This window comes from Narcine bancroftii, chromosome 3 (assembly GCF_036971445.1).
Source record: "Narcine bancroftii isolate sNarBan1 chromosome 3, sNarBan1.hap1, whole genome shotgun sequence".
NCBI classification, from domain to species: Eukaryota; Metazoa; Chordata; class Chondrichthyes; order Torpediniformes; family Narcinidae; genus Narcine; species Narcine bancroftii.
Window position 1 is genome coordinate 238,043,418 of NC_091471.1, and position 72,089 is coordinate 238,115,506.

Genomic DNA, 72,089 nt, shown 5'->3' on the forward strand with positions numbered 1-72,089 from the left:
ACATGTGTACGTTATGTACAGTTTTTTTTTAACACTACAGTGAAGTGGTAATTCTGCCTGGCCCACAGGAAAAAGAATCTCAGGGATGTATGTACTCTGACAATAAATCTGAACTTTGAAGGTGCTTCATTTCACTAAATCATAGGTACTGCAATTTACACCAATGGGGTTGCTTCACCAGCTGAGTCTTGGAGATGAGTTAGACTCGAGAGGTTGTTTCCACTGATTGGTGACAACAGGGTAGTGAGAACAGAATAAAGGGACACAGCTTGAACCCTCAGGAAAACAGATTCAAAGGATGAGGAGGAAATGCTTCTCCCACAGAGAGGGGAATCTGCCAAGTTCTTTGGCCATGAAATGGCCTCATTTAACATACAACAGTTTTGAATAAACATGGAATCCTGGTGCAGGTGAAGTTCATTCATTGTGACTTGCTTTTGGGTAAGTTCATGGCAGATGAAGTGACCCGAGTTCCCAGCCAAGAGCACCCAGGGGAGGGGTTATGGGCAACAGGCTGATGGGGAGACCCTGGGCATCCATCTTGGAAGCACCCAGGGGTGGGGTTATGGGCAACAGGCTCATGGAGAGACCCCGGGTGCCCACCTGAGGGTAGGGACACGTTCAAGTATCCCCTGACACGCTCTCAGACAGCGTAACCTGAACTTCCGGCAGCCATTTTGGGGAGGGCGTGACCTTTGGCCCGGAAGTGCATGCGGTTTGTGTACACCGGACGGCAAGAATGGCGGAGGGCGCGGAGTCGGCGACGGGGCCGCAGGGGGAGAGTGAGGCTGACAGCAGGGCCGCGAAGCGGGGCCGCGGCAGGCCGAGGCTGAGCGACAGTGAGCGGCTGCGGCAGCGGGTCAACAGCCGCAAGAAGTACGACAACCGGCGCATCTACATCGGCGAGGCGTTCGGCGTGTGGGCCGCGCTGCGGGAGCGGCACGGATGGTCGGACCGGCGGCTAGCGCAGCACCTGGTGCAGCTGGAGCAGAGGCGGAGGTGGGTAGGCCCGGCCCCGGCCCTTCCCTCTGGGCCCTGGCCCCGGGGCCTTTCCCCCGGCACCTACCCCCCCGGGGCCCTTCCCCCACCCCAACCCCCCCCCCCGGGGCCCTTCCCCCACCCCAACCCCCCCCCGGGGCCCTTCCCCCATCCCACCCCCCCCGGGCCCTTCCCACACCCCACCCCCCCGGGGCCCTTCCCCCACCCCACCCCCCCCGGGGCCTTTCCCCCGGCACCTACCCCCCCGGGGCCTTTCCCCCGGCACCTACCCCCCCGGGGCCCTTCCCCCACCCCACCCCCCCGGGGCCCTTCCCCCACCCCACCCCCCCGGGGCCCTTCCCCCACCCCACCCCCCCGGGGCCCTTCCCCCACCCCACCCCCCCGGGGCCCTTCCCCCACCCCACCCCCCCGGGGCCCTTCCCCCACCCCACCCCCCCGGGGCCCTTCCCCCACCCCACCCCCCCGGGGCCCTTCACCCGCCCCACCCCCCGGGGCCCTTCCCCCACCCCACCCCCCCCGGGGCCCTTCCCCCACCCCACCCCCCCCGGGGCCCTTCCCCCACCCCACCCCCCCCCGGGGCCCTTCCCCCACCCCACCCCCCCCCCGGGGCCCTTCCCCCACCCCACCCCCCCGGGGCCCTTCCCCCACCCCACCCCCCAGGGGCCCTTCCCCCACCCCACCCCCCCCCGGGGCCCTTCCCCCACCCCACCCCCCCCCCGGGGCCCTTCCCCCACCCCCCCCCCCGGGGCCCTTCCCCCACCCCACCCCCCCGGGGCCCTTCCCCCACCCCACCCCCCCGGGGCCCTTTCCCCACCCCACCCCCCCAGGGCCCTTCCCCCACCCCACCCCCCCGGGGCCCTTCCCCCACCCCCCCGGGGCCCTTCCCCCACCCCCCCGGGGCCCTTCCCCCACCCCCCCGGGGCCCTTCCCCCACCCCCCCGGGGCCCTTCCCCCACCCCCCCGGGGCCCTTCCCCCACCCCCCCAGGGCCCTTCCCCCACCCCCCCGGGGCCCTTCCCCCACCCCCCCGGGGCCCTTCCCCCACCCCACCCCCCACCCCCCCGGGGCCCTTCCCCCACCCCCCGGGGCCCTTCCCCCACCCCCCGGGGACCTTCCCCCACCCCCCGGGGACCTTCCCCCACCCCCCGGGGACCTTCCCCCACCCCACCCCCCGGGGACCTTCCCCCACCCCACCCCCCGGGGCCCTTCCCCCACCCCCAGGATTCCTTACCCCCTTTTCTCCCTCCCCCTCACAATCCCTGAGGGAGGTCCTTCCCCCCCCCCCCCCCCACCCCCGCTCCTTCCCTGGGGGTGATCTTCTTTTCTTTGGCTTGGCTTCGCGGACGAAGATTTACGGAGGGGTATGTCCACGTCTGCTGCAGGCTCGTTGGTGACTGACAAGTCCGATGCGGGAAAGGCAGGCGGTTGCAAGGGAAAATTGGTGGGTTGGGGTTGGGTGTTGGGTTTTTCCTTGTTTGTCTTTTGTCAGTGAGGTGGGCTCTGCAGTCTTCTTCAAAGGAGGTTGCTGCCCGCCGAACTGTGAGGCACCAAGATGCATGGTTGCAGGTGATATCAGCCCACTGGCAGGGGTCAATGTGGCAGGCACCAAGAGATTTCTTTAAGCAGTCCTTGTACCTCTTCTTTGGTGCACCTCTGTCTTGGTGGCCAGTGGAGAGCTCGCCATAGAACACGATCTTGGGAAGGCGATGGTCCTCCATTCTGGAGGCTTGACCCACCCAGCGCATTTGGGTCTTTAGCAGCATGGATTCAATGATTTATTTTCTTTTCTTTGGCTTGGCTTCACGGACGAAGATTTATGCAGGGGGTAAATGTCCACATCAGCTGCAGGCTCGTTTGTGGCTGACAAGTCCGATGTGGGACAGGCAGACATGGTTGCAGCAGTTGCAGGGGAAAATTGGTTGGTTGGGGTTGGGTGTTGGGTTTTTCCTCCTTTGTCTTTTGTCAGTGAGGTGGGCTCTGCAGTCTTCTTCAAAGGAGGTTGCTGCCTGCCGAACTGTGAGGCGCCAAGATTTGAGGCGATATCAGCCCACTGGCGGTGGTGTTGGTCGTCCTTGATACCTCCATCTGCATCTGCTACTCCTCGTTCACCACCATTATGGGCACAAAACGGTCCTTCCAACTGAAGCAACACTTAACTTGTGAATCTACTGGGGTTACCCACTGCATCCGGTGCTCCCATTGTGGCCTCCTCTACATCGGACAAACTGGACTGGGAAGATCATTCTGCTCTGTCTGCTGTAATAACAAGGACTTTCCAATGGCCAAGAATTTTAATTCCACATACCTTTCCCACACTGTCTATTCATGGCCTCAGGCACTGCCAAGTCCAGACTACCCACCAGCACCTTATTGGTTCAAGAACTCTGTTGAGAAGGTGCCAAGGTCAACCAGCCTCGTAAATACTCTCTGCAAGTGATCCTTGCATCCCGAGGAAGATCCTGAGGAAAAGTATTGACAAAGCCATATTGACAATACCCAAACTGTCCTTCTAAGAGAAACATCATTTCACTTTTCCCCCCTCACCACCATTCAGGGTCCCTAAACGGTCCTTCCGAGTGAAGCATTACTTCACATCATCTGCTTCTTACAGTACTTCCATTGTGCTCTCTACATCAGAGAGACTGGACACAGGCTGGGAGATCATAGAAACATAGAAGATAGAAGCAGGAGTAGGTCATTCGACCCTTCGAGCCTGCTCTGCCATTCAACGAGATCATGGCTGATCTTAAAGTTCAGTACCCCGTCCCCGCCTTCTCTCCATAACCTTTAATACCCTTATACTGAAGAAATAGATCTAATTCCCTCTTAAATATATTTAATGAACCTGCCTCTATTGCCCTCTGTGGCAATTAATTTCACAGATTCACCACCCTCTGGGTAAAGAAATTCCTCCTCATCTCGTCCTAAATGGTTTGCCTATTATCCTCAAACCATAGCCCCGGGTTCTGGATTTTCCCATCATTGGAAACATCCCATCTGCATCCATTCTGTCCAGTCCTGCCAGAATTTTATACGTCTCTATGAGATCCCCTCTCAATCTTCTAAACTCCAGGGAGTACAATCCCAATTTGCGCAACCTTTCCTCATTAAGTCATTCCTGCCATTCCAGGTATCAGCCTGGTGAATCGCCTCTGCACTCCCTCCATTGCAAGAACATCCTTCCTTAGATAAGGTGACCAAAACTGCACACAATACTCCAGGTGGGGTCTCACCAAGGCCCTGTACAGCTGCAGTAAGGTATCCTTGTTCCTATACTCAAACCCTCTTGATATGAAGGCCAACATACCATTTGCCTTTTTAACCGCCTGCTGTACCTGCATGCTCGCCTTCAGAGACTGATGTACAAGTACCCCTAGGTCTCTCTGCACTTCCCCATCTCTTAATCTATTGCCATTCAAATAGTAATCAAATAGTAATCTGCCCTCCGGTTTGTATTACCAAAGTGGATAACCTCACATTTATCCACATTGTAGTGCATTTGCCATGTATGTGCCCAGTCCCTCAATTTATCCAAATCACACTGGAGCTTCCTGACCCCCTCTTCTGTGCACACAACCCCTCCTAGCTTAGTGTCATCTGCAAATTTGGAGATATTACATCCAATCCCCTCATCCAGATCATTAATGTAAATTGTGAACAGCTGGGGTCCCAGTACAGATCCCTGTGGTACCCCACTGGTCACCACTTTGTTGAGCACCTCGGCTCTGCCACGATAATGAGGATCTCCCAGTGGCCACCCGTTTCCTTTCCCCTTGCTGAAAAACCTGTCCATGGTCTCATGCACTGCCAGACTGAGACCACCTGCAAATTGGAGGGACAACTTCCATCTGGACACCCTCCCATTGACTTCTCAGGCTTTCATTAAATCCCCACCAACCCTTCGCTTCTTTCCCGTCACCTTCCCCCAGATCTGTCTCTTTCCCTTTCTCTTCTGTTTCCCTTCGCACAGACATAATTAGCACGCCTTCCCTTATCCAGCACTGTCTGAATTCTGAGACCCCTGCAGATTTGCAAGTGAAATGTTACTTTACTTTATGGGGTCACAAATGGTGGAAAGGGAGGAGGTGTGGATGCTCCTGCGGTCACATGGGTAGGTCCCAAGGGGACAATTGTGAGGGGAGGAGTTGTCATGGAGGGAGCGGTCCATGCAGAAGGTAGAGAGGGGAATATGTGTCTGGTGGTGGGATCATGTAGTCAGAAATGGCAGAGGAGGATGTATTGGATGTGGATGCTGGCGAGTGGAGGACAAGAGGAATACCATCCTTGCAGTTCATGGGGGGGGGGGGGAAGAGGGGGCCAGGGCTGATGTGCAGGCAATGGAGGACATGAGTGAGTGCCGAGTTGATGGTGATAGAGGGAAAGCCATGTGTTTGAAGGAGGAGGACATCACTGATAATCTGGCATGGAAATCCTCATCCTGGGTGCAGATGTGGCAGGGAGGAAGGAATTGAGAAAATGGCATGCATTCTCTCAAACCTACCCCACCCCCTCAACCTGTCACCTTTCCCTTGGTCTACCTCTCCATTCTGTTTCCTTTCGTACAGGCATGATAAATTCTTGCCTCTCTCCCCCTTATCATATCCAAGTAACAGTTTACGTTGGTGTGGTCTCCTCCCCCAGGCAGCATTGTCTGAATTCTGAGATTTTATGCTTCTGACTCATTCTGCTTGTTCCTTAAGGAAGGGCTAAGGCCCAAAACATTAGCAATGTGTCTTTACCTCCTCAGCTCACTCCCTCCTTCCTGCCAGTTTCATTCCACCCTGCCTCTTTTCTCCCAAGAGAACATAAAATGTAAGAAAACAAAAAGTGGACTAATCGTCCCTTCCAATCTACCCCTCTATTTGATATGTTCGTGGCTGATCTACCCCTGGCTTTGCCTCCTCTTCGGAGCCAGTTTTCCAAAGCTTCAATTCCCTGTTCTTCCTTATCTGCAGTAAAAGTGCTAGTGGAGAGGGGGGAGGTGATGGTGGAAAGGGAGGACTTTGATACTGCAACTCTATGAGAGGAAAAAATGCACCACTGCTTTTAGACTCAGTGTCCTGGTGTTCATGGACTACCAACAAGCCAATTCCTCCATGTTGGGGTTTTATACTGGTCCGTACTGGTGTTCGCACTGTCCGGAGTATGTATTATGAAAGATTAAAAATGGCTGTAGTCCAAAGGGTTAATGACTGAGCCTGAGTATTGTAAGTATACTTCCCAGCCCCTGCTCATTCCTTTGCCCTTGGTCTATTTATGGTCACCGGAAGAGGCAGATGGTATTTAATTGAATATCTTGTTTCTTACAGCAGGATTACAATCATTCTGCTGTGTAAGAGTGTAATCCGATGTCAATCCACAACATCTATTGAGTTATGCTGTTGTCAATAACTTTAAATAACGTGTTCCCTCTCGTATCCTGTAAAATTATTTTTGAGTCATTAAAAAAATTATGTGAGAATTATTTATGTTTATTCCCCTTTGCAACCCCCTCTGATTCTGAATTATTCGGTGCTTGTAGTTGCTGTATTCCCGCTAGGTGGCATTCATCATCCACATTTTTTTTGGAGAAACGCTGTTTTAAGCTGTATTTCATTTGATAGCAGGTTGTTGCTGAATCTCTTTCTCCACCACACTTGGTCATAGCTTGTTTTTTTTAGTAGTTGTTTCCACATTTCAGATACCTAATTCGCTGAAAGTGGCGTCACAGGTGGCTAGGGTTGTAAAGAGAACTTTTGGCTCATTGTCCTTCATAAGTCTTTCTTTTTCAATCTTTTTAAGGCTTTTTGGGGGTAAAAATCAGAAACATAAATATATCATTCAGGTATCAATAAATTAAAATCACAGATAGTTAGCAATGGCAAACAAGATCTGGGTGATCCATGTTATTGATTTAAAAAAAAGGAAAAAAAAAACAATCTAATCTAATTTCTAACCCCAACCTATTAAATGAGCAATTACTATCAAAGTCAGAATTCATCTATTAATTTCAAAACTATTAGGAGTAGAAAAAAAATTAAGACCAAAAATAATTGATCTATAAATTTTGAAAATAATTTTTAAAAAAAGGAACCCCAAAGAGAAAAAAAAATTAATACTCGTTTAAGTAGTTGAGCAGCTAATTTTCTCTAGAGAGAGGGATGCCATCAAATCCAATAACCATTGTGTGTAAGTTGGAGGGGCGACATCTCTCCGCCGCAACAGAATGGGCCTTCTAGCAATTAGGGAAGCAAAGCAATGACGTGGGATTGAGATGGGGTCAAAATTAAGTCCATTGGCCCACTCATTCCAAAAATAGCAATAAAAGGGTCAGAGACAGAGTTCTATCAAGAATTAAAGACAGTGGTAATAAATAACCTCTTCAGTAGTTTCAGATGTTACCAGAACATATGATATAAAGTACTTTACTGAGTTGTCCACTTTTCACGTTTAGAGGATATATGAGGGTAAAATTGAGCTAATTGGAGTAGTGGAGCCTATGGATTACTTTAAATTATAATAAGGAATGTCTAGCACAGAGAGGATGAATGTACATTTTTCAAAATAAAATCCCATGCATCTTCAGCAAACGGCTGTTGAAGTCATGTTCCCAAACTTTATTTTAGATCTTAAAAATAGTTCATAAATATCTGGAAGCAGTCCTTTCTGATTAGGTCTAAAATTCTATACTTTCCAGATAAGATTAAAATCTGAATCTTGGGGAAGCCTCAACATTAAGGAATTTAAGGAACATCTAATCTGTAAATAACAAAAAAAAGCGATTTGGTCATTTAAATTTGGCAGATAATCGCTCAAAAGAGCAAAAAGTCTATATTACAAGCCCAAGAAAAATTGAACACCTACCCTGGACCACTAAGTATATTCAATGTCTTGAACCGAAGGTTAAAAAAAGGAATTATCGGAGATTCTTAAGGTTAAATTGGAACCTTGCCCTTTTGTTGTTCTTTTCGGATCATTTCAAGGTGTTGACGTTTTATTGACCAACTAAAAATCGAATTTAACTTTTACTGATGGCCAATTTTGATTAAATTGTTAAATGTTCTGTCTTGTTTAAGTTTAGAAAAAATTAGATATGCCATTATGATTCGTATATTAATTTCATAAAGACCCTTTTATGGACCATTATCATAATTTAAAGTTTTAGGGTCGTTCTACCCTTTGATGCTGTGCTGTCTATTTCCAGGTTGTGGTCACTTGATATCCATTCATTAATTTTTTTTCCAAACATGTCTTGTGGTTTTTTCTCCTTTTTGTTACAATTTGTATCCCTTACATAATTGTACTATTTAATTTCTATATTATTGTAAACCTCAATAAAAATATCTTTTTAAAAAAAAAGGAAAGCCCATACAGACATAGGGAACTCCTTTCAGACAGCGCGGGATTTGAAACTCACTCCTCATCGCTGGCGCTGTAACAGCGTTGCGTCGACCATGATGATAACCGTGTCGTCCTTTATTAAATAATTATAAATTATAAGTAATTAAGCTTCTAAAGAACTGTCATTGCTTTACAAAGCTTTAGGTGCAGAAATTTGGGAGGAAATGGGGATCAATTTGAATTTTATGTACAGATTGTATGCATTGCTTTTAGTCTTGTATCATGCGCTTTCGGGAAAATAATACAGCTCTTTGGATTCTTGATTCTGTAAAACCTAAGACATTGTAATAACCATTTTTATTGTTACTGGAGAAAAGAATAATTGCAAGCAAGAATAGCAAAACATGCTCTGCCTTCATAATGATTTTATTATGTTACAGCAAATCTGGATCAGAGGGACAGAACTTGAAAATTAATTCCTCACAGAAAGGTAAGCCTGTTGATCAGTTGACGGAGGATGTTCTGTTGTAATATCTATGCAAATTGAGGCTCAGTTAATCACCAGTCTGTACAGCGCTTTCTGTTTGTTAATTTCATGAAAATGTTGGAGTGAGTATAAAGTGAGAAATCAATTTAATACTCCTTTTGCCTTTTTTGGCAGAGAATGTAGGACTATATGTAACAAGCTTTCTGCTTGCAATATAACAATTCTAATCTGCATTTTCCAGTAAATTGATGAAAGCTCTGTGCTTTTTGGAAGGAGCAACTACTCAAGCACAGTTCCCAGGAAAGGGCAAGGATTTTGAGGTTCTTTTGATATTTATCACTGCTGCTGCATTGCAGGCTTCATTTGTCCCTCCCACTTCATGTACTGCTGCCAGAAATGACATGGGCATACATATATATTTTCATTTAGATTTGGACAGTGCAGTATAATTGCTTGCAACCCATGCTTCTTGTGATCTATTTCCAATCACTTGTAGCTTAGCAACATTCATTGTCAAGTGATTTGGTGTTTCGGTGAGCTGAATTGCAGTTACTGCAAGAGAAGTAATAATAACTGTTGCAGGGGTCAAAATCTCCAATCTGCCTCATCACAATGTCTTTTTTTGTTTTCAATGTTAAAATGCAATTTGCTCTGCAGCAAGTAAAAAAAAAAAAAATCAGAATCTGAACTAAACATAGAAAATGCTGGAAAAGCTCAACAAGTCAGGTAGTATCCATGGAAAGCCCAGCAACAAGAGTAGAGAATCTGAAATATTTACTGCTTCTCTTTCCACAGATGTCACCTGACCTGACATTGCCTAACTTTGTCTTTTTTCTTGCTCTGTTGTTATTGACTTTGTAAGATGGTTCGTATAAATGTTTTCACTGAAATGCTGCCGCAGATCACGAATGTTTCCATATTTTGCAGATTTTAGTCAAACTGCAGCAATTTTAAACTTAACTGTCTCATTTAACGGCAGATGTATTGACATTAATACGAAGTTGCAATGTGTGTACTGAGCTGTTTAGTTTCAGAACTGATGAATATTGGCTTTCCTGAGGATCTCTGATTTCAGGAGGTGAGAAAAAAACCAGTCAAGGTTAAATAAAAAGAAAAAAAAATGCTCCAAGTTCTCAGTGGGCATACAGCACGTTAACAGGCCATTTTGGCCCCGAGTCCGTGCCACCCCAATTTACCAACAACCCGCAGTACATTTCAAACAGAGGGAGGAAACTGGAGTTCCTGGGAAAACCCACACAGACACTGGGAGAAAGTACAAACACCTTATGGAGAGTGTGGGATTGGAACCCTAGTCCGGTCCCGATCATTGGTGCTATAAAGGCTTTGCACTAACTGCTACGTCAACTGTGCTGTCCACGTTTATTGCCATCTGTCCATTTCTTAACATCTTCTTATTGAAAGTAAATAATTATCACCACCTGGTCTGGACACTCTTACTGGAAGTTTAACAGTCTTAAACTGACTTCTCTGCTTTTCCCACAGCAAGAAAGCAAGCAATTAGCTCGTTAAAAACTCTGGTGATGTGGTATGAGCAGCATAAACAGACGTGCAAGCAGGAGCTCCTGCTCTATGAACTACAGCAGGTGTGTGACTGTTCAGTAGCTGTAGTATGGCAGTGTGAAGCAGGACACCAGTATCTGCAGCATATGGAGCCCGTCCAGAATATCTGCCATGTCCCTGTCGCTCTACCCACGGCCAAGGGTAACATGACGATCAGTAACTTGGAGGAAAATCGAAATCGGCAGCAGCGTTCTGCAGAGAAGAAAGGAAGCAAGGCCAAAAGGGATGTAATCAGAAGGCAACGAGGGCAATCCAATGAATTGTACATCAAGTGCGAAACAGATACATCAACCTGCGATGGGTCTGATTCGGATCACAAATTCAAGGAGTATTTCAACGTGAAGCTTGTTGACGTTGATGCCAATAAACCCAATTATGAAGGTGGGAACAAATTGAACAGCAAGACACAAACTTTGAGCTCGGTGGAGAAATGTTCCAAAGGGGAGGATAAAAAAGATCAAAGCAGGACTGCAATTCACGAGCCATCATCTCCACATAGAGCTCAGTCACCATGTAAGAGCTCTGCTACTGAAGGCAACCATCCATCATTGCCTACTTTGAATACCATAGTACAGACTGTTGACAAGAATGCCTTGTATTCTTTAACTACCAATTGCCCTGTAACTGTGCAGATTTCCACAGTACAGAGTTCAGAAATCACTAGCATTACAGAAGAATTTGGACAAGTGCCCCTGGACACTGCACAAGTAAATCCCACTGATTATGAGGAAATGACATGTACGTTCTCAGAACAGCTGACCTATGTAAATCCAGTCAGTGATTGCTACACCATTGAGGGACAGAATGAACCCACAGAGTGGAGTGAACATCCAGGTACCACTACTATTTTGTGTTGTTTTTCACCCTAATGGGTATTTATCCTTTCATTCCATTTCCTTTCACCTTTTCTGCAGCAGTGTAAGGATTGCTAATGCAATCCTCTTTATGTTGATAAGCGATTTTGCACTAAGTGGGTTTTCATGCCAATTTCTCATTAAAATCCTGATGCAATATATTTTTAGCAAGAAAAGTCTTCACAGGCCTGTGTTAGATCAATGCTTCTCAAAGGATTAAATAATTTCAGAATTTGACTTGCACTTGGTTAATACAGTATTTAAATGTTGAAATGTGTTAATGTAGCTGAATGTTTTGCATTGAAACTACATCCTGTAATAGTTTGTGCTCTGGGAGTAAGCAACAAGGTAGTATAACCCAGTATTGTGGCACTCCTCGATTTAAGGGTACGACGAAGTGAGCTCTGAAGAAGCGCTGTTCTGTACCTACGCCATAAAAATCTTCTTTTAAATATGGCAGTGTAGAATATTTTATGATCAATTGTGTTACAGATCTTTGTAGATTCTGATTTAAGTTACGACCCAGAACAGTAACGGGCCCTTTCGGCCCACCCAAATACCCCAATAAACCTACAACCCCTGTACATTTTGGAGGGTGGGAGGAAACCAGAGCACCCTGGGGAAAAAAAAATATTCTGTAAAATTCTTCCTTGGCTATCTGTTGAAAATTGAAACTTTTGTATTGTTACAAATATTGAGTGATCGGAGTTTCCACTTAACCTTTCCTATCTTTGCAGTGTTGAGTAAAAATGTGATGTTTGCTTGCAAAATGTTGTGCTAATGTGTTGAAGGATTAATCCACCTTTAGAAGCTTGTAGTGCTTGGGCTCAGTATCATGTTGGAGTGTTCATTGCAGTGTTACGTTTGGCTCACTGCCCATTATAAAGTACTATGATGTTTGTTTTTAACAGGGAATAGGCCAAAGTGTGTGCTCTTAAAATGGTGAGGAGCCGCTGGCTGACTAATGTAGCTTTGTACCCAGTGAGAGCTAGCACTCAATCCTTTATAATCTGTGGAGATTCAATAATTGCTCAGTTAGCCAATTATATAATACATTCTAACTTTGGAGCTCTTGAACATCTTAGTAAAACTTGTCAAATACACTGTTAGAAATTCAAACATACAGCATGGCAACAGGCCCTTCTGGCCCACAAGCCCGTGCTTCCACAGATACACCAAGTAACCTACAATCCCTGTACGCTTTGAAGGGTGAGAGGAAACCAGAGCACCGAAGTAAAGCCACGCAGACACGGTGAGAACATACCAATTCCTTATTATAAACTATTTTGACTTATTTGGTTGTTGTTAATCAGAGGTTGGAGAGACAATATCATCCTCAATGTCACTTGCATTTCTAGGTGAGTGCTGAAATTTTCAAATCTCTCAAGAATTTCTTGAGAAATTGAAAAGGTAAATTAAGGCAGTGATAAAGCAAGGGATCTGGATAACTGATCATCGATTTGTACAGATAGAAGAACAAGAGGCACATTTATTCACAGGCCACTTTCTGATTGCAAAATGCATTGAAAATGATTTTATGTAGAAATTGTTCTTTTAACTGACTTTTGCAGGTACTTGGTCATTTAATTGATAGAAAAATATGTTCTTGATGCAGTGGATATTCAGATTAGGGACCTGACACAAGTGAGAATGCAGTGTTTTTGAACTGAACAATCCAGCCAAAACCTCACAGTTGACAGACAAATTGTAGTGGCGTTTAAAAATAAATGCACACGTATTCTGCATGCACATCAACCTATGATCTTATTTTCAATAAATCCCCAAACAATTGGGAGAGCACATCTTAACTCAATTGTAATGTGACTACAACTGGAGTGATTTGCCAGTTACTTTTCAACACATGGATATGCAGACCTATGTAAATCCAGTCAGTGATTGCTACACCATTGAGGGACAGAATGAACCCACAGAGTTCATTCAATATATATGCAATATATATTGCATATATCAAGTGCAAGGAGTGTAAGGTAAAACATCATGAGATGGGAATGTGTAAGGAGTTACCCTGCCCTGTACAGGGCTGTAACAAGATGTAAATGCATCCTTGTACTTACAAGATAAGAGAGACATTGATGGATTGAGAGGCAGGAAGCTAGCAGGGAAAGGATAGCAACAGTTTTAGTCATTGGACAAGTAATGATATGATGATGTTCTAAGCATGTATCCAAGGGTATAAAAAATCACCATTTTGCTGATAACGGCAGAATGCATTCTCCGACTAACATGGTTAGTCGCAAGTGTTACAATCCGGTAATAAAGAACAAAGAACCCTGATTTCGACTCAGTCTGGTGTTTGTCTCACTCATTCATGAACAAAGCAGACCTAACAGGAGTTAGCTTGGCACCATGCTCAGTGCAGACGTCGTGGCCCAAAGTGCCTGTTCCTGTGCTGTTCTGTTCAATGTTCTCTTCATGGTCGATTCAAATGATCATGAGAAGGGATTGATTTTTCCCGGATTCTTAAGGCGAAGGTCTACCCTGTTATTTCCCCCATCCCTCTGTTTCCTTTCCTCCAGCTCTCCACCCCCTCCCCTCTCCATTCACAGAACCCCTCCCCCCTCTTATTCTGTCTGTGCTTCTCCCCCACCATTTTGTATGTGTGCCTGCCTCCATTTTGCTCACACCTTGATGAAGGGCTCAGGCCCTGTATCTTTATCTTTGCCACATAAAGTATAGTTTGACCTGCTGAGTTTCTCCATCATCATGTTTTACTTATAAACCAAACATGTTAGATTCTAGGGAGTCCATTATCTTTCAATAAAAATAGTTTGCTGAACAAGTGACTATTGAGATAAAAAATTATAATCCTTTAATTAAAGGCTAACAACAGGGAGTGCTGTGCCATTTTACTAATGATTGTATTCCAACCAGTTTTTAAATATAGTTAATTACATTTCAGTTGGACACCTTGATTCATTGGGCCGTAGCCTTCTGGATCAGCAGGACCTTCATTCACCTTTGCATTGTTGATCAGGTAGTGGGGTGCTGTTCATCGCTCCTTAATAGTTCTGCAACAAGCTTTTACTTAGAGTTTGAATTACGTATGCCTCATAATTACAGGAGCTTTGTTCTTTCCTTATGCAGATGTGATAGGAGAGAGAACTGTCATTGCTGGGTCTGGAACTCCAACGGAGCCAAGTGAAACTGCACGGGACATGCCACATAAGTGAGTGTAGAGTTCAAGCTTCTGCAGTGGAGCATTAGGTTTCATTCTTGTATTCTTTGCTTCCACTTGCCCTGTTTTGTGAGTACCAAAAAATCCCCTTTATCCGGCACCCACGTGGATCGCGGATGCTGGGAATGTGAATTTTCTGGTCGATTATCCAAATACACCTGCATTGAGAATACACTGTTTAAATATATAAAGTCATTTGAAAAAAAAAAAATCCGTATCGTTGTTCACTTTAATGAGGTCATTCCAATAACTTACAAAACGTTAAGTTTAAATTTGAACTTGGGTCGCTGGCGCTGTAACAATGCCAACCATGGCACTGTCATAATAACACCCCGCCCCCCCCAAGTTTAGAAATAAAGCCTTACTAATATATTTAGTGCTAAAATAGATAAAGATTCTTACCGGATAGGGAGACACTTAGGGAGAGTCACCCCAACAGTGAGCAGCATCGGCCGGCTCTTCATCCTGGGCGCCACCATTTTATTCAAATTCAACTTTGTTGAAACTTTATTCAAACATCTGCTGTGGCCGGTGCACGGCCGGGGCGCTCTGCTGGCTGAATATTTCCTCTCATCTTTGAAGAATATTTACTTTTACAATTATAAACTTTTATCTGTTCTTGTTTATCTTGGTATTTATTTCCTCAGAATTAGTCCCTTGTTTGGGTTGCCAGTTGCTTGAATTCCGGATACCAGGGATTTTCCTGTTTTTGGAGTATCCTTTATGTGTGTACCTTGCAGCCACAGAAGGAACCACAAGCCCGAATTAAAGAACAGGGTGACAAGTATTTAGATCAGAGAAACTGGTTACTCGTTATTCCCCACGTGAATCATCTCTCTGTCACCACAACACCTTTTCCTATTACTTTCTCTTTGTGTTTAACTTTCTGTTAAATGCTTTCACTGAAGCCCTCATGTGTCTCAACAGTTTTCAGTATAGCGATTTGTATTCCCAAGTTCCCCATTTGGTTTGTTCATGGCTAACTGCAGTTACGGATCTGATTTCCTTTGGTGAAGCCTCCATATTTTGCACTTTCTTCTTTGCACATCCAATTGGCTGATTACGTACTTGGTCTCGTGGTCAACATTTGCAAATGGTTTGTTTACAACATGCATTATTTGCAAATGCAGTTATGTTCTTGTCCCATTATCGTATGAATTTCCCAATTGAAAATATCAATAACATTGGGGTGCCTTTAGTCAGGTTAACTAGAGCAACACATTGTTGCCCAACTTAAGACCAGTTTAACTCTAGGTCATGTCTCGAAATGTTTGATCTGTGCCGTTCGCTGTAATGTATTTAGATGTCCAAGTAAGAAATGAGTCCCATTAGTAGGTGTTACAGTAAAATCCCTGTTAATTTGGAATTTAAGCAATAGACAAAAAAATTCCAGAAAATAAATGGGTAAGAAATACAGAAGTTTAAAATTGGCGCGCCTTACTGTTAGTTCTCCATTCAATCAACCAGGATATTCACTTATCCGTCTACAAATCCCCATAGCTGCAGGATAGCAAGGATTTTACTGAACCGTAAATGCAGTTGTATAGGACGATTCTCTAACCTTAAAAATTTCACCTTAAAATTGGGTCATCCAATACAAAGGGTCTAAAATCTGTACATTGCTGGCAAAGTCTCATTTTGGGTGGAGATTCTGGGGTTGTCCTATTCAACAACATATACGGTGTATGGCTTTCCCACCTGAAGAAATAGACACAGTCTCATCCCTGTATCCTCTTTTAGGCCAAAGAGGAAAAAACGGGGTCACGTTATTGATGCTGACGGGATGTTTCAGCTCTTTCACTGTCCACACGATGGATGCAGCCAGGTGTACGTCACGTTAAATAGTTTCCAGGCAAGTGCTGAACTTTTCAAATATTTTGAACTTGTTTGAAAGATTTTAGAGTTATACATTTGTCTTTAATTCAAGAAGATGGAAAGGAAATACCATTAATTCCCACAGTCCTTGTTACAAAGGTAGGCAAGGCGGTTCTGTGGTTAAAGATAATCTGAGCAGGGTTGGATGAAGGTGACAACATTTGGATTATTTCATCTAGTTCTACAATGCTTAAAGGCTCATTTCCATGTACAAGATCTGGCATAGTCTCTATTTTCCATACCAACTGAAAACTGGCTTTTACTTGGGGACAAACAAGAGATGCCAATAATTAAAATTCAGCCTTGTAAATAATGTAACAATATGGCAACATAGTTGTCAAAGCAACATAAATGAGCTTTCTTTTTAAAATATTTTTTATTGAGTTTAATATATAAATCCCACAAACATAAATCACCTTAATTTGAATAAAATCAACTTGGAATTAAAACAAGAGAGACAAAGGGCTCAGGCCCAAAACATTTGTTTAATATTGAGTCTAGTAATTTGGAATTAAAATTTAATTTTTTTAAATTTCTTTCAATTTATATTTAGACATACAGCACTATAATGGGTCATTTCGGCCCACAAGCCCATGCCACCCAAATACACCCAATTAACCTACAACCCCCGGTATCTTTTGAAGGGTCGGAGGAAACCCACACAGGCATGGGGAGAACGTACAGACAGCGCCAGATTCGAACCCTAATCCTGATCATTGGTGCTGTAACAGTGTTGCACTAACCATTACACTAACCGGGCTGCCAAGTTATATCTTTGGCTTGGCTTCGTGGACGAAGATTTATGGAGGGGGTAAATGTCCACGTCAGCTGCAGGCTCGTTTGTGGCTGACAAATCCGATGCGGGACAGGCAGACACGGTTGCAGGGGAAAATTGGTTGGTTGGGGTTGGGTGTTGGGTTTTTCCTCCTTTGCCTTTTGTCAGTGAGGTGGGCTCTGCGGTCTTCTTCAAAGGAGGTTGCTGCCCGCCGAACTGTGAGGCGCCAAGATGCACGGTTTGAGGCCATATCAGCCCACTGGCGGTGGTCAATGTGGCAGGCACCAAGAGATTTCTTTAGGCAGTCCTTGTACCTCTTCTTTGGTGCACCTCTGTCACAGTGACCAGTGGAGATCTCGCCATATAACACGATCTTGGGAAGGCGATGGTCCTCCATTCTGGAGACGAGACCCACCCAGCGCAGCTGGATCTTCAGCAGCGTGGACTCGATGAGCAAATTCATGTCTGCCTTTGCTTCTTATAGTCTGACTGTTGAATTGGAGTTTTTCTTGCTCCTGCGGTTTGTAAGTAATATTATGCAAACCTTCCAAGTCTACTGCTTTTGTGGATTTTCTTTAAAACTCTTGCCAGTAGGGGAATCCACTGACTATTCACGAATGACCAGCACAGTTGAGTTTGTGCTGCCAACCCAAGGTGGAGAACAAAATTTGGATGACAACTGAGCCAGAAATGAAAGTTTACCTGTGGTGTGAGGATAAACTTGACGTTGAACACACGAAAACTCATTGAATCCAGAGCCTTGTTTTGAAGTGCGGTCTCTTGTTATAGACAGGCATGGGGGTAATATTCCAGGGAAGAAATTGCCACAAATGATAATGAGATGACTATCCCGAGAATCTGTTTATGGAAAAAGTATTAGAAACTCATTGCACTGTGACTTCATGTTGCGAGAGTGTTGAATGAATAAATTACCAACTTAATTAAATTCTCCTGATATTAACGATGTCATTGTGTGCTTATCCTTCTGCCAATATGCTATTGGAAAAATCGCACTTAATCCACTTTAATGTGCCGGCATGATGTTTGTGCAATAACTCTTAATTTCTTACCTCACATTTCTCCCAGAGCTATCGTTGCATTGATGGAGCCATTAGATCTGGGGCCACCAATGTTTCTCCCCTTACCCCACCACCACATGACATTCAAAATTTGCAAATGAGATTTAGGCTACAGTTGGAGAAAAGGCCATCAAAAAATTCTGATGCTGGTGTTAATCCCCAAATCTTGTGGATTCAATACAATTTATTTTCATCAATTAGAAAATAACATTTCAGCAGAAAATTTTTAAGTTTTGTAGACATATAACATGGTACAGGCCCTCTTCGGCCCATAAGTCCATGTCACCCACTTAGGCCAAATTGACCAACAACTCCCCTGGTACGTTTTGATAGGTGGAAGAAACCAGAGCCCCCAAGAAAAAGCCACGCAGATACAGGGAGAACATACAAACTTCCTACAGACAGCACGGGATTCGAACCCTGGTCCCGATCGCTGGTGCTGTAACAGCATTACGCTAACCACTACATTAACTGTGGCAGCCCTTTGTGGCCTAAAGTATCTTTCCCAGGGAGTAAAACTAGATTTCACTGGGAGAGAGTTACACTATTCAAGTTGGATACACTTGAATAGCAGAGCTGAGTTTGATTGATAGATGAAATTAATGCTTGCAAAGAGTCTCCCATCATTACATTTCAACAAATCGATAAAAGATCCATGTTCACCGTGGGCGCTTTAATGTGAAGAACTGGCTAAACAGTCTCACAAATGCTCGTGGAAAGTAAAAGTATTCCCTCATTTAATTTACAAAGATTTATTTATTCCTGTCCAGAATCATGTCAACCTCGTGCACAGAAAGGGGAAAACAAAAGTCTGCTCACACCCGGGTTGTGGAAAGAGGTTTTATTTATCAAATCACTTGCGGAGGCACATGATCATCCACTCAGGTAGGTCCCAGCCAGAATATCCCGCCTTCAGGTAAAAGATTCCATCTGCAAATTTTAAAGATGGCTTTTTTTTGCATTTGCAGTTTGTTCATGGGGATAGAAGCTATGAAAATGTTTTCTTTAAACTTTTGAACATGCAAATATCATGTGTCAAGTCAGTTTATTGTCATCTGATTGCACTAAACAGCGTTCTCCGGTCCTCGGTGCAAAATACGCAGACATAATGCACATACAGACAAACAATACATATGCAGGACCAGTTATGCATCTGTACAAACAAACAAATCTTGTTTCCTGAATATGAGAGTCTGGGGTGGTTAGTGTGCACAGTTTTAGTGATCGTTCAGCGTTCTCACTGCCCGTGGGAAGAAGCTGTTCCTCAGCCTGGTGGTGCAGGCTCTGAAACTCCTGAATCTTTTTTCCTGATGGGAGCAGGTGAAAGATGCTGTGCGTGGGGTGGAAGGGGTCCTCAATGATTTTGCGCACCCTCTTCAGACAACAATCCCGGTAGATCATGTCGATGGGGGGGAGAGTGGCTTTTTTGAGCTTTGATCTCTATTCCCCAGCTGCAGTCTCTTCTGATTGATAAGATGGTTTGGATGTAATGCCAGTTTATTACACATTGAGTCATTTTGAATCTGACTGCAACTTTTAGTCTAAATATGTTCATTAGGTCTGTGTAACTCATTAAGATGTTCTTATTTTTAAATGGGCATTGAAATATTGATGAAGGTGCAGACCAACTAATTCAGCAACCGGACGTATCTAGTTCAGTTCCATTTGTTTTACATTTTTATTCTCAGCATGGTAGAAGCAGATTCTGGCCTTTTATACCCGTGCTCCCCAATTACACCCAAATTAGCCTGCAACCCCCATATCTTTTGAAGGGTGGGAGGAAACAGGAGCCCCCAGAAGAAACCCACACAGACACGGGGAGAGTGGATGAACTCTTTATAGACAGCATTTGGCTCAAGCCCATGTTGCTTTGCACTAACTGCAATGCTAACCATGCGATTGTTTAATTGGCTGCCTTAGGAATTGTCTGTGTCCATAAAAGTTGTACATTTTCTATTGGTGGGAAGTGGAGGCTTCCAGGACTACAACTCTTCTCATTGGAACAGTTCGGCAGTAACACGATCCCGTCCTTCAATTTATGAAGTGGCTCATATTTTTCAACTTTGTGCATGATTGGGGTTTTGGGAAGCATTCAAAACAGTGGAGTCTTCAGGAAGGGAAATTAGGAGAATGCAAAACAGTCCTCGTCGAGGGGGCAGTAGTGGCGAGGGTCAAGAGCTTCAAGTTCCTGGGTGTCAACATCTCTGGGGATCTGTCCTGGAGCCTCCATTACACTGAAATCACGAAGAAGGCTCACCAGTGGCTAAACTTCATGTGGAGTTTTTGGAATTTGGGACGTCACCAAAGACTCTTGCAAATTTCTACAGGTGTATCATGGAGAGCTTTCAGACTGGTAGCATCACAGTCTGATATGGAGGAGCCAATGCACAGGACAGGATAAGGCTACAGAGTTGTGAAGATCACGGGCATCGATCTCCATTCCATTGAGGACATCTACAAGGGGCAGTCTCTGTCCTTAAGGACCCCCACCACCCAGGCCATGCCCTCTTCACTCTGCTACCATCGGGAAGGAGGTGCAGGAGCCTGAAGCTGAGCACCCAGCGGCACAAGGACAGCTTCTTTCCCTCCGCCGTCAGATTCCTGAATGGACAATGAACCATGGATGTGACATTTTCACTTTCTCTTATTTTTTTCCACTAATTTATTTATTTTTAAATGTAATTTTATCGTAATATTTGCAGTGTAATACTGCTGCAAAACAACAAATTTCATGACGTGTTCATGAAAATAAATTCTGATTCTTATTGAGGTGGATTGCGAGGATTAATTTGCACAGGGTAAGGGAATGCTGCTGTTATTGTGTGGAAATTGTGGTTTTGGCATCTGTGAGATTGTAACTTTGTCACCTCCCGAGTGCTCAAAAATATGACGTGAAAAGATTTTAAATGCGTATTCTTGTACGTGTCATAAATTTAACCCAAGGGTTGAAACTGATAAGCTCTGACATCTCTGCTCCTGTTTTTTTTTTAAGTTCTATCCACACCAGGGGTTGAGAAGGATGATTTCAGAACCCTTGCCTTGATAAATAAATATAGGAGCCAATGTTTTGGTGATTAGAAGGTGGTACCTCAGGCTTGAAAGTACAAATTTCTGCAGTCTGCAATCTTGGTTAGTCTGCTTCAGAGGTTAACAGATGGCCCTTTCTTTTAAAATGATATCCAGCTACACATTTGAGAGTAGTTAAGTCTCTCGTGCTTCACAAAAGCAACCTGCCCTGAGAAATAAGAAGATGCATAGTATTACAAGGGGATGGGGATGGGGGTGGGGGGGGGGTGGGGGGGCTGGAGGAGGAGGGTGTTGCCTCAGACTCTGTCAGTGTCAGGCCAAGAGTTTATAAACCACAGTTTTATGACAAAAATTAGGACAACAGCTTTGTAACTTGCTCCCTGAAGCCATATTGTGCAATGTGAAGTTTCCATCCTGTGTAAATAAGATTAAAGTTCACTTCATCCCTTCACTTTGGGTGAGCCGACATGTGAAGACTCGACTGCAGGGCATCTTGAACGTTACTGGTGGCAGCTTGTGATTTATGAAAATAGACAGAGGCCTCCAGATTTAAATCTATACTTTTAACAAAATGTGCAGTGAAGTCATGTTTCTAATATTTTCAGAATACATTGGGTCAAAAGGAACTTTGTATAACACCTACTGGAGATTCAGTCTTCTGCACTCCACGCTTGATCTTTCAGTCAAGATAAGAACATTGAGGAAAGTTCCAGGGGAGGTTCACAAGGTTTATTCCAGGGATGAAGGCTTTAGCCTGTGAAGAGAGATTGGGTCGTCTAGGACTGTACTTGCTGGAATTTAGAAGAATGTGAAGGGAATTTATAAAATTACAAAAGGCACTGATAAGATAGAGGTAGGATGGTTGTTTCCATTGATGGGGAGATCAGAATGAGGGGACATCGCCTCAAGATCCAGGGGAGTAGATTGAGGATGGAGATGAGGAGGAACTGCTTTTCCCAGAGGATGGTGAATCTGTGGAATTCTCTGACTATTGAAGCTCAGTGAATCTATTTAAGACCAGGTTGGATAGATTTTTACATAGTGAGGGCATAAAGGGATATGGGGAAAAGGCAGGGAGGTAGAGGGCTCATCTCCAATGAGCCGATCATCAGATCTGCTGTGATCTCATTGAATGGCGGAGCAGGCTGGACGGGCCGAGTGGCCGACTCCTGCTCCTATTTCTTATGATAACATATTCAACATAGTGGCTATGAAATGATTTGCCATAATCCAAAATCTGATATAAGCTACAGACCTGTGATGTCCATGTACCTCTGCCCAACTCTAGCAGAAGCTTCCAGCAACAATAAAATCTTCAGTCTCAGCTGGAATAAATGTAAGAAATCAGATTAACGGGCCATCTCTCATCTGAGCACGCATGACAAAACAGGCTTCTGGACAAAGAATCAGCAACAACTAGACGTCACCAAGCGCCAGTGGCTTCAGGTCAAAAAGGAATAGGTGGCAGGCGAACAATAAATGCATTTTAACGTGCTTTGTATTGCAAATTGATATTGGTTCATATCTTGCATGGAAATGTCAGTCGTTCCAAACTGAGCCCCTGGCTTTTACTCATCTGAATGGAAGCAGGTCTGAGGCTAGACAAGTGCAGAAATAACATACCATCTGTGTTGTAATGCCAAACCTGTCAGTTCTGGGCTCAACCTGCAGTTCAGCACCGAAAGTACATCTTGCTGAATTTCTGCATCGCTGACCCTCTGGAGACCAGGGGCAGGATTTCAAGGGCAGTTCTAGACCTCTGGATATAACGCAAAGGGGTGGGATAGATTCCCTTTGTGCGGGGATGGAAAAAAAGCCATTACATTGAAGTTTTAATTGTGCTTCTTGGTATTTTAGCTCATTAATTTAAAATAGTTGTTTACCTCATTTTTATTTGTTGCTACAGCAGAGACTATTTTTGTCATGTAATATTATGCAAAATTGCCTTTAGTCTGCAATAAGGCAGATGATGATTTAGAACACAAGAACATAAGAAAAAGGAGCAGGAGTCGGCCACTCGTCCCGTCGAGCCTGCTCTGCCATTCAATGTGATCATGGCTGATCTAATGATCGACTATCTCCACCTCCCTGCCTTTTCCCCATATCCCTTAAATCCCCTACTATGTAAAAATCTATTCAACCTGGTCTTAAATAGATTCACTGAGCTTCAATAGTCAGAGAATTCCACTGATCCACCACCCTCTGGGAAAAGCAGTTCCTCCTCATCTCTGTCCTAAATCTACTCCCCTGGATCTTGATGCTACATCCCCTGGTTCTGGTCTCTCCTCCAATGGAAAGCACGTACCTACCTCTATCCTATCTGTGCCTTTCATAATTTTATACGTTTCTATAAGATCCCCTCTCATTTTTCTAAAATCCAGTGAGTACAGTCCCAGACGACTCGATCTCTCCTCGTAGGCCAACCCCCTCTTCCCTGCCATTAGCATTGCCTGGTGCTCCTTACAGTCAGACAAAGAGAAGCAGAAGAGGGTTCACCCCGCCCCCACCCCCCGCACCCAGAGTCACTGAGTGTCCATGGATTTGTCTCCAGCGCTCCTGCAGATACACAAGACACAGAGACAGCGAGCCTGGCCGATGACAGCTGGCACATGCCAAAGAAAATGCAGACACTGGAAATCAGAAATAAAACTGACTGCATCTAACGAAAGAGAAATGTAGTTAACCTTTCAGGTGAAAGCCTTCTGTCAGAGCTGATGAGTGCTTCTGACTGTGTTTATGGTGTGTTATATCAGTAATTCAGTACTGAACTGACAAAGAGAAGTCCTCACTCGTTGGGACTGCCAAACCAAGGCCACCCGTAAATTGGAGAAGAACATCTAATATTCCGTCTGGGCACTCTTCAACCGGATGGCATTGATGTCGACTTCTCTGGTTTCTGCTCGCCTACTCCCCATTCTCCCCCTGTTTCCTTTCCTCCAGCTCTCCACCCCCTTCCCCCACCATTCACAGAGCCCCCTGTTGGCTGCTGTGCCACCTATTACATCCTGCCTGTGGGACTGCTCCTCCCCCGTTCCCCCCCCCCCACCCTTTTCTTCACACCTTGATGAAGGGCTCAAGCCCGAAACGTTGGTTCTGTATCTTTATCTTTGCTACATAACAGACACAGTTTGACCTGCTGAGTTTCTCCAGCGTCGTGTTTTTACTTCAGTCACGGTGTCTGTAGACTTTAATGTTTTACTTCTCATTTATTGCAATTGAACTCCATACACATTTTATTAAATGTTAACAAGAATGAATGAAAAATCCCAGGTTCTAATTTTATAGTTTCCTTTCATTTAGGAGTGCGAGATTTTATTTGTGAAACTTGTGGAAAGTCATTCAAAAGGAAGAATCACCTTGAAGTTCATCGAAGGACACACACGGGGGAGACACCACTCCAGTACGTTTCCTGTACAAATGTATTTCAGTTTTGGAAAGCAAATGAGGCTCATTCTTGTAGATTTCTGTGTGTCTACCTTTGCTTGGCATTAGGCACATCAGTTAGAGCTTCTGTCTCTCAGTCCCGGGGGCCTGGAGTCAATCCTGACCTTGGGTGCAACTGCATAGAGTTTGCACGTTCTCTCCATAAATATGTGGGTATCTAGTTTACTTCTGCAACCCCAGACAAGGAGCTGGTGGGCCAATTAGTGACAGTGTCGGTGCAAGTGGCAGAGGAAGTGATAGCATGTGGGAGGGACAGGTTGCAGAAATAAAACGAGGTGGAGGAAGGGAATGGAGTGATAGGCTTGTACTAGAACCATAGAATATTACAGCACAAGAAAACAAGTCCTTCAGCCCTTCTAGTCTGTTCTGAACTATTATTCTGCCTAGGCTCATTGACCTGCACCCAGATTTCCCATCCCTCCATACCCCTCCCATCCATGTACCTGTCCAAATTTTTCTTAAATGTTAAAATTGAGCCGGCATTCATCACTTCAGCTGGCAGCTCATCCCACACTCTCACCCCTCTCTGTGTGAAGAAATTCCCCGAATGTTCCCCACTAATGGTAGTTGATGTGAATCTATTGGGACAAGTACTGTCTTCTGGGTTTAAAAAACAGTTAATAGAGAAACTGGAAAGAAAACTCATGGTTTAATCACAGTGTTCATGACTTGTTTCTTTCAGGCGACTGAAGCCATCTGTAGAGTGAAGTTTTGACTGTTCTGTCCCTTTTACCAATGTGCCTTTTCCAGAGTTTTGTAAAGAATTGCAAACTTGTTTCTTGGCATGAAAAAATTGTGGCAAACGCCACACAATTATCTACCTTGGCGCCAAGAGCATTTTAAGTTTGGCTTTGAAGAGAGCTAGAGAAGAATTGTTTGGTAAAAGTATTCGTTTCAATCTTAGCGGTAAATTTTTGAATGAGAGGGGATCTTATTGGAAACACATAAAATTAGGAAAGGCATAGATAAGATAGAGGTAGGTACGTTGTTTCCATTGGTGGGGGAGACCAGAACTAGGGGACATCGCCTCAAGATTCAGTAGATTTAGGGCAGAGATGAGGAGGAACTGCTAGGTGGTGAATCTGTAGAATTTACTGCCCATTGAAGCAGTGGAGACGACCTCAGTAAATATATTTAAGACAAGGTTGGATAGATTTTTACATACTCGGGTAATTAAGGGATATGGGGAAAAGGTAGGTGGGTGGAGATGAGCTGATCATCCGATCAGGTTCGACGGGCCTGTTGGCCAACTCCTGCTCCTATTTCTTATATTCTTATAAATATTGTGTTCAGTGTAAACTGTAAAAGAGTTTGTATTACTGCTCATAGTTTGCTTGTGATCTCTGTTAGTTTAGCTGAGAAACAGAAGTGGGTAAAAAATCGGCTGGAGTAATGGAAGTGGAAGGGACAGGACAGTAAATCTGAAGTGCTGAGCATTTTGGCCAGTGCACCATAGAAAGGGCAGATTGGCCGTGGCGAGCTGGAGAATAAAATTACCAAATGTCATTGAATTTTAAGGGTTGTAGGAACTAGGATGGGATTTCAGGAAAATTGATGGGCTGATTTGACTGACGTTTTCAAACTCTTGTGTGGAGCTTAGAGAAAAGCAATTTCCACTGTGTGTGGAATCCAGAAAGGGGAGAAGGGATGGAAGGACAAGATTCCAAGCTCATTGCAATGGTCTCGTGCCAGACCTTGCTGTGGCAAAGTTTGGAAACATTCCTACATACAATATTTGGACTATTAAAGATCCATGAATGTCCATTAATTGTGTTACTTCTAACATTAAAAATATTTTTAGAAAATGTTGTGACACAAGATTCAATGACTTGCGGTTCATTTTCAGACAACAGTTTACTGCAAAGAGGGAACAGAGGTTTGGTTGTTTAGGACTAATGAAGGAAGTTTCACTTTGACTGAAGGAAGCAATTTCCTATGAGCCTGAGCTGAATTAATGATCAGACTCTTGAACAATGGTGAGCATTAATAAGGTTAATATTGATGGGGCTTTTCTCTCTTTGTGTTTGAAGGTGTGAAATTTGTGGGTATCAGTGTCGACAGAGAGCGTCGCTCAATTGGCACATGAAGAAACACAACACAGAGATACAGTACAATTTCACGTGTGAATACTGTGGCAAGAAGTTTGAAAAAATGGACAGTGTCAAATTTCATAAGCTAAAGAGCCACCCCGAGTGTCAGGCCATGTGATACTGCTGGATCTGTACCGTCGTAAACAGGGGCATGTGCACAAACCCTCCTCAACAATGCAGGGAAGTTGTGCAGCAATGTGAATTCAAAAAATGAAGTGTTATATTTTCAGCTTCTGAATATTAAATATTTGCAAACTTGGGAATGGAGCAGATGTTGGTGGTAAGGGAGAGTTCTGAGAAATGCAATGAGCTTGGAATCTTGGGCCGATGTAATCACTGGTGCCAGAGAGTGGAGAACTCTCTCATCCCAATTCAAGCTTGACCCGCCACAGCCAGACTGAGACAGATTTGAGCCCAGTGTCTTCACCACCATTGGCAGAAAAGTGCAGGCCTTGAAGGACGAGTTCTGCATTCACGTGGCTTTTGAACGAAAACGAGGACACAAGTGGTACTGCCGTCCAGATCATGTTGAACGTCATAAATCAAAAATAACCCCTTAACTTGCAGTTACCATTCAGTGAGATCGCTGTTGGAATGCACCAAATCCAAATCTCAAAATGTTCTCTGAACTCAAGTTCCATCACCCACACAATGTGGAGGAAGACAAAGTTACTGAACTTGTAATTACACTGAGATTAAATGGCATACTTTTAAAACTTGTCTGCCAATGGGTCTCAGTGTGACATAACGGGTGGGTGGGGGTGAGGCTGATCTCGGTGTGACAGGATGGGTGGGGATGAAAGGAACTGATGTGGGATATGGACAGTGTTTGAGAGAACTTTGCCCACCCAAATCTTCAATAGAATGACCCAGCAGTGTTCCAGTGCCCTGCATTTGAACTGGTTCAATATGTGGGCTTTGGAAAGTCATCTAGCCAGTCATAAAGAAGCTATTTCTAAACTGATCGACAATATTCTTGGTTTTGTTGCTGATAGCAGGCCTGGCAGGGGAATGAACGGGGATGTTTATGATGGCAAAAAGTGATGGAAAGACACAGCACGTGATAAGGAAGCTGCTGATGCTTCCCTGTCGACGATGTTTCCATGGAAGCTGGAGTAAAATAAGTCGATGGTCTTTTCAGTTGCCCTTTCCTGTCCCTGAGGAACTGCTCCAAGGCACCTGTTCTCCAGGCAATCTCCTACTGAGTTAGTCTCCTCACCACAGGCACTTGGGTCAGTGTAGGTTCCCTGATATGTCATCACTATTGAAAAAGGAATCAGACCTGGATCTTTCCTGGTACGTTACTGTTCAGCTTCTCATTACAAGCCTATTGAGATGTTCAGAACCAAAGGTTGCCATGCAGAGAAATAAAAATTGAAAATGTCAGAGCAAAGGTTAATTTTTAACAATAATTTTTATGTGATCAGTGATGGTTATCACAATACCACTGTAGCCTTGGCATGCACAAGGTGAAGTCATGAATCTAGGGTCAGAGTCCCCTGTGGAATTTAGAACTCCACAAGTTCAAACCAGAGCCAGGCACTTGCCGGTTGCTTTTAATCGAAAAATAATTTATTTAGTGAAATGTGAGCAAGTCTTGCATTATGCTGAGTGAGCTGTTCTGTACAGATTGGCACACATCACTTCAACATCTGCAGGTGAGCGGGGATAGCAAGCTTCGGTTATCGATCCAGGTAATATTCATGTGCTGGGAAGTGCGACAGTGAATGGTTGGTTCATGCAGAAGGAAGCATGACTATTTCTCCAATTTGAACTTATTTGCCGACAAAACAAAGGTTCCTTATGAACAGGACCCCAGCAAGAGGAAAAGAGTGGAAGAGGAAAGAGTGTATATTGTGTACGGTTTCATCAGCTCACAGATTCAGTAGACAATGTGGATGTGACAACAAGAAGAGGAGAATTCGGGAGGTGGAACAGTCCGCCAGTTAAATATTTCACCATTTGGCTAATAAATGTTTCTAGTCAGGGACAATGTCCAAAATCTGTCTTCTGGCCGGCAGTGGTTTTGCACTCTACTTTGAGTTGCATTCTGTCACCTGTAGAAAAACCAGTTCTTGTCCATTTACTTGATGGCAAGATGATTAGAGTGGGTTGACAGGCCGAACACGTGGTCAGAATGCTGCTGCAAGGTAACAGGCCGTTGAGTGGCCTCTGGACAGCTGGGCGTGGTGTTCAGGGGTTCACCGTGAAACCGCCCGTGACCAGATGCTTTGGTTCTTGCTGAAGGGTACGGCGGCAACCTTGGGGAATAAGCCAAGTGTCTGGAATCAGGCCTCTGGGCAGGGTGTGGCTTGGCACCGGGAGCAGGAGCGTTGGGAAAGGGCCTTACTCCACTGTGCGTTAACCTGTGCATCTCCCGACCCAGCCTTCACCCAGTGCTGATGTATGAACATTGTATTAGTATCCCAGGCAGGTCTCGTCAATGTTAAGATGGACATCACCAACAAAAGGACTGTTTACAAGATAAGCCAGTATGGTGAGAATGTTTGAATGTACATTGAGAGTTTTTATTTTGAGGTGTTTTATGTCAGTAAATGTAAATTTATTTTATTGAAGATTTTGATTGTTATTTTGCATCAGTGATTATTTGTGTGGTGGTCCAAGCTGACCCAGATCTCAGCCTGTGGTCTGTCGATGATGGGTGAAGTGTGGCCCATTATACACAAACCAGGCATCAGCTGCAGCCTTTCCCTGACATTATGATCGGCTTCCATTTTCCACCATGTCTTTGGGGGTGGTGGGGGGGGGGGCTTGGAGGTTAATGCACCCTTCTGATCTTGAGAAATGGACCATGGCTAGCCTAAGACCATGAGACATAGAAGCTAAATTTTGGCCCATCGAGTCTGCCCTGCCATTCAAATCATGGCTCCCAACCTCATTCTCCTGCCTTCTCCCTGTAACCCTTGGCACCCTTACTGATCAAGAACCTATCAACCACAGCTTTAAATATACCCTATGGCTTGGCCTCCACAGCTATCTGCAGGCAAGAGTTCCACAGATTCACCACCCTCTCTGGCTGAAGAAACTTCTCATTTAGACATAGAACAGTAACAAGCCCTTTTGGCCCATGAACCTGTGCCTCCCAATTGCAATCAATTGACCTCCAACCTCCAGTTCATTATGAACGGTGGGAGGTTTTGTGTTGGGAATTACAGCAGCAGTGATCGGGACCAGACCTGGGTTCAATCCCATGCTGTCTGTAAGTAGTTTGTACGTTCTTCCCGTGTCTGCATGGGTTTTCCCCAGAGGGCACTGGTTTCCTTCCACCCTCCAAAAACGCCCCGGGGTATAGATTAATGGGGTGTAAAATGGGCGGCATGGACTCATGGGCTGAATTGGCCTGTTACTCTTTTAAAATTAGGCATCAAGCACTGTATCCTGTTCGGTGGGCTCACAGACGAATGGACACAAGTGTTACATTCACACGTAACATTTATTAACAAACATTAAATGGTACCCGATCACTATTTCACTTAAGCAACTACAGTCATTCATCTCGAACTTCGGTTGGACTTCAACAACAGTAAATCTATACTCGACCCTCTCATGCACTACATACAGGGACTGTTACACAAACACCTTATTCCCTGACCAGTGGGGGTGTGGCTCCTTGCAAGTATTGATCTACAGCTCAGCATCAGTGTAGTGCACATCTAACCTGTGATACTTCCAGTGATGTCCACAGTAGCATGGAGCGAGGACCGGGGCTTGGACCATAAGGTTGAGAGAGAATGTGTTGTGCATTGGTGTAATATAGAGTGCTAGTCTGTACTTCTAGCCAATAATGACACTAGGCAATTTAAATTAGCCAACAGCAAGGTGTGCACTCATGGGTGGCCGGAGTCCAGCCTTGATCGACAGGTGATGTGACTTCTGAACAAGTTTCAGATGGAGAGGACACGTGACCACCTGTGATACACACATTCCAGATCAGCACAGAGGCCTCATTTCCTTCACACACCACAGGAGGAAACAGAGTTCCCAGGGAAAACCCATGCAGACCGGAGAGGACGTACAAGCTCCTTACAGTGCCGGATTCGAACCCTGGTCCCAATCGCTGGTGCTGTAACAGTGTTTTTCTAAGCGTGCTGCCCTCTAAAGGCACATCCTTTCATTCAGAGGCTGTGCCTTTTGGTTCTAAACTCTTCCGCTGCTGGAAACATCTCTGCGTCCTCTCATGTCCAAAGTATTGACACATTCGAGATGTGTCGATGAAATTCCCCCCCACCCCGCATTCATCTATCGAAACTAGCGGGTACACCTCAAATGTCAATCCTCTCATCCTTGGGACATTTGTACACATTTTACGAATTTACTTTTCTCAAGGAAATGGGCATTTGCATATTTAAGGTTACAACTTACCTCGAGGAAGGGCTCAGGCCCGGAAGGTTGGTTATACATCGTCACTTCCTATGGGCGCTGTGAGACCGGCTGAGTTCCTCTGGCATCCCTGTTTCGATTTCCAAGTCTGAGGTTTCTTCCAGTTTCTCCAGGTGGATTATGTTCATAGGGAATAATCCATTGGAGGTGTAACTGGTAGATGGGTCACCTCCCCCACCTTACTCCCACCAAGCCCTGTCTGCTACCTCTCTGCTCTCACATATTGGGGAAAATCCTTTTATAGTTTGAAATCCATTTACCTTTTCTCCGATTTTAGTCAAAACTGAAGTGAATTAATTTCAAGTTCTGAAGCCTTGTTAATGAACAAATAAAACACGCAAATCTACAGACACCGTGGTCGAAGTAAAAACATGATGTTGGAGAAACTCAGCAGGTCAAACAGTGTCCTTTATACAGCAAAAGTAAAGCTGCAGAACAGACATTTCGGGCTTGAGCCCTTCATCAAGGTGTTGGAAAATGTTTTGTTTGGACGCCTGCCAACATTTTCCATACCTTGATGAAGGGCTCCAGTCCAAAGTGTTATGTACCTTTATCTTTGTTATACAGATAGTCCCCAACTTGCGGTGGTCCCCGCACTGATCCCACTGCCCCACTCTCTCCCCACAGCCCCGTGTCGGTCCCCACACTGATCTCACTACCCTTTATCAATGCACTTTTTTTGACATTTTGACATCCGATAGGAGTGCCAGAACTCCCACTGTGTTAAGGACGACCTGTATAAATGACACTGACCTGCTGAGTTTCTCCAGTTTTTTTTAAATGTTGCAGTTTAGTTGTTTCATACACTTGTTTGTTTAGATTTTACTGAAGATAAACAGAGCTTTGAAATACTTTAATTTATCCAGCTTCAGAAACCGCCTCTTTACGCTCGACAAAAATGCCCAAGTAGCCAGAGTTTTTACCGTGCACCAGATGCCACATGCAATGATACTGTGGCACCAGCAGAGGGGGGAGGGGTCCCGGGAGTGGCAGCCCTGGGCCTGATTGAGTTGTAATGGCCATTTTAAGCACCTGATTCCCAGGGTCTCTTGTCAGAGAGAGGAAGAAGACTTGCACTTATACTCAGCATTAATCCAAACACTGGAAGGTGCTGAGGGTAAGTTTGTAATCACCGCAGAAAAAAAATCCTCAAATCTTAACCACATTAATACCGATGAGACTGGACAATGAGCCCTTTTGGGTGCTACTGATCACGAAAACCACATCGGCTTTTCAAGATTCAATTCATTATCATAGTAATAAAACAGTTGTATTACATGAAATTTCTTTTCGACTGCTGCAAGGCAGACAGTTTCGCCACCGGCAGGAGTTCCTAAAGCGCCTCTTGCAGTCAGAGAGAGTCTCTCGCCCCCGCCCCCCCCACTAGACACTGTGTCCACAGCCAGTCCTTCCCCAGCCCCCGCAGCCACACACAGTCCAGTCCAAACCATTGGCAAACCCGAGCTCCAGATCCGAACCTCCGACACGGTCAATGAGCCTTCAGTGCCCTCAGCCACTCCTCGCATTCCGGTTCCGATACCTGGTGCCCCTCCAGCCAGTTTCGATCAGCCTGGAGCCCAGCGTGAATCTCCCAACAGCGGTATCCAGCAGCATACAGCCGCAGGTTCCTCGCCTTGAGTCGCCAGAAGCCCGGAGCATGTTCTGGTCCCTCTGCAGCAGAGCCCCTTTCTGGTTGTAGTCACCGTACCCACAGGTCGTCTCCTCCGCTTCTCCTTCTCACCCGAGGGTGGGGTGACCTTCCCATCCTCTGCTCCAGTCCCTACGCTTCCCCGGAGTTTGCAGCACCTCGTGGCTGCTGCCGGTTAATAGACGGCGCCATCTTGGGCGCAGACCCGCAGTCACGGGAATTCAGATAAAACCACCGTCGGCTCCCTCAACAGGCTGTTCAAAGCCCATGCAGAGCTGACAGCAGTCGACTGGCCATCTTTGGATATAACCTATTTCTGTAATTTCCTGTCATATTTTGTGTCTACTTCAAGCAGACAAAACCATGAAGTACATATGTCGTTGAAAATTCACTTTCTGGATTCCCACTTGGACGTCTTCCCTGCTGATCTCGGTGCCGTCAGTGACGAACACGGTGAAAGGTTTCATCGGGACATTGCGACCATGGAAAAACGGGATCAAGGCAACTGGAATCCATCACTACCGGCCGACTACTTTTGGACACTGACACGAAGGGCATCAGATGCCGAGTACAAACGAAAATCAGCGGCAGAACATTTTAAGGTCAGTTGAACTAACGCAATGTGTCAGCGTCATTAATTTAATGTTTCTCCAACTTCCTACGTGATTCAGCAAATCTGAAATTATCTTTATGTTCAGCTTGAAGTTATTGATCATAATCCCCAATTGTTTTTCGGGAAGCAAACCTTCTGGAAACATTTGTTGTCTGGTGTAATAGATCTTGGCTTGGCTTCGCGGACGAAGATTTATGGAGGGGGTAAAAGTCCACGTCAGCTGCAGGCTCGATTGTGGCTGACAAGTCCGATGCGGGACAGGCAGACACGGTTGCAGCGGTTGCAGGGGAAAATTGGTTGGTTGGGGTTGGGTGTTGGGTTTTTCCTCCTTTGCCTTTTGTCAATGAGATGCACGGTTTGAGGCGATATCAGCCCACTGGCGGTGGTCAATGTGGCAGGCACCAAGAGATTTCTTTAGGCAGTCCTTGTACCTCTTCTTTGGTGCACCTCTGTCACGGTGGCCAGTGGAGAGCTCGCCATATAACACGATCTTGGGAAGGCGATGGTCCTCCATTCTGGAGACGTGACCCACCCAGCGCAGCTGGATCTTCAGCAGCGTGGACTCGATGCTGTCGACCTCTGCCATCTTGAGTACTTCGATGTTAGGGATGAAGTCGCTCCAATGAATTTTGAGGATGGAGCGGAGACAACGCTGGTGGAAGCGTTCTAGGAGACGTAGGTGATGCCGGTAGAGGACCCATGATTCGGAGCCGAACAGGAGTGTGGGTATGACAACGGCTCTGTATACGCTAATCTTTGTGAGGTTTTTCAGTTGGTTGTTTTTCCAGACTCTTTTGTGTAGTCTTCCAAAGGCACTATTTGCCTTGGAGAGTCTGTTGTCTATCTCGTTGTCAATCCTTGCATCTGATGAAATGGTGCAGCCGCAAACTGGTCAACATGATTATCCAACTGCACGAAAACCAACAAGGTCGGGTCAGATACAGCAATGAGCTCTCTGAACCCTTCTCCATTAACAATGGCGTGAAGCAAGGCTGTGTTCTCGCACCAACCCTCTTTTCAATCTTCTTCAGCATGATGCTGAACCAAACCATGAAAGACCTCAACAATGAAGACGCTGTTTACATCCGGTACCGCACGGATGGCAGTCTCTTCAATCTGAGGCGCCTGCAAGCTCACACCAAGACACAAGAGAAACTTGTCCGTGAACTACTCTTTGCAGACGATGCCGCTTTAGTTGCCCATTCAGAGCCAGCTCTTCAGCGCTTGACGTCCTGTTTTGCGGAAACTGCCAAAATGTTTGGCCTGGAAGTCAGCCTGAAGAAAACGGAGGTCCTCCATCAGCCAGCTCCCCACCATGACTACCAGCCCCCCCACATCTCCATCGGGCACACAAAACTCAAAACGGTGTAATAGATACTTTTTAAAAAAAAACCATTCCTTGGTGTGTCTGCAGAGATAATCAATTGCTGCCCATTGAGGGAGATTTGTTTCGTGCCAGGTGGGAACGAACTGCCAGAGGAAACTTGTAGAAGTGGGCACAATTTTATGATTCTGAAGACATTCGGACAGATTTTTGTACAGACAGGGCTGCACGGATACAGACCAAATGCAGCCCAGAAGTTCAAACCTCTTCAGGAAACCAAAATGGAACAGCTTAAACCAGACCAGTGTGTTAGAAAGGTTCGGCACATCATCCCTGCTTTTATATTCTAATCTCCAATGATAAATTGCAGAATTGTATGAGCCTTATTTAACCAGAACAGAGGCTGTTTTTTTTTTAAGACACCGCTCCTTGTCGATGTCCTCAATGGAGTGAAGACTGGTGCCCGTGATGTCACAGTCCAAGTTAACAACCCTCTGGATTCTTTTCCTGTCCTGCCATTGGACCTGCACACCAGGCAGTGATGCAACCAGTCAGAATGCTCTCCTCGGTAAACCTGTAGTAGAAGCTGGCGAGAGTCTTTGTTGATGGACCGAATCTCCTCAAACTCCTCGTGAAGTGTAGCCGCTGACGAGCCTTCTTCATGATTCCATCGACATGGAGGCTGCAGGGAGTAAACTAATTAAATAATGCTTCATTGCTCCGTTCAGTGCAGCTCTGGTCTGTAATTCTGCTGCTGTTCGATGAATGGTCAAATCGTTAGATTGTTATCAAAACAAACTTTCTCACTGTACCTTGGTACACATGACAATAAATTTAGTTTAGACATACAGCACAGTAACAGGCCCTTTCGACTCACGAATCTATGCTGCCCGATTACACCCAAATAACCCCCGATACATTTCGAACGGTGGGAGGACACCAGAGCCCCCGGAGAAAACCCACGCAGACATGGGGACAGCGTGGGATTTGAACCCTGGTCCTGATCTCTGGCACTGTAACAGTGTTACAATAATGGTGCTTCTCATTAACTTGAAGTTGAGGCTGGATTACAAATGCTGGTACTGTCCGTGATGCCACTGCAGCATAGACAGGCTCTTCAGCCCATCTAGTCTGGCCCAAACTATTATTCTGCCCAACTCCAGTGACTTGCACCCAGACCATATCTTTCCGTGCCCATCCCATCCATGTACCTGTCCAAATTTCTTCTCAAATGTCAAAATTGAGCCCGCATCCACCACTTCAGCTGGCAGCTTGTTCCACACCCTCTCTCTTCCTCTCCACCCCTGCTTCTGAAATTTTTTTTTATCACGTGAGAGACCCTAAAAGGGCCAAAAGCCAGAATGAAAGATGCAAAAGTTTGCATTTGTTGGAATCGAGCAAAATAAAAGTAGTTGGAAGGATTTATCAGGTCGGGCCACAATTGTAGAGCCAAAGGCTTGGTCAAAGTTTTGGGTCAAGACGGCATCAAAAATGTGGAAATGCTGTCTGTGTTTGGACTTTGTATTCCCGACAACAAATGCGTGTCTGAAATAATCACATCACCACTCGTTACTGGAAAGGGCTTTTAACAGGACAACTACTGTGCTGGAAGGGGTCAGTAGAGTCTCCATGTCTCGTGGGTTGTTAGTGGGCTAATTATATTTCTCAAACAATACAGATTTTCTTTGAAGTATTCATCAGTTGTCAGACATTTGCCTGGAAGCGTAATCCAATTGCGCTGTCTGCTTCTCCCAGTTAGTCACACTCCAGCCTCTGAGTCAAAGAGTCTCGAGTTCAGACTCTGTCACTGGATTCGAACATATAATCTAGATTGCCGCATGCAATCAGGGGCAGGGATCAGCAGCAGCCATTCTCTCAATGGCATTAGCAACAACTGTTCTTTTTTCCGTCATGAGGACCAGGAAAAGCGAGGTATCCAGGTCAGTCAACCCATACTTAAGTACAACAGGTAGTGTAATAATTAAACAAAGTGCAGGGTTTGGTGCCACAATATGTCAAAGAGTGTTAAAAAGGTGCAAGAACAAGTTCAATTCCATTGTCACGGTGTGGTGATAGAGTTTGTTCTGTGAGCAGTCCATACTTAGTATCAAACATAGTACCCACTGTCTGATGGAAGGGGGAGAAGAGGGTATGTCCGTGGTGAAGGACCCTTTAATGTCTTGTGTGGGTTTTCCCCAGGGGCTCTGGTTTCCTCCCACCCTTCAAAACAGGTACCAGGGGTTGTAGGTCAATTGGGTGGCATGGGCTAGTGGGCCAAAAGGGCCTGCTACTCTGCTGTATGTCTAAAATTTAAATGTAAACTTTTCCCCTTTCACCCTTAACCCATGTCCTCTGGTTTGTATCTCACCAACCCTCAGTGGAAAAAGCCCATCTGTCTGTCCCCCTCATAATTTTAAATATCTCGTTCTCCTACACTCCAGGGAATAAAGTCCTCAACCCGATCCTCGGTGTAAAACATGCAGAAACACGCTCAGACAAACATGCATATTGTTTACTAAATAGTAGAATCCTGGAAAGTCAGTGTGATCCATTCCTTTGGTCGTTCAGCATTCTTACTGCCCGTGGGAAGCTGGTGGTGCAGGCTCTGATCCTCCTGTATCTCTTCCCCGACCAGAGCAGCTGAAAGATACTGTTGATGGGGTCCTCAATGATTTTGCGTGCCCTCTTCAGAATATGATCTGGTAGATCATGTTGATGGTGAAGGGAAACCCCAGTGATCCTCTCTGCCACTCTTATGGTCTGTGGATTGACCTTTGATCCATTTCTCTGCAGTAACGATCCCCACACTGTGATGCAGCCAACCAGGACACTCTCAATAACCTCTACAGAAGGTTGACAAAATAGTGGCTGGCAGCCTTGACCACTTCAGTCTTCCCAGGAAGTTGCGTCACTGTTGCACCTTCCTGACAAGTGAGGAGATGTTGAATCTCCACGATAAGTCACTAGTTAAGTGAACTCTGAGGAACTTGGTTCTCTCCACTAAAGAATTGTTGATGTGTAGTGGAGGGTGATTGTTCCTGGTCCTCCTGAAGTCCACAATCATCTCCTTCGTCTCGTCCACATTGAGAGTCAACTTGTTCCTCTCGCACCACTTCACGAGATTTTTCCCCTCTTCTCTGTAGAGAGACTCATCCTTGTTGCTGATGAGGCCGACGACTGTCGTGTTGTCTGCAAACTAGATGACTCTGTTGGGCTGGATCTGGCGAAGCACTTGTGGGTCAGGAGTGAACAGGAGTGGGCAGACGGTGCTTGACGTTCTGCTGTTGATTCAGACAGACTGCGGTCTTTCCATTTGGAAGTCCAGAATCCAGTTTCAGAGGGGGGCATTGAGTCCCATTGAGGACACAGTTTCCACCAGCGAATGATCACATTAAACGCCGAGCTGAAGTCGATGAACAACAGCCTGTCGTTTGAGGCATCTTCTCCAGCTGGTACAGGATGGCGTGCAGGGACAAGGCTATGGCATCATCAGTACTGCTCATACTAAATGCTTTGATGTATTAAGATCAGTGCTCTGTATGACCCTATCCATCTGTGATGCTACTTTCAGTGAATTATATATCTGTATTCCCAGATCCCTCTGTCCTACTGCACTCCTCAGTGCACGACTCTATCCATGTGTGTCCTACCTGCGTAAGTCTTTTCAAAGTGCAACACTTCGCGCTTGTCTGCATTAAATTTCATCTGTCATTTTGCAGCGCACTTTTCCTGCTGGTCCAGATCCCTCCACAAGCTTTGAAACCCTTCCTCGCCATCCACTGCACTTCCAATCTTGGTGTAACGTGAGGAAATCTAACTCCTTGGTACAACACCACTCTCCTCCCTCTCCATCACTCCTCTTTACGCTTCTGTCATCTGAATAACAAAAAGGACTACTTCAAAATGTTATGCAAATGTACTCCGGAAGATGCAGTTTATTTTGAACTGAAGTGGGAAAATTACCATGTCAATTAAAGTGATTTTAAAAAGCACAGCTGCATGTGATAACTGATGAATATTAAGGTTTGATTCAGACTGCAGGGATCCCATTAATAAAAGGTTCTATTTGTAGTGAATAAATGTGAAAATCTATCTTTGAAAAGGCAGGCAGTAGAGTGGGAGAGGGAGCTTGTGACAGGCTGTTTGCCCATTAGCCTATTGTAGCCTAAGAAGATATACAAACGACCAGTTAATTACACTGACCTGGGTCACAGTGGCATTGTGCAAAAATGGATAAACAATCATTTTTTTTTGTGTGCAGATGCAGTCAGACTATTCCAACCGATTTACCAACTCTGTGGAGAACATTGTACGAGCCTACATCAGGAAGAACCAAGAAGGAGAGGTTAATGAGACATTACGTGACAAGTGTAATTCACAGTCTCCTCTGACAACCCTAATTGAAGTTCCACATCTATCTCTAAGTGAAATAATAAAGGCTAAACAAAAACATTCTAGTTTACACATTACTTCTCAGAGGAATCATGTTTATAGCGCTGGCTCGGAGGCATTCTAACTGGGATCTACAGGATTGACCTGACAAGAGAGAGAGGCAAATCTGGACTGGGATCCTTGCTATCGATTTTGCAATGATTGCTTTTGCACAGCTCCTTATCCATCAGAAGGAAGGCTTTGGGAAACCTTCTACATCTTTAACGTGTGCTTCGAGCCAATCAAGTGGTACACCTGCCTCAATCACCAGTACACCATTCTCTCCAATGACACGAGGTCTGTACAATCAACAGATACTTGCAACAGGGACGGCACAGTTAGCGCAATGGTGTTACAACATCAGCGACCTGGGGTTCGAATCCCACACCATCTGGAAGGAGTTTGTACATTCTCCCTGTGTCTGCGTGGGTTTTCCCCAGAGGCTCCAGTTTCCTCCCACTCTTCAAAACATACCAGGGTTATAAGTCAATTGGGTGTAATTGGGCGGCATGGACTCGTGGGCTGGAAGGGCCTGTTACCATGCTGTATGTCTACATTTTTTTTTAAATGTAAAAACTGGACAATGTCCTGTTAACCAGCAAGTGGGTGCCGGGTCACTGAGAGAGCATCATCTGTGTTTCTGTATTAATGTATTTGCGAATCAATTTAGTGAGCATGGATTGAAACAAGACTATAAACTGGACTAGATTTATGTTACATCTCCACAAATCTCTGGTGAGACCACACTTGGAGTTTTGTGTTCAGTTCTGGTCCCCTCATTACAGGAAGGGTGTGGAAGCTACAGAGAGAGGGCAGAGGAGATTTACCAGGATGTTGCCTGGATTGGGAAATATGTCTTATGATGCAAGGTGAGCAGAGCTGGGACTTTTCTCTTTCGAGCATAAAGGAAGAGAGGAGACTTAATCGAGGTCTACATGATTCTCGTGGATGGAAGAAAAATAGAGAGTTACGGAGTAGGGAGGGTTTAGTTTTGTTTTAGGTATTTATTAGTTGGTTGAAGGGTGGTAACGTTCTGTGTTGTGGACTGTTAACCAACAACTCCTGTAGATTTTAGGAAAAAGGCAGAGTTTTGGGTAGTAGAGGAATGGAGGGGTCTGGGTAAATGGAGCTGTCCTGGCTAATCAGCTGTGAACTTGTTGAAATGGCGGGACAGAATCAATGGGCCGGATGGCCTCCTGCTCCCATGAGGCTCATGCATTTTAGAAATATGTTATTGCGCTAATTCCTGGGATGGGGAGTTGTCCCATCAAGTGTTTATGATGGCTGGCACGGTTAGCGTGACGCGATTAAAGCGCCGGTGACCAGGGTTCGAATCCAGTGCTGTCTGTAAGGAGTTTTATGTTCTCACCATGTTGCGGATGTTTCCTCCACATGCTCTGGTTTCTTCCCGCCCTCCAAAACATACTGGGGTTGTTTGGGTGTAGTTGAACGGCGCGGGTTTAAATGGCCGGAATTGGTTTCTGTAAATAACATTTTAAAAATCACATTAAATCTGCGTTCTTTTGGAGTTTCAAAGAGATGGCATTATGGAAATGTTTAAGAATGTTAAGAGTCAAAGTTTCCACTCATCGGTGAGTCTTGAACAAGGCAATGGAATTATGATAAAGTAGGATTTAAAACTGAGGTAAGTAGGAACTTTTTGTCTCATGTAACACTGTGGGTCGCTGGCATTCTCGATCCCAGAGGATTGTGGGGGGAAAACAGAAGAGTAGCAGATGCTGGAACGTCGAATGGGCAGTGAGAAACTGGAGGGACTCAAACTGTCTGTCAACATGTGGGGTCAAGACTCCATTGCGGTTGTTCAGATCTATTGTCAGAGGACATCACATACAACCCTGAGATTTTTTTTCTGTGGGGCCAGGCAGGATTTTCACAGCAGAGCAAAAAAAAAAACTGGACTCAAGAAAAGACATGTAAATAAGAGAAATATAAAGAAAGAAAGAAACACAAAATGACTGCAGTTCAGAAAATTCATATTCAATAATAAATAATGTACAAAGTCCTTCAATTCATCTCTGAGTTTGTGGTTGAGGAGTCTGACAGTGGAGGGGGAGCAGCTGTTCCTGAACCTGATCGTGCGTGTCTTGTGGCCCCGAGACCTCTTTCCTGATGGCAGCGGCAGGAACAGAGCGTGTGCTGGGTGGTGGGAATCCTCGATGATTGCTGCCGCTCTTGGACGGTAGCGTTCCCTGGAGATATTCTCGATGTTTAACTCAGTAATAAATAATGTCCTTGATTTTGAGGAGTCTGTTGGTGGAGAGGAAGCCGCTGTTCCGGAACCACAAGATGGGGAACTGACACAGAGGAGGGGTTGGAGTCTGGGCAAGGTGATCCAGTGGGATAATAGCCCACGCCTCTTCCTTTGGTCTTGTGTCCTTGAGCACAATGGACCAAGGCTGTCTGAGTGGGATGGAGAAGGATGAGAATCCACTCCAGTGACCAAAACAAGATTCCAGGATCCTGAATCCTTGTCTCAGGAGAAGGATTGTCTAACTGAGCAGAGGAGAATTCTCTGATCCTGTAGGCTGGGGACACTGAGTTAATGTGCAGTCAAGACTGAGATAGCTTTTTAGGCGCAAGGCATGTCAAGGCTTCTGGGGGTAGTGTTGATACCTAATATTTTGCCAGGTATGATTTGTGGCACCTGTGCTCGGCAGTGACCTTGAGGGGTTGCAGACTTCGGGAAAGTGGCAGACCAGCGCAGGCCACCAGTAACAGGGAGAATACCTCCCACTGAGGAGAAGCAGAGGATGCGACCCTGCCGAACGGTGACCAAGGCAGCGGACCAGCGATGGGCTCTGCGGCTTAAGGAAACACAGGCGTTGAGCTGCTGGCAGCTTGCGGGCAAGAAACTCGACAGGCCGCGGGCCACAAGTGACCTGAAATCAAAGGACTTAGACCAGGCAGTGGGCTACTGTTGACTGGCTTGTGGGAACCAGGTATCGGAACTGGGACTTGATAAGGTATCGAGGGCTGATGGAGCCTGAGCACTGAAGGGTTTCCTCGTCGTGTCTGGGCTCAGGTTGCCTATGGTTTGAACGGGTCTGTATGGTTGCAGACGCTGCAGGAGCGCTGGAGACGATCAACAAACCTTCAGTGTCTCTGGGGGATCTCTCTTCAGCTTCTCTTTTTCCTATTGTTAGGGGCACCGGCCAATGCTCATGGCAAATCTTTGCCTGCCTCACGGCAGACTGAAGGCAATTTCATGTAATAAAATAGAAATGTAATATTACGTGACAATAAATAGTATCTGATCTAAGTGACAGCACAGGTTTAGTGATCCTGTATTAGTCCGTCTTTTCTGGTCCTAAGGGGCCCCAACCAGCATCTTTCCCTCATTGGAACCTTTCTTCATACAAATTGCTTGATTCCCAGGGGCTTTAGAAAGACTTCAATGTTTGCAGAATTCTCTGAAACAGACAGATGTTGCAAAAAGCATCCCAAAACTGCAAATCTTTCTCTCCATGTGACAGGAGAGCGACTGTGCATGTAAATATTTTGAAACACTAATGTATAGGAGAAACTTCTAGCTTAGAGACACTTCATCATTCATTCTATGATCTGTGTTTGGATAATAAACTCAACAAATGTCACAAATTTAAATTGGTGACGAGTGCAATGGATTTGGAAATCTGCTTTTTAAATTCTCTGCGATCCTTGGTTCACACCTGTTCCCCGATTATTTATTTATAGACGATTAAACTTCATTTTTAAGTTGGGCACGTCGCCCTTTACCCCTCCTGTTCAATTCATTGAACAGTGAGCACATTGAAGATTTCTGGAATTCTCAAGGCCCCAGGGGTTCTGATTTGTCGAGCAGGGAGCTTTCATAGGTGAGTATAATTCTGGGGAAGAATCTAGAGGGACTTTGATAGAAAGAGGGAGGAAAGGCACATCATTGACCACTGTATATGTCTCTCTGCAGCTAATTTCTCTTTTCACGTTTCAGAAACTTTCTGCATTGTCTTCTGTTCTCCCTGGAGTTGTCAACTAATTTGCCTTCCTTCCCATTCTAGTTCCTCCTCAGTAGTGGGTTGATTGACAATGCAACAGCAAGAGAGAAGCCCAGGGCTCCCACCTCCATGTGGCAGAGTAATGATGAATTCATCATCCCACCCTCTCTGTGGCCTTGAACCGCGTGCACGCACACGCACACACACACACACACACACACACACACACACACACACACACACACACACACACACACACACACTCTCTTTAAATCCACAGAAACAAGCCCTGAGCTTCACTCACGGTGAGCGGAGACAGTGAACTACACTGGACTTTCCATTGTGTTCCTAACATCCTCTCATCCAGTTATAACCTTCCCTTAATCAAGAATCTCACCTTAAAATAAACACTTTTAATGTTCAGGCTGGGTTGATTTAAGTCTCCCATTATTACAGTAGATGTAAAACCTTCCATCCCCCCCTCCCATCTCCCATCTCCCTCCCATCTCTCCACTTTCCCTTCCACCCCCAACCCTCCCATCTTTACTCTCCCTCCAACCTCCTGTCTCTCCCTCCCCTTCCACCCTCCCAACTTCTTCCTCCCTACTCTCCCCTCCTGCCCCTGCCCCATCCTTTCCCCCTCCCATATCCCATCTCCTCTTCCCCACTCCACCCCCTCCCAATCACTTCCCCTTCCATTCCCAACCACTTCCCATGAACTCCCACCTCCCATCCCCTCTCCTCTTCCACACCCTCACCTCTCTCCTCCACTCCCACCTAACCCCAACCTCCTCTTACCTCTCCCCCACATCCAACCAACACCCACCCACCAACTAAACCACCTCCTGCATCTCACTCTCCCCCTCCAACTTTCTCCCTTACACATTCCCTCCCTTCTCACCCTTTGACTATCGCATACCACCTGCTGTCCTCCTCCCACCAACTCACTCCTGCCCTCTCCTCCCTTCCACGTCACCCCCCCCCCCACCTTCCCCCTAGATGTTTGGCTGCATTTGGACATCTCCACCCTCCTTGCCTCCATCCCCAGCCTCCCCTGGCTGCCCAGAGTGGGAGAGAGCCAGCAACGTTGCTTATCATTTCCAGCTTTTCCTTTCCTTGACAGCCTCGCTGCTTCCTCCTCCTCCTCCGAGCCCAGTTTCTGACCCACCTGGCTCGAGCCCTGCTCCACACAGCCCCTTTCCCCATTGCTCTGTATTGCCCTCACCCTCTCCATCATATTTCCCAACACTCCTGGATCATAACTTCCTCATCTAACAAGGCAAAATTAAAATTATTTGATATTGAACTCTATTTTCATTATTTGTATTCAAAAAGCACTTCGCCTCTTGGTATTTTGCTTGTTTATACCTTATAACACTTGTCGAGCCTACTCTCGTTTAAAAGCAGCCAAATAAATAACAGAGCGATAATGGAATGCCACTTACAACAGTGTTCTCTTCATGCTGGATCCCGTCACTGTTCCACTGAGTGACCCTCATGCTCTCCGCTAATGGTTTGCTCTCATCACCTTGCTGAACTGTTTTGGGATGATACCTCACGGTCAACCTGATTGATCGTTCGCTTAAAGCCTGTAATCCCATTGATTTCGGGCTTTAAGCAAATGACCAATCAGGAGCAAATGAGCCCGGAGCCTCCACGTTGATGCAATCACAAAGAAGGCTCGCCAGCGGCTAGACTTTGAGGAGGTTCGGCCTGTCACCGAAGACGCTTGTAAACTTCTACAGGTGGACCGTGGTGAGCATTCTGGCTGGTTGCGTCACTGCCTGGTATGGAGGCGCCAACTCTCAGGATAAGAGTAAACTCCAGAGGGTTGTTAACTCGGCCTGCGACATCACAGGCCCCAGACTTCACTCCATCGAGGGCATCTACATGAGGCGGTGTCTTAAAGAAAGCAGCCTCTGTCCTCAAGGACCCCCCCACCACCCAGGCTATGCCCTCTTCACTCTGCTACCATTGGGGAAAGATACAGGAGCTCCCAGCGGCACAAGGACAGCTTCTTCCCCTCTGCTATCAGATTCCTGAATGATCAATGAACCAAAGACACTGCCTCACTTTTCATGCCCTATTATTTAATTTTTTTACAGTCATGTTGTAAGATGGTTATAATATAAACGAATGCTGCTGCATTCAAAGCAAACACTGAACTTCATGACTTGTTCATGACAATAAAATTCTGATTCTGGTATCACTGCCTCATTGCTCGAATTGGACCTTCTTTAATGTGACCAATCATCGAATGCAGGAGATGCAAACAAGCAACATGGAAACTAGACACACTAGACTGGAAACATTGGAATCTGGAGCCAAGTAATCTGCTGGAGGAACTCGAGGGGTCAGGCACTGTCCGTGGGAGAGAAAGAATGGTCAAAACCCTTTATCAAAACCAAAAAAGGATTCCAATCCTAAACCCTCAATCATAGTCTACAAGATAATAAGATATAGCAGAAATAGGCCATTCAGCCCATCAAGTCTGCCCTGCCATTTAATCATCATTTGATTCATTTTCCCACTCACCCCCACTGCCTAGCCTTCTCCCCGGCTGATCAAGAACCTATCAATTTCTGCTTTAAATACATCCAATCATCTGGCCTCACAACCGCCTGCGGCACAAAATCCACAGATTTACCACCCTCCGGCTGAAGAAATTCCTCTGCATCTCTGTTCTAAGCAGATGCCCTTCAATCCTGAAGTTGTACCTTCTTGTCCAAGACTCTCCCATCATGGTAAACAACCTTTCTACATCTACCTGGACCATTCTTCCAGCGACTCAGTTAGATTGAGTTTCTGCATTTCACGATTGGCACAAGTCCCATCACAGTGGTAAACAGTCATCGCTGTTTGCCCGGAGGAGGTGAATCTAAGACTAGAAGGCATGGGGATAGATTTAAAAGGCACCTGAGGTACATCTTCTTCACATGGTGTGTGTGGCATGAGGACGACAGGACAATTGTAGCATTCAGAAGATGTTTGGATAGGTACATGGCTAGGAAAGGGGCTGAAATGGGACTGTTTCCTGGGACAAGTTGGTGGCAATAAACAAGATGGGCTCAAATACGTTCTTGTTCCCAAACATGAGCCCTGTTGCTCATGAGTATTTGCCACTTGACCTGCAGAAGGTTTAGAGCATTTTCTGTTTTTGCACCATCTGCCGTTAGAACATAGAACATTATAGCACAGTGCAGGCCCTTTGGCCCATGATGTTGTGCTAGCCTATATATACCTACCAAAAAAAAACTAAACTCTCCCTTTCTCACTCCCTCTATTTTTCTTCCATCCATGTGTCTAAGAGTCTCTTAAATGCTTCTAATATTTCAGGCTCCACCACCCCTGGCAAGACATTCCAGGCACCCATGGTGTAAAAAAAAACACTTATCCCTGATGTTTCCTCTCAACTTCCCTCCCTTCACTTTGTACACCTGTCCTCTAGTGTTTGCTAACCTGTCCCTGGGAAACAGGTGCTGGCCGTCCACCTTATCTATGCGTCTCATAATCTTGTGCATGTCTATTAAGTCTCCTCTCATTCTTCTTCATTCCAAAGAGAAAAGTCCCAGCTCTGCTAACCTTGCCTTATAAGACTTATTTTCCAATCCAGCTAACATTCTGGTAAACCTCCTCTGAATTCTCTCCACAGCTTCCCCATCCTTTCTTATGAGGTGACCAGAACTGAACACAATATTCTAAGTCTGGTCTCACCAGAGATTTGTAGAGTTGCAAACTCCTGAACTCAATCCCCTGATTAACGAAGCCCAGCATCCCATAGGCCATCTCAACTATCCTAGCAACCTGTGTGGCCACAAAAGATTTGTGGATTTGGACTCCAAGGAGCGTCTGTTCTTCCACACTGTTAAGATTCTGACCATTAATCTGCCACCATCCACATTCCAACCAGATCCCAGCCAGAGAGGTCACATGACCCACCACCATCCACATTCCAACCAGATCTCAACCAGAGAGGTCACATGACCCGCCACCATCCACACTCACCTCACCACTGGTGGCATCCCTACCTTGTGCCTTCATTGGCCCTGAGCTGAGCTTTCAGTCGGACGTATGTTGAATGAGTGCCAACTTCTCGGCGGCTATTGTAAAGGGTTATTAATGTGCAATAAGAGGCTGAACTTAGGAAGAACAAATTCACGAGAATAAAACATTGGATATTGATATAATGCGGGAGAAACAAAAAGCTTTACAAGAAAGGAATGATTTGAGAAGATTAACCTGCCAGGCAGCAGGATTCTGGATGGGGTTGATACTGATGAATATGCTTTATTTACATATAATCTGTTCTTGGTTTAGGAAACAGCAGGCACAGGCAGTTCGATCGTAGTAATTTATCGGCTGCAGGACACGCATTAGGATGTGCCGAGGAGCCAGAAGCAGTAAATGTCATCTCAACTGCCAACAGACTCTTCATTACAAACTCTGCTAGTTGCTTACCTCAGGGAGATCTACCAACAATCTCATGGCACTGCTCTTCATTCAAGGGGAAACCCTGTCCTGTAGGTGTTGTTCAATGCCAGCCAACAATCGTGAGCAGAAAAGGTAGGTGCTTCTGTAATCCATAAGTCATAGGAGCAGTAAAGGGGCTATTCACCCCATTCTAAGTGGACACTCTTGAATGCTGGACTTGATGAGGGGAGGCAGTAGATGTGGTCTATATGGATTTTGGCAAGGTCCCCCACGAGAGACTCATTTAGAAAGCTATGAGGCATGGGATCTTGGCTGTGTGGATAAAAAAATTGGCTTGCAGGTACAAAGAAGAGAGTAGCAGTGGAAGGAAAGTATTCTGCCTGGAGGTCAGTGACTAGTGGGGGGGGGCCCACAGGGACCTGTTCTGGGACCCCCCCTGCTCTTTGTGTGATTTTTATACATGACCTGGATGAAGAGGTGGAAGGATGGGTCAGTAACTTTGCGGATGACAGGAAGGTTGGAGGAGTTGTGGAAGGAGCTGAAGGTTGTCGAAGTTTACAAGAGGATATAGACAGGATGCAGAGTTGGGCAGAGAAATGGCAGATGGAGTTCAATCCGGATGAGCGTGATGGGATGCATTTTGGAAGGACAAACCAGAAGGCTGAGCACAGGGTTAATAGTTACTTAAGCGTGTGGATGAACAGAGGGACCTTGGGGTTCAAATCCATACATCCCTCAAAGTCATTGAACATGTTGATAGGAGAGTTAAGAAGGCCTATGGGATGCGAGATTCATTAATGGGGAATTGAGTTTGAGTAGGGGTCATGTTGCAACTCTATAAATCTCTGGTGAGACCACCCTTGGAGTATTGTGTTCAGTTCTGGTCACCTCATTACAGGAAGGATGTGGAAGCTACGGAGAGGGGGAAGAGGGGATTTACCAGGATGTTGCCTGGATTAGAAAATGTCTCACCAGGCAAGGTTAGCAGACCTGGGACTTTTCTCTTTGGAGTGTAGAAGGATGAGAGGAGACTTAGAGGTCTACACAATTATGAGAGGCACAGATAAGGTGGACGGCCAGCGCCTGTTTCCCAGGGCAGGAACAGCAAACACCAGACGATGCGTGTACAAAGTGAAGGGAGGGAAGTTTGGGGGAGACGTCAGGGGTAAATAGCTCAGTGGTTAGAGCACTGGTCTTGTAATTTAGGAGTTGTGAGTTAGTTGCTCGCTGGGGCCTCATTTCTGGGAGGGGCACTGGACAAATTATGATTCTCTGTCTTTCTTACGGTAGACAAAGTTAAATAATTTTATGTATGTTACATTCTGGATATAGTATCACTGACAATAATGGAACCTTTATTTAGTTTTCTATTTATTTTAAGTTTTTTACCCTGAGAGTTTGGAATGCCTTGCCAGGGGTGGTGGTGGAGGCTGGAACATTATGGGCATTTAAGAGAGACAGACACACAGATGATAGAAAAATAGAGGGTTATGAGGTTAGGAGAGTTTAGTACTTTTTAAAGAATTTATGGGTCGGCACAACATTGAAGGCCAAAGCACCTGTACTGTGCTGCAGTGTTCTATGTACCGTCCCTGCTACACTAACCGTGTCCCCCTACACTTACTGTGCACCCCCTACACTAACCATGTCCCCCTACACTAACCGTGTCCCCCTACACTAACCGTGCCCTCTACACTAACCGTGCACCTTCCTACACTAACCGTGCACCCTCCTACACTAACCGTGGACCCCCTACACTAACTGTGCGCACTCCTACATTAACTGTGGTCCCCTACACTAACCGTGTCCCCCTACACTAACCGTGCCCCCTACACTAACTGTGCACCCCCTACACTAACTGTGTCACCTACACTAACCATGTCCCCTACACTAACTGTGTCCCCTACACTAACCATGTCCCCTACACTAACTGTGTCCCCCTACACTAACCGTGTCCCCCTACACTAACCGTGTCCCCCTACACTAACCGTGCCCCCTACACTAACCGTATCTACCTACACTGACCGTGTCCCCCTCTACATTAGCAATGCTGCCCCCCAACCACCCGCCGACCTGCTGCTTTTACGTTATAATAAACCTCCCAGTGATCTGGGTAAGATTAGATGGAGACAGGAAACAGGACCTGAGTCAGTTTAAAGAGAAGATGGGAATGGAGGTCCTGCCAAGCTGGAGGGGAATGTGGGAATCAGAGACTGAAGGCAGCATAGGGGTCCAGGTGAACAGAAACATCTTGATCCTTAACAGATAATGAGCAGAGAAATGGAGTTCAAACTGGACAAGTGTGAGGTGTTGCATGTGGGAGGCCAAAGGTAAGGACAATGTACACAGTTAATAGCGGAAATCGTTAAACGCTTTGATGTGCAGGGTCAAGGGCTGATGAGTCAGTTTGGTTCAACTGAGCAGCAAAACATTGCACAGAGAGTGTCCGTCTGTTCCAGGACGATGAGGGACATAGACAACGTGAATGCTCCAGTCGTTGTACATTTCTGAATTGGAGAATGTGTCTCATGAGGCAAGGTTAGCAAAGATGGGGCTTTTCTCTTTGGAATGTAGAAGGATGAGAGGAGACTTACCAGAGGTCTACAAGATTCTGAGAGGCATAGACAGGGTGGATAGCCAACGCCTGTTTCCCAGGGCAGGGTAGCAAATGCCAGAGGAAATATGTACAAAATGGAGGGAGGGAAGTTTAGGGGAGACAAGGTTTTTTACACAAAGTGTTGTGGGTGCCTGGAATGTATTGCCAGGGATAGTGGTGGAGGCTTGTACAATAGGGGCATTTAAATGGTTTTTAGGCTGGCCCATGGATCCAAAAAAAATAGAGGGTTTGGGTGTGAGGATAGATTGTTGAGTAGTTTTGTATAGGTCAGTACAATATTGTGGGCTGAAGGGCCAGTACAGTGCTGTAATGTATGTTTGATGACTCAGGACTATGACAGAAGGTTTCTGGTGTAAGGAGGGGAATAGTAAATCTGTGGAATTCTCTGCCCATGGAAGTAGTGAGACCGCCTTGTTGCATGCATCAAACTCACAGGTAGATTTTTGACTGAACTTCCTGAGAAGACTGAAGTGGGCAAGGGCACCGGCCACCATCCTGTCAACCTTCTACAGGAGCTCTATCAGAGCATCCTGGCCGGCTGCTTCACAGTGTGGTGCGGTCGTTGCAGAGAAATGGATCAGAGGTCAATCCACAGGACAGTGGCAGAGATGATCACTGGAGTCTCCCTCACCCCCCAATTGACGTGATCTACCGGGATCATTATTTGAAGAGGGCATGAAAAATAATTGAGAACCCCTTCCATCCCGCACACAGCATCTTTCAGCTGCTCCGGTCAGGGAAGAGATCCAGGAGGATCAGAGCCAGATCTATCAGACTGAGGATCAGCTTCCTCCCACGGGCAGTGATAATTCTGAACGACCAAAGGAACTGCTCACACTCACCCTCCAAGACTCTCATTTGTTCAAAACAATATTTATATATTTATTTTTATAGATATTTGTCCTGCATATGTATTTTGGTCTGTATGTGTGTTATGTCTGGTTGTGCATCTGCATGTTTTGCATCAAGCACCAAAGAAAGCTGCTTTGTTGGGTTGTACAGATTACTATGCAATCAGTTGACAATAAATGACTTGAATAGTGGGGGAACAGGCGGGTAGGCCGAGCTGAGTCCATGGCCACATCAGCCATGATCTCGCTGAATGGCAGAGCAGGCTTGACGGGCTGGACGGGGCCAACTTGTGCTCCTGGATATATGTTCTTTTTATCCCCAGGGTTGATGATTCCTGAACTCGAAGGCATAAGTTTAAGAACAGCCCAAGGGGAGTTTTTGTCACTCAGAGGTCAGTCTCCATCTGGAACAAGCTGCCAGAGGAAGGTAGAAGGACAGATATGAGGGCAAGGATATGGAGCAAATGCAGGCAAATGGGACTTGCTCTCAATGCCAACTTGGTCAGAATGGACAAGTAGGGACTGAAGGGCCTGTTCCATGCTGAGAGACTCTGTGATTTAATGACTCGAGTCAGTGGAGTGTGATCTGTATCCATAGATTCAGAGCTGAGACTGATTCCAAGTGAAATTCACAAAATGACCCACTTTCATGTGGAAATCCTGGTCATTTCCATTGTTCCTTTCATTCTTATTGGAAAGGAGAAGATTTGGCATCAACTCCTGACCTTTGTACTACCTCTGGCTTTGGGCAAAGGTGCCCCAGTTGAAGTCACTGGGACCTAGACTCCCTCTGCTGCGTTAGGCTGCTTTACATTCCACGGCACCAGGTTTAGCCCAAAGCATTGAGAGCTGTCAGATTTCCTGCATGGACATGGGAACGGAGGGGTAAGTGAAGCAGATTTAAGCAGCTCCTGCTGATTCTCTATCGCTCTACACTCCAGGCATTCGAAGGCAGCTGGCAGAAAGCTGGAGAGAGAGACACACACACAAGTTCAGTCACTCCACTTTGTTGAGCGTTGCAATCTGCTTGTAATCCTCTTGATGAGTAAACAGCTCAGGAATACTTGTTGGTGTACTTGTTCTCAGCAACAGGGATGAGATACTGGGATCTTGAGCAAATAACAAGCTGCTGTAGTGACTCGTGGGGGGTGTGGTTAAGGGGGGGCCAAGGCAAGCCTCCGTGTGGAGGACGATGCTTCCTGACCTTCTGAGTTCCTCCAGTCATTCTCATCAGGGGACCACAGCACTTTGAAGTAAAAGCCTGGTTTTCTTTTCACCTCAAATAATATAATTTTTTTAACGTAGTCAGTAGGAGAGCAGTACGGAAGAAACCATAACTTGACTGCTTCACAGGGAAGGGGGCCCATAAACTTTAAGCAGAGTCCTTGGGGTGGGGGGGGGGGGTGGGGGGGTGGTGGCTGCAGCCAATAAAAGGTTGGGAATGTTAAATCAGAGAAACTCTGCATGTCAAACAGCGAACTTAATGCAGCAAAGATAAAGGTGCAGAGCCAACGTTTCGGGCCTGAGCCCTTCATCAAGGTATAAGCCACATATAGGCAGATGCCCAAAGGAAACTCAGCAGGTCAAACCATGTTCCTTATGTAGCAAAAGTAAAGTTACATAATCAATGTTTCAGGCCTGAGCCCTTCATCGAGGTTTGGAAAAATGTCGGCAACATTTTCTTTGGGTGCCTGTCTACATTTGGTTTCTACCTTGATGAAGGGCTCAAACCTGAAATGTTGGTTCTGTATCTTTATCTTTGCTCTATCAAGGACACTGTTTGATCTGCTGAGTTTCTCCAGCATCGGGTTTTTACTTCAACCACCATGTCTGCGGATTTTTGTGTTTTACTTTTTCCAGTACTTGACATTTTTGGCTCTTGGGCCTATCAACGCCTCGCATGATTTATCAGGTCTCCCCTCAGCCTCCGATGTTCCAGAGAAAACAACGCGTTTGTCCGACCTCTCCCCTCAGCTCATGCCCTCTAATCCAGGCAGCATCCTCTTCTGTACCTTTTCAAAACCCCTGCATCCATCCTGTAATGGTTTTGCATACACCGTTCTTAGCGCGACCTATGCAAAAAATGAGGATTTCAAAATGTCCATTCAAAGAGTTACATCATCGTTCTGCAGCTCGTTGCCCATATGAGTGAGTCTCGTTAAATACAGCACAGTAACAGGCCATTTCGGCCCATGAGTCCGTTTGCCCAATTTACACCCAATTAATCTACAACCTCCGGAACGTTTTGAATGGTGGGAGGAAACCAGAACCCCCAGGGAAAACCCATGCAGACACGGGAAGAAGGTACAAATGCCTTACAAACCCCAGTCCTGATCGCTGGCGCTGTGAAGGCGTTGCACTAATCATTTTGCCAACTGTGCTGCCCAATGTGGTCCATGTTCTTGGACCATATTCCTCTCATCCTCTCCTATCTAAGAACCTGCCTGAATGGCTTTCAAATGGTGTAAAGGGTTCAGAGGCTGAGGGTCCCACACAAGCTGTGGGTGACCCCACATAGGCTGCTGGAGAATGGCTCATGGGAACCAGGGATTGGAACGAGGATTTGGGAGGATGTTGGGGGAAAGAAGGGCTCCCAAGGGCCTCGGGCGCTGAAGGCTTCCTGATCATGTCAGAGGTTTGGATCTGGAGCTTGTGCTGCCAATGGGTCGAACAGAAGCCTGTGTGGCTACAGAGACTGCTTCTCTTTCACCTATTGTCAGGAGTACCAGGCAATGCTCACAGCAGCTCTTAGTTTCCTTACGGCAGGCAAAAGCATATCATGCATATTACATTTTTATGGATTATTGCATGACAATAAAAAGAACCTTGAACCTTAATTATATCCACCTCTACCACTTCCTCTGTTCAGTCAGAGTGGGGTGAGGGCAGAAGAAGACTAGATTCAAAACAATCGGACTAATTCTGTCAAGATGGTCATACCAAGGTTCTGGGACCATGGGACTCGGGTGTTGGCACAGATGAGGTGAAATAATCTTTGGCCGAAGCTATGCAGGTGAAGCTGAGAGACAGAGAACCGACTCCTCCATTGTCAACACTGAGGCCAAACTCTTCACCATCAGCCTGGGATCCTGAGGACATGAAGATTGGTCGTCAGCAATCAACCTGGAGCTGAACTGCAGAAAGTTTACGTTTAAGGAATATTTCCTCCACTTACATTGAAAGAATTTGTAAAAGGAAATAGGTGATGGCTGAGGGTTTTTGCGTTACTGGAGATGTTCCCAGGTCTCAGGAGGGTTTCCTCCCTTCAGTTTATTCATTGGAGCACAGATGGAGGCAACCCGGAATCAACATTGCCATGTGTACTGAAATATAGCAAAATGACTTTATTTCTGGCATTAACATCGACTTCTCCAGTTTCTGTTAAGCCATTAGTTTCAAGTTAATTTTGGAGAAGGACAGGTCTGGGCCATGGTTTGAGATTCTCAAGTGGTGAAAGGCCAATTTTGAGGAAATGAGAAAGGATCTAGATTGGGAAAAGCTGTTTTCGGACAAGGATGTGTGAGGTGAAATGTTGAGAGTAGAGTCTGTATGTTCCTGACAGGATTAAAGACAAGGTTAGCAGTTACGGATAACCTTGGTTTTTGAGGAATAATGGGTATCTGGTTTGGAAGAAGAGAGGGATAGAACAGGTATAGGCAATATGGAACAAATGAGGTACTTGAGGAGTAAATAAATCCAATAAAAACCTCAAAAAAGAATCAGGAAGGGTAAAAAATGTGAAATTGCTTTGGCCGGCAATGTGAAGGAAAATCCTAAGGGTTTCTACAGGTATATTAAGAGCAAGAGGATATTAAGGGACAAAATTCGTCCCCTTAATGTTTTTTTTTTCATCAGTATTCACTCAGGAAACAGGAAAAAAGTCATGGGAAGTAAGGAAAACAAGCAATGAGGCCATGGAACTGATACAGATTAAAGAGGAGGAGGTGCTCACTGTCTTAAAACAAATAAGGGTGGATAAATTCCCAGGGCCTGACAAGATAGTCCCTCAGATCATGAAAGAGGCTGATGGAGAAATTGCAGGGGCTCTGACAGAAATACTTAAAATGGCCTTTGCCACGGGTAAGGTGCTGAAGGATTGGAGGGTAGCTCACGTTGTTCTGTTGTATAAAAAAGGCTCCAAAAGTAACCCTGATAGTCCAGTGAGCCTAACATCAGTAGTAGGTAAATTATTGGAAGGTGTTCTAAGAGATTGGATGTACATTATTTGGATAGCCAGAAACTGATTAGAGATAGTCAGTATGGCTTTGTGCATAGAGGGATCCGGGAATACAGATACATAATTCCCTGAAAGTAGTGCCTCAGATGGATAGGGTTGTAAAGAGAACTTTTGGCATATTGTGCAGGGGTTCTGATCTCCGTGTCATTAACTGGGAGCAGTGCAAAGAAAGTTCTCTGGGTTAATTTCTGGGTTGGAGATTTGTCCGACTGAGAGCAGCTGAGGGAGTTGGATGTTTAGCAGGACATGGGCCATTCGTAGTGAAACAGAAAAGATGTTGAGGTGGGCTTAACAGGGTAGATTCTGAGATGTTTCCAATAGTGGGAACATAATTTCAAGACAAGGGTTAACCTTTATAACATCAAATGGAACTGAAAATAAAAACTAGTGTTTGTAACATTAACCAAGCAAGCTACATAATCCACCTTAAGTAATGCCCTTGAAAGGATAACACTGGTCTGGCCCAGACTAATGTGGTTGCATCACTGTCTGCTACAGAGGTTCCAGTGCACAGGAGAGAAGAACATTCCAGAGGGTTGTTCACTCGGCCTGCGATATCATGGGCACCAGAATTCACCCCATCGAGGACATCTACAAGAAGCCGTGTCTTCAAGGACACCACCCCTCCCCCCCCTCCCCCCCCCCCCCCCCCACCACCCAGCTGTGCCCTCTTCACTTTGCTGCCATCAGGAGGGAGGTACAGGTGCCTGAAGATGAGCACCCAGCTTCTTCCCCTCCACCCTCAGATTTCCAGACACCACCTCACTTTCTTGCACGAGCCATTTATATTTGATGTGTGATTCACAACACTGTTTGCACCATGACTTGGCCACAAAACAACACATTTCAGGACATGTACATGATAATCAATTCTGATTCTAAAAAATGTGCCCCTGATGTCATTCATCCTGCTCTTATACACCCTCGTCACTGAGGCAGCCCTGCAACAACTCAGGAAGGCTGGAAAGGCTTTGGCCGTTGATACTGTTCAGCATACTTGGTCTCCCCTGGCACGGTGTAATTTGAGCTTCTCATCTTTGCTATGCTCTCCACGTTGGATCCTGCATGAGAACACTTACAGAATTAAACAGGTAGTGTAACCTTAGTGGGAGTAAATCAAGCATAGCAAATAAGCACTTCCCAAGTGTTCAGGGAAAGCAGCAATTTTTTAATACAGATATTTTGCTGCATCTCATGCACTTGTCGAAATGGCTCTGAGAATCTTGCAGATACTGTGAGGAGGTGTCAAGGCCTTTTCAGTTGCATTGTACGGGTGTTTCACATGAAGTCCTAATGTGTCCTAACAGGTACAATTACTGTGGAGATTGACAGCCAAGCGTCAAGTGGTCTGACTTCAGGGGAGAATTTTTCCACATACTCCCAGCTAACATTCACCCTCAACCAATATCAATGGCCAAAAACACGTGGTCCAGTTACTTACTCAGTCGCTGTAGGAGGCTGTGGGAGCCTTAGCCATGTTTCCCACAATAATGGCCGAGACTGCAAGTAGCTGCATTGTTCTCCACGCACCGTTGTCTCATTCCTCCCCAAACTGCACTACTGCATTATTTTCCCCCAAACCGAATGATTGCCCCTCTTCCCCCCCCAACCGCACAGTTGTCCCTCTTCCCTCAAACTGCACAGTTGTCCCTCTTCCCCCAAACCGCACAGTTGCCCCTCTTCCCCCCAAACTGCACAATTGCCCCTCTTCTCCCAAACTGCACTGTTACCCCTCTTCCCCCAAAATGCACTGGTACCCCTCTTCCCCCAAAACTGCATCGTTGCCCTCTTCCCCTAAACTGCACTGTTGTCCCTCTTCCCCCCAAACTGCACCGTTGCCCTTCTTCCCCCCCAAACTGTAGTTGCCCCTCTTCTCCCCCAAACTGCACCATTGTCCCTCTTCCCCCCCCCCCAAACTGGACTATTGCCCTTCTTCTGCCCAAACTACACAATTGCCCCTCTACCCCCTAAACTGCATGGTTGCCCCTTCCCCCCCCAAACTGCACAGTTGCCTCTCTTTCCCCCAAAGTGCATCATTACCCCTCTTCCCCTGAAACTGCACCGTTGCCCTCTTCCCCCAAATTGCACCATTGCCCCCTTCCCCCAAACTGCACCATTGCCCCTCTTCACCCCCAAACTGCACCGTTGTCCCTCTTCCCCCCAAACGGCACTCTTGCCCTTCTTCCGCCCAAACTGCACTCTTGCCCTTCTTCCCCCAAACTGCACTGTGGTCCCTCTTCCCCCCAAACTGCACCGTTGCCCCTCTTCCCCCCCAAACTGCACTGTTTCCCCTCTTTCCCCGAAAGGGGAGCAGCATCATGCAAGGCCAGGAAGCCCATTCCCCATACCCTCACGGACCATGTTGTGTGACGGAGCTATCGCTGCCACCGCAGGGATGGTTCTGGGGTCAAGGCTCACACACTGGAGCAGCTTGTAATTTAGCTGTTTCCCATTAGCCAGCTGTTTGTTTTTCTGCCACAGCTCCTTATCTGTAGCTCTGCAGGCCAGCGTTGCCTGAGCATGCCAGGATTAACTGTCAGTGCTGTGATACTATCTGTAAATTGCTTTTCTGTGAAATGCCCTAATGTAATAGAACTCTCCATTGTTGTGTCATTGATTATGCATTGATACAAAATGCCTGTCTTTTCCTCAATACTTTCAGAAAATTAAAATTCTTTAAGACCAACAAACTGTTCAGGTTCATTTCTAAATAAGTGTCCTTTCCCTCCTCGTGATGTTTTATTGTTAACCTTTAAGGCGCTGATCTGCCTTGAGAGAAGTGGGGAGGTGTTTTAACCAACGCAGAAGAAAGTAAGTGACACTGGGATTTGGTCCCAGGCCAATGTTCCCCAGGGTCAAAGGCTAGATTACTTGCTGGTGACCTCGATGGGAAAACCAGATGGCTGAGAAGACCTGCACCGGACACCTCCCGCAAAATGGATGGATGTGTTGAACACCTCTCTGATAGTGAGACGTCTTTATTCTCTCCTGGAAACTCTGCTCTAAAGCAGAGAAGGAGAAGATAAGAACATGAGAACCAGGAGCAGGAGTTGGCCATTTGGGCCATTGAGCCTGTTCCGTCTACAATGAGATTATGGCTCATCTCCACCGATCTGCCTTTTCCCCCACATCTCTTAATTCTCCTACAATGTAAAAAACTATTCCACCTTGTCTGAAATATATTTACTGAGGTCGCCTCCATTGCTTCAATGGGCAGTGAATTCCACAGATTCACCACCCTCTGGGAAAAGCAGTTCCTCCTCATCTCCGTCCTAAATCTACTCCCCTGGATCTTGAGGCTATGTTCCACCTGAACCTCCCCTCAGAATCCCCATAAACTCTGTTACACCCAAACTCCTCCCTCAATACCTGCCTTGGAACCGGGCCAGCAACATGTGAGATGCGCTGATGTCTTATGGTGATTAAAGCCTGTTAATCACACCTCTCTGTTAATGAGGCTGATCGATAGTGCTACAATTTAATCACCATAAATTTGGGGCCATGGGCAAGGCAATACAGGCGGAAAAGATGGACACCGACCCTCAAGACCCGGAGGATGGACAGATCACAGGTCGTGTTGGAGGGGAGATGGAGGCCTCCATCAAGTTCAATCAATGGCTGCACTGCCTCAACGCTTTCACGAGACACAACAACGTGCAGAGTGAGGAAGATAAACGAAATCTAATCTTCACTCAGCTCAGCCACCACGTTTTTCAGATGATCACAGACTGAACAACTTACCCGGCCGCAAAGGAGCTCCTGCAGAGACCGTATCGGACCCCAACAAATGTTATCTACACCAGGTACCTTCTAATCAGTCGTAGATAAGCGGCTGGTGAGTTGGTGGATGAATACATGCAGGTCCTATGGGAGCTGGGGCAAGCCTGTGGCTGAGAAAGGTCTCTGCTTCTGCCTGCTTCGAGGAACTGATACCTGATGCATGTGTAGCTGGATTCAAGTCTGATCATATCAGACAGTGACTGCTAGAAAAGAGCAATCAAAGCCTGCAGGAAGTCGTCGACCTGGCAAAAGCGTAGCTGAATGCAGAGATCTTGTCCTCTGGAAACGTGGCCACCACATGGAGGATCAGGCACCGTCATCTTGGGATGTGGGGTCCTAGGTCACCGGTGTCACCATCACGCACCCGAAAAGCTACTTCTGCGGCCACGCGAAACATCCCCGCAAGAGCTGCCTGGCCTAAAACATCACATGTTCTGCCTGCGGGAAGAAGGGACCCTACAGGAAGGTACATAGGTCCCAACCTTCCTCCAGCAGTGCCATTTACGGCCAGCAGCCACCACCATCTTGGTCCACGACACTTACGGCGCACCTTCTGGCTGCAGGAAATGGATCTGCGGGACCATGGGGACCGAAAACTGGGATAACACCACTTCCGGCGACGAGGAGGTAAACGGTTGATCACAAACTGCCTATTTGATACCAGGAGCGTGGAAAGCCTCATTCTCCCAGGCACAGTGCAACACTACTCCCTCAGGGTAACTCCAGCAAAGTATAAAGTCACCCTGGCCTCCAAATCCCACTCGGCTGAGATCCACGGCAGCTGTACCGTGACACTGACCATGCAGGATACGGAGTATAAGAACTTTAAGCTCCTTATCATGCCACAGCTCTGTGCATCAATCACACTGGGACTGGACTTCCAGTGCCAGCTCAAGAGCGTCCTTCGGGTCCCATTGCTGCCCCTGTTCGACTGCAAGCCTGTCGCCACCTAAAGCAGGAGATGCAGCCCCGGGGACAGAGCCTTCATCAAAGTAGAAGTTAAACGACTTCTGGCTGAAGGGATCATAGAATCCAGCACCAGCCCATGGAGGGCACAGGTGGTGGTCATTAAGGGAAGAGAGAAAAACCACTTGGTCATCGACTTTAGTCAGACCATAAACTGATTTACCTAGCTGGATGCCTATCCCACTGCTCCACATCGTTGATATGGTGAACAAGATCACCCAGTACCGAGTCTTCTCAACCACTGATCTCAAGTTGGCTTACATGGAGTACCAGGATGGGCAGCAGGATAGGGTTTCCATCAAGGACCTGACACATGCCAATCAGCATCCCCTCGCATAACAAGCTAGCCGGCCCCACTAATTGTTCCTGGCGCCCCACCCCATCCCCAGACCAAGCAACCCCGGGGTCCTATTAAACCCCTCCCCCCCCTCAGCCTCCAGAGATACAGCCTGTCACGCAAAACACTGCCCAGGAGCCAGCAGCAAAGACAGACAAGACGACCAGACAGGCTGAACCTGTAATGGAGATTGACTGACTTCACCCTACCGGACTCTGTTTTAAAAGAGGGGTGAATGTGGTGGGACCACCATAGAGCTGTTACTACTGTCTTATGAATGTACTGTATGGGATGGCCCACCCTTGAACCTGTCACTCCTCCCCTCAGAATCCCCATAAAGGCTGTTATGCCCAAATGCCTCCCTCAGTACCTGCCTTGGAACCAGGCCAGCAACATACAAGGTGTGCTGACACTTTAAAGTGATTAAAGCCTATTAATCATGACTCTCTGTTAATGTGATTGATCAGTACCACTGCACTGGTGAGGCCACATCCGGAAATGTGGTGGTAGACCACTGGCCTACTGCAGGGGGCAACCACTGTACCTGCAGGAGTGTAAAGGGACAGGACAACAACTGGCTGGCTGTCCATCCTTCGGCCTGAATGGATCAAGCCCCACCCGGTCAGGTGTCAATCACCCTCTGGCATATAAGCCTGTACTGACTTCCCGAGGCCTCACTCAGAGTTGCTGCAGCTACTGCCAGCCTGGCTCTGTGGAAATCTTTGTGGATTAAATTGTGGTGCGCTGTTAGAAAACCAGCTGGCAGCTCAGCAGCCCTCTATGACCTCCCCACCTCCCCAGCGGACCTCTCCACATGTGTATGATGGGCGGCGCCATTGTCCCCGCTACAACTTCCGCCTTCCCCAACTCTGATGGTGCAGCATCCGGCTCCGCCTGTGACGATCGCAGCATGTGCCCCAAGCACCTGGACCATCCCCCACCCTCAGGAGCACCGCTCGCTGAGAACTATGGCGATGTCACTTCTGGCTCACGGAGTGACATCACTTCCAACAGACGTAATGACATCACTGCCACCGGCCACGATGACATCACTTCCCCTGGTGCAACGAACACGACTGGGGAAGGAGGCTAGCCACGCAGCAGGCCCCCACGTGCCGCCGCCATCTTGAGCCAGGCAGCGGCCGACACGGAGGGCCCCCGATGACGATGAGAATGACGTGGTCAACATGGGCGATGACCAAGCTGCCCTACTGATGCTCCCCACACCTCTGGACGGCATCAACGTGGTCAACACTGGTGATGACCAGGCCACCCTACCAATGCTCCCCATGCCTCCGGACACCATAAATCGCTGCACACAACCGGAGAGCGACGACTCTGACCCCTGGCTGCCACCATGCTGACCAGGGACATCCCTCAAGACCTCGGCGCTCTATGATGGACTTTCAAGTCAATGGACAGGCAACAAAGTGCCTGTTCAACAGTAGCAGCACCGAGAGTTTCATTCACCCGAGCGTGGCCCACTCCCTGAGATTAAAAGTCCACCCCACAACCTGCTCGATCGCCCTTGCCGCCAAGAATAAGATTGTTGGTACCCTTGGGTGCTGCTTGGCTGATATAACTGTGGGAGTGGAGACTTACACAGGCTTTAGGCTCCTGGTCATACCCAAACTCTGCGCCGCAGTCCTCCTGGGCTTAGATTTCCAGTGCCAACTGCAGAGAATCACCCTTGCCTTCAGGGGGCCCCAACCTCCACTCACGTTACACAGCATGCCAACCTACCAGCCAACCTGTGGCCTCTCCACACTACACATCACCCCACCACCGCTCTTCCCACATCTTATGCTAGGCTGCAAGCCGATCATTGCCAGAAGTAGGCACTATTGCACCATAGACAGAGACTTCATTAAGGCAGAGGTGCAGCGACTCCTGCTAGAAGGTCTCATAGAGCCCAGTAACAGCCCTTGGAGAGCCCAAGTCCTGGTGGTCAAAGGGGGAAGTAAACCAAGGATGGTCATGGATTACAGCCAGACCATTAACCAGTACACCCAACCATACGCCTACCCCTTGCTGAGGATCGCTGACATGGTCAACGAGATACCTGCTATCAGGTTTTCTCCACGATTGATCTAAAGTCGGCGTATCACCAAATTCCCATCCACCTGAAGGACAAGCCATACACCACCTTTGAGACAGATGGGCGCCTGTACCAGTTCCGCCGAGTTCCCTTTGGGGTCATGAACAGGGTCTCTGTCTTCCAGTGGGAGATGGATCGCATGGTAGACCGTCACAAGCTAAAGGCGACGTTCCCGTATCTGGATAACATCACTATCTGTGGCCGTGACCAGCAGGACCACGATGCTAACCTGGAAAAATTCCTCCAGATGGCTGAGGAGCTGAACCTCACTTACAACAAGGAGAAGTGTGTGTTTAGTACCACCCGCCTCACCATCCTGGGGTACATAGTGGCCCATGGGGTCGTCGGCTCAGATCCAGAAAGAATGCGCCCATTAATGAAGCTACCTCTCCCCCCCATGCTAAAGGCCCTCCACAGGTGCCTTGACCTACTCTCCTATTACTCGCAGTGGGTCCTTCGCTTCTTTGACAAGTCCACCCACTTGTCCAAGATACAACTTTTCCCCTCCCACCCGAGACACAGGCAGCCTTCACCCACATCAGGCAAGACATCGCGGATGCCTCGATGCAAGCTGTGGATGAGGACTCCCCCTTCCAGGTGGAGAGCAATGCCTCCGAGGTAGCCCTCGCCGCTACCCTCAACCAAGGGGGACACCCCACCGCTTTCTTCTCTAGGACCCTCCATGGCTCCGAGCTAGGGCATTCCGCCATTGAAAAGGAGGCCCAGGCAATTGTGGAAGCGGTCTGCCACTGGCACCACTACCTGGCCGGCAGGAGATTCACCCTCCTCACGGACCAGCAGGCCGTGGCGTTCATGTTTAACACAACCCACAAGGGCAAGATCAAGAATGACAAGATCCTGCACTGGAGAGTCGAGCTGGCAACCTACAGGTACGACATCCAGTACCGCCCCAGGACATTTAACGACTCCACCGATGCCCTCTCTCGGACCTGTGCGTCTATGCACGATGACAAGCTGCAGGCATTGCATGAGTCCCTCTGCCATCCGGGTGTCACCAGGTTGTACCACTTCATTAAGTCCCGGAACCTGCCGTATACCATCAGGGACATCAGGGACATGACCGACGCCTGACGGGTCTGTGTGGAGTGTAAACCCCGTTTCTTCCGCCCAACCCAGGCCCATGTCATAAAGGCCACTCGGCCCTTCGATTGTCTCGGTATGGACTTCAAAGGGCCCTTGCTTCCACGAACTGAAACGTCTACTTCCTCATGGTAGTGGACGAGTACTCACGCTTCCCTTTCGCTATCCCTTGCCTGCACACCTCCATGCCCACCGTTATCAGGGCTTTGGGGCAGATCTTCACCATGTTTTGCTACCCCACTTTCAACCACAGTGACCGGGGACCTAGTTTCATGAGTGACGAGCTGCGCCAGTACCTGACGGCGAGAGGCATCGCAACCAGTCACACGACCAGCTATAACCCGAGAGGCAATGGGCAAGTGGAACGCAAGATCGGGGTGGTCTGGAAGGCAGTCCTCCTGGCTCTCAAGTCGAAAGGGTGGACCGTTGAGTACTGGCAGGATGGCCTGCCTGAGGCGCTTCATGCCATTCGGTCGCTGCTCTGTATGGCTACCAATGAGAGCCCTCATGAACGTCTGTTCACATTCCCCAGGAAGTTGGCAACTGGAATGTCCCTTCCAGCATGGCTCACGTCCCCTGGACTGGTGCTCCTGCGTAAGAACGTACGGACACACAAGGCCGAACTCCTGGTCAAGAAGGTCTTCCTCCTACACGCGAACCACAACTACGCCTTATGTTAGGTTTGGCAGTGGCAGGGAGGACACCGTCTCAACCAGGGACCTGGCACCAGCAGGAGCACCCACCACTCCACGGCATTTTTCAGCCCAGGACGACGCTGACCGGGCATATGTCCCCGTCCCCAGGCAGCTATGGGGCGCACAAGACCTCCATGACCACCCGGGGTCCGCTTCAGCCCTGGAGGACGAACCTGCCCACCCCCCCACCCATCCAATACGACTCTCACACGTCGACCCTCTCCCCTTTGGCCACCCCTCTGCGCAACACCACACTAGTCACACAGACCCCTGCCACTAGCCCTCCACTTCCCCTCTGACAAGTGACCAGGATTCAGTCCTACGACGGTCACAGAGACCCCGGCGGCCGCTGGATCATCTCAATCTGTAAATATTGTATTATGTATAGTGGGTATGATTCCTTATTACTGCCCCTTCCCCCCACCCCGGGACAATTTTAAAGGGGGTGAATGTGGTGGTACACCACCGGCCTACTGCAGGGGGCAACCTCTGTACCTGCAGGAGTGTAAGGGGACAGGACACCTGGCCGGCTGTCAATCAGTCAGCTTGAATGGATCAAGCCCCACCCGGTCAGGTGTCAATCACCCTCCGGGATATAATCCTGCGCCGGCCTCCTGACGCCTCACTCAGAGTTGTTGCAGTTACAGCCAGCTTGGCTCTGTGAAAGTCTTTGTGGATTAAAGCCTGTTGTACAGTCTTTACCTTGTGTGTGTCTGATTCAGGCTAACAGCGCACCACAGGAGGACAGCAGGCAGTTCTGGTCTCCTTACTTGAGGAAGGACAGACTGCCTTTGGAGGTGGTGCAGAGGAGGTTCACCAGGTTGGTTCTAGGGATGAAGGGGTCTATGAGGAGAGATTGAGTCGTCTGGGACTGTACTTGCTGGGATTTAGAAGAATAAAAGGGGATCCTATAGAAATGTATTAAATTATGAAAGGCACAGATAGGATAGAGATAGGTAAGTAGTTTCCATTGGTGGGGAGACGGAGCCTCAGGATTCAGGATCATAGATTTAGGATGGAAATGAGGAGGAACTGCTTTCCCAGAGGGCAGGGAATCTATGGAATTCGCTGCCCATTGAAGCAGAGGAAGTGATCTCAGTAAATAGATCTAAGACAAAGGTTGGATAGATTTTTACAGACTAGGGGAATTAAGGGATATGGGGAAAAGGTAGATGGGCGGAGATGAGCCCCTCATCAAATCAGCCACGATCACATTGAATGGCAGAGCAGGCTCGATGGGCCGAATGGCTGGCTCCTGCTCCTAATTTTAATGTTCAGGTCAAGTTGCACTGGCCGTTTAACCTACCAGGACATCTCTGGAATGTGGGAGGAAATCAAAGCAACAGAGGAAAACCCAGACCATCACAGAGAGAGAGTGTGCAAACTCCACACAGACAGCATTTGAGGCCAGGATTGGACCAGGCTCCAGGAGCTCAGGCAGTGGCTCAACAGCTGTGCCACTATCACAACACTGGAGTGGTAACAATCCTTGTGGATCCTCTATCCAAAAAGATGTCTTCAGGGAAGACATCAGGGGTAAGTGTTTTAGAGTTGTGGGGGCCTGGAATGCCTTGCCAGGGGTGGTGGTGGAGGCTGGAACATTAAGGGCATTTGAGAAACTCTTCAACAGGCACATGGATGAGAGAAGGGTTATGAGGTAGGGAGGGTTTCGTTTTTGTTTTGGTAGATAAATATGGGTCAGCAGAACATTGTGGGCCGAAGAGCCTGTACTGTAATGTTCTAATGAAACCAGAGAAGACATACAATGGTGGTGATATTGGAGGGCATTAATCCAGAACAAAGAGATAATTTACACCAGGTAATTGGCCAATTGGCTAATTATATAAAGGCACCAAATATGTATCCTGAATGACAGTGGAATGATTGGCTCATGTTACCCATTCACACAGCATCCACACAGTCACCCCCATCCTCATTAGTTTGGTGACTCCAACCCCACGGACAATTAATTGTTTTCCAAAGTAACCCAAGGAGTCATTACCATGTCGTGAAGGCAACTCATCCCTCATTTCTCAAGGACAATTAGGGAGGGGGCAATTCAGGAAACTCATGAACTCAAATGGGTCAAATCAGGCAGAGGTTGTGAGTTCAAATCTCACCATTGGAAACGGAGAATTGAATTGCTTTTTATTGTTGTTTAAAACAGACCAGTTACACTAATTTCTGTCAGGGATGTGGTCTCATGTGACTTTACTCCATTGGCTTGGTTGAATCTTAATGCGTTAGGTCAACAGTAGATGTTGCCAATTACACTGTCTTTCTCCATGGTTGGGTCTGTTCCACGGGGTGGCCATGGGTCACCTGGAGACCATCTCCCACCTGAGCCCTGCTTGAGTCATATCAGTCTGTTCGTTACCAAGTTGGTCTCCTAATGAGCCAGGATGGAGAGAGGTCAAGTGCTAGAGGACACAGAAGAAGGTTCTCAGCAAAAGAACCAAAACTGATGTTCCGAGAAACTCATAAGATCAAAAGACAAAGAAGCAGAAATAGGCCATTCAGCCAATCGATTCTGCCCCACCATTCAATCATGAGCTGATCCATTTTCCCACTCAGCCCCACAGCCCGACCTCCTCCCCAAAACATTTCATGCCCTGATAGGAAGAACCTATCAATCTCTGCCTTAAATACACCCAATGATCTGGCCTCCACAACCACCTGTGGCAACAAATTCCACAGATTTATTTACCACCATCTGGCTAAAGAAATTATTATGCATCTCTGTTCTCAGTCAAGTTTATTCTAGTCAAGAAAAGTCAAGTTTATTGTCATCTGATGGTACGAGAATAACCAGACGAAACCTCATTCTCCGGTCTTTGGTGTAAAACACGCAGACAGACAACCAGACATAACACGCACACAGACAAACAGTACATTTAGAGGACGTATTTATATTTTCAAATAAATAAATATTGTTTCATAAATCTGAGAGTTTTGGAGGGTGAGTGTGAGCAGTTCCTTTGGTCGTTCAGCATTCTTGCTGCTCGTGGGAAGAAGCTGTTTCTTATCCTGGTGGAGCTGGCTCTGATCCTCCTCTATCTCTTCCCCGCCGGAAGCATCTGTGGGTTAGAAGGGGTCCTCAATGATTTTGTGTGCCTTGCAGATAATGACCCCAGTAGATCGTCGATGGGGGTGGGGGGAAGGGAAACTCCAGTGATCCTCTCCACCACACTTATGACCCTGTAGATTGACCGATCCATTTCTCTGAAGCAACCATACCACACGGTGATGCAGCCAGCCAGGACACTCTTGATAGAGTTCCTGGAGAAGGGTTTTTTTTTTAATTTTTATTTTTCACACTATAAACCATATTGACCAAGATACATACAGACATTTTTCTTCTTAAATATTTAGTGTCATTTTCTCCCCCTTTTTCTCCCCTCCCTTCCCTCCCTCCCTCACCCCCTTTCCCATTTATTTGAAGTTCAATCTATAAGATACATTAAACCTGTTAAACAATGTTGTCACTTAATAAAAATGAACAAGAAATTTTACTGAGTCAGTTCTTTTCGTTATCTTCTCCTTCTGTCATTTTAGGTGGTAGAAGTCCACGGTAGGATTTCTCTATTGTGTTTCATGTATGGCTCCCATATTTGTTCGAATATTGTAATGTTATTTCTTAAAATTATATGTTATTTTTTCTAATGGAATACATTTATTAATTTCTATATACAATTGTTGTATTCTCAAGTTATCTTCTAATTTCCAGGTTGACATAATACATTTTTTTGCTACAGCTAGGGCTATCATAACAAATCTTTTTTGTGCTCCATCCAAATCGAGTCCAAATTCTTTGTTTCTTATATTACTTAGGAGGAAGATCTCTGGGTTTTTTGGTATATTGCTTTTTGTGATTTTATTTAATATCTGGTTTAGATCTTCCCCAAATTTTTTCACTTTCTCACATGTCCAAATTGCATCAATTGTTGTTCTCATTTCCTTTTTACAGCGAAAACATCTGTCTGATACTGTTGGGTCCCATTTATTTAACTTTTGAGGTGTGATGTATAGCCTGTGTATCCAGTTATATTGTATCATGCGTAACCTTGTGTTTATTGTATTTCTCATAGTTCTGGAGCATAGCTTCTCCCATGTTTCCTTCTTTATCTTTATGTTTAGATCTCGTTCCCATTTTTGTTTAGGTTTACTGTTTGTTTCCTCGTTCTCCTTTTCTTGCAGTTTGATGTCCATGTTTGTTATAAATTTTTTAATTATCATTGTGTCTGTAATCACATATTCAAAATTGCTTCCTTCTGGTAACCTCAGAACGTTTCCCAATTTGTCCTTCAAGTAGGTTTTCAGTTGGTAGTATGCAAACATTGTATTGTGAGTTATATTATATTTATCCTTCATTTGTTCAAAGGAAAATAATTTATTTCCCGAAAAACAATTTTCTATTCTTTTGATCCCTTTTCTCTCCCATTCTCTAAAGGAAAGGTTATCTATTGTGAAAGGGATTAGTTGATTTTGTGTCAATATTAGTTTTGGTAGTTGGTAATTTGTTTTATTCCTTTCTACATGAATCTTCTTCCAAATGTTGAGCAGATGATGCAATACCGGTGAATTCCTATGTTGCACCAATTTTTCATCCCATTTATATATTATATGTTCAGGTATCTTCTCCCCTATTTTATCTAGTTCTAATCTGGTCCAATCTGGTTTTTCCCTTGTTTTTTTTATTTATTTTTCACACCAAAAATCACATTAGCCATGATATACACTATTTCTTTTTCACACATATACAGTGACTTTTTCTCCCCCCCCCTCCTCCCAAGCCACCCCCCACCCCCCCCTCTCATCCATTTTAGGTATACAATCTAGGTTGCATTAAGCCAGTCAGACAATGTTGTCATTCAACAAAAATACACCAGAAATTCTACTGAGTCCATTCTTTTCTTTCCTTCTCCTTCCATCAACTTAGGTAATGTTTGTCCCCGGTAGGTTTTCGCTATTGTATTTAATGTAAGGCTCCTATACTTGTTCGAATATTTCAATATTATTTCTTAACCTATATGTTATTTTTTTCTAATGGAATACATTTATTCATTTAAATTTGGTAGTTTCTTCCTTTTAATTTGGTTATGTATTCCATTAATATTTAAAGTCATATAGTTCAGCGTAGCCCTTTTATATTTTGTTTATCTTCTCTTTCCGTTTTTCCATCATTACCTTTCCTCCTTTTCCATTTCTGTTTTCTTATTTTCAACTCTTTATAAGACAACATTCCTACAACTTCCAACATTTTCCTTATTCTCCTATTTCTATCTTATTTATCCCCAATCTTCCCTTCCCCTCCTGAGTTGTCCTTTATCCCTTGTCGGACAACCACATCTCCCCTCTCCATTTGGATTTGCGAATCCACTCGCAAGCGTCAACTGATTTTGCAGTGACCGCTATTTCCCCCCACCCCGCCCCCCCAGAAAAGATTTCACTTTTCATTTGTCACAAAGGTCACTCTTTTAATTCCCTCCTTATTCTCTCTATTCCATTACCTTCCCTTATTAATTCTTGTCTATACTATCTATATTTTCCTCTAAGTACAGATACATTCACGTATGCACATTGTCTCTATTCACTCTTATACCTCTTTACCCGCATACATATCAATCGTGATCATTTTTACTCTCATTATCCGTCTTCATCCCTCAGTCTATTTTTGTCTTTACCCACATACATATCAATCGTGATCATTTTAACTCTCATTACCTGTCTTCCTCCCTCAGTCTATTTTTGTAATTGTTCTGCAAATTTTCGTGCTTCTTCTGGATCCGAGAATAGTCTGTTTTGTTGTCCTGGAATAAATATTTTCAATACCGCTGGGTGCTTTAGTATAAATTTATACCCTTTCTTCCATAAAATCACCTTTGCTGTATTGAACTCTTTTCTCTTCTTTAGGAGTTCAAAACTTATATCTGGATAAATGAAGATTTTTTGCCCTTTATACTCCAGTGGTTTGTTGCCCTCTCTTACTTTTTCCATTGTCTTCTCCAGTACCTTTTCTCTTGTAGTATATCTTAGGAATTTTACTAAAACAGATCTTGGCTTTTGTTGTGGTTGTGGTTTAGAGGCCAATACTCTATGTGCCCTTTCTATTTCCATTTCTTGCTGTAGTTCTGGACATCCTAGGGTCTTAGGGATCCACTCTTTTATAAACTCCCTCATATTCTTGCCTTCTTCATCTTCCTTAAGGCCCACTATCTTTATGTTATTTCTTCTGTTATGGTTTTCCATTGTATCTATTTTTTGAGCTAGTAGTTCTTGTGTCTCTTTAGTTTTTTTATTAGATTCCTCCAATTTCTTTTTTAAGTTTTCTACCTCCATTTCTGCTGCTACTGCCCGCTCTTCCATCTTGTCCATTTTCTTTCCCATTTCTGTTAAGGTCATCTCTATTTTATTTATTTTCTCTTCTGTGTTGTTTATTCTTTTTCTTAAATCCTTAAATTCCTGTGTTTGCCATTCTTTAAATGACTCCATGTATCCTTTAATAAGAGAAAGTAAATCCTTTATCTTGCCTTTCTTTTCTTCTTCTATTTCTCTGTACTCTTCCTCTTCCTCTTCCTCTGGGTTGGCCATCTGTTGTTTCTTTGGTGCCCTTTCCTCCTCTTCTTTCTTGTTTCTATTGTCTTCTGTGGTCTCTTCTTGCTGCAGGTGTTCTGCAGCTGTTGTTGCCGGCTGTGGAGATCGACTCCCCAGCTGGTCCCCCCTCCCGTCGGTGTGTGTTTTTTCATTCGCATCGTGCATGCGCGATTCCTCGCGCATGCGCGGTTGCGCACTTTTACTCGGCTCTGCGAGCCATTTTTGTAGTCCATTATTTACCGACCTGAGGGAGCGGGTTTCTCTCTCCGCAGCGGGCCTCTTCGGACAGGTAAGGCCTTCACCTTTTTCCTCCTTTGTCTTCTCTTCCTCTCTTCTTACCATTGCTTTCGATTTTTCTTTTTTTGTCGCCATCTTCTTTCCACCTTTATACTCACTTTTCTGTAACTTTTATTTCTGTGCCTTTGTGTTTTCCTTGGTTTTTCCCGACTTTTCTGGAGAGGGCTGGAGTTCACCGTCCGGCCACTACTCCATCACGTGACTCCTCCGGTTTTTCCCTTGTTTGATAAAAATCTGATAGGTATCTTAATTGTGCAGCTCTATAATAATTCTTAAAGTTTGGTAGCTGTAAGCCTCCTTGTTTGTACCATTCTGTTAATTTATCTAGTGCTATCCTCAGTTTCCCCCTTTTCCATAAGAATTTCATTATTATTTTCTTTAACTCCTTGAAGAATTTCTCTGTTAGGTGTATTGATAATGACTGAAATAGGTATTGTATCCTTGGGAAAATATTCATTTTAATACAGTTTATCCTTCCTATCAGTGTTAGTGGTAAGTCTTTCCAATGCTCTAAGTCGTCTTGTAATTTTTTCATTAATGGATGGTAATTTAGTTTATATAGATGGCCGAGATTTTTATTTAGTTGTATACCTAGGTATCACATTGCTTGTGTTTGCCATCTAAATGGCGATTCTTTCTTAAACTTTGTGAAATCCGCATTATTCATTGGCATTGCTTCACTTTTATTTGCGTTGATCTTGTACCCCGATACTTCTCCATATTCCTTCAATTTCCTATGTAATTCTTTTATTGATATTTCTGGTTCTGTTAAGTATATTATAACGTCATCTGCAAATAGACTGATTTTATATTCCTTCTCTTTTATTTTTATCCCTCTTATTTTATTTTCTGTTCTTATCAGTTCTGCTAGTGGTTCCATAGCTAACGCGAACAGTGAGGGAGATAGTGGACATCCCTGCCTTGTTGATCTGCTTAAGTTAAATTGTTTTGAAATATATCCATTTACT

At 45.9% G+C, this 72,089-nt stretch overlaps 1 protein-coding gene and 2 long non-coding RNA genes across 4 annotated transcripts; 2 read left to right on the forward strand and 1 right to left on the reverse strand.

Moving 5' to 3' along the window:
• Positions 1 to 726: 726 nt before the first annotated feature.
• Positions 727 to 29,302, forward strand: znf653 (zinc finger protein 653). Its single transcript, XM_069927194.1, has 8 exons — positions 727 to 999; positions 8,759 to 8,808; positions 10,309 to 11,220; positions 14,346 to 14,427; positions 16,177 to 16,288; positions 18,936 to 19,050; positions 24,493 to 24,592; positions 26,667 to 29,302. The coding sequence occupies exons 1-8, from the start codon at positions 740 to 742 to the stop codon at positions 26,842 to 26,844; spliced, it is 1,809 nt and encodes a 602-aa protein (XP_069783295.1). The 5' UTR covers positions 727 to 739; the 3' UTR covers positions 26,845 to 29,302.
• Positions 22,404 to 56,823, reverse strand: LOC138758370 (uncharacterized). Of its 2 annotated transcripts, XR_011354258.1 has the most exons (5): positions 56,695 to 56,823; positions 53,957 to 54,105; positions 40,513 to 40,624; positions 38,916 to 39,029; positions 22,404 to 22,517 (listed from the first exon to the last, which is right to left on the reverse strand). It is a non-coding gene; the product is annotated as an uncharacterized lncRNA (long non-coding RNA). The 2 variants fall into 2 exon arrangements; XR_011354257.1 differs by lacking the exon at positions 53,957 to 54,105.
• LOC138758371 (uncharacterized) lies at positions 49,992 to 57,943 on the forward strand. Its single transcript, XR_011354259.1, has 2 exons — positions 49,992 to 50,086; positions 55,752 to 57,943. It is a non-coding gene; the product is annotated as an uncharacterized lncRNA (long non-coding RNA).
• Positions 57,944 to 72,089: the final 14,146 nt, after the last annotated feature.

Coding starts and splice junctions, on each gene's coding strand:
- znf653 (XM_069927194.1), top strand. CDS start 740: ATGGCGGAGGGCGCGGAGTCGGCGACGGGGCCGCAGGGGGAGAGTGAG. Junction 14,428..16,176: donor GCACGGGACATGCCACATAA/GTGAGTGTAGAG, acceptor ATCCTCTTTTAG/GCCAAAGAGGAAAAAACGGG. Junction 24,593..26,666: donor ACGGGGGAGACACCACTCCA/GTACGTTTCCTG, acceptor TTGTGTTTGAAG/GTGTGAAATTTGTGGGTATC.